The sequence below is a fragment of the Balaenoptera ricei genome, chromosome 16 (assembly GCF_028023285.1).
Source record: "Balaenoptera ricei isolate mBalRic1 chromosome 16, mBalRic1.hap2, whole genome shotgun sequence".
NCBI classification, from domain to species: domain Eukaryota; kingdom Metazoa; phylum Chordata; class Mammalia; order Artiodactyla; family Balaenopteridae; genus Balaenoptera; species Balaenoptera ricei.
The window spans coordinates 85,104,530-85,159,548 of record NC_082654.1 but is presented as its reverse complement, the minus strand read 5'-3'; the positions used below and the strand labels follow the sequence as shown (position 1 = coordinate 85,159,548).

The 55,019-nt window shown below is 44.0% G+C and overlaps 1 protein-coding gene across 1 annotated transcript; it reads right to left on the bottom strand.

Moving 5' to 3' along the window:
- Positions 1-12,585: 12,585 nt before the first annotated feature.
- Positions 12,586-40,212, bottom strand: LOC132351021 (myosin-8-like). The gene is given in 11 exon segments (XM_059900726.1): positions 12,586-12,858; positions 13,864-13,959; positions 14,520-14,606; positions 14,608-14,628; positions 14,813-14,986; positions 15,296-15,421; positions 17,030-17,233; positions 17,314-17,622; positions 18,401-18,525; positions 20,211-20,245; positions 40,103-40,212. Coding segments are annotated over 11 exon segments (1,437 nt in total). The 3' UTR covers positions 12,586-12,708.
- Positions 40,213-55,019: the final 14,807 nt, after the last annotated feature.

Genomic DNA, 55,019 nt, shown 5'->3' with positions numbered 1-55,019 from the left:
GGAAGGTGGAATGGGCAAGCCTGGATGGAAGGGTTGGGGGTAACACGGAGGTGAGGCTGGAGAAGTGGGCTGGGCTTGTCTGTGATGGGCTCCCAATGCCCATGGAAGGAGTCAGGACATTATTCTGAGATCATTGGGGAACCTTTCAAGGTTTTAAGCAGAAAAGTGAACGTGTGTGTGTGTGTGTGTGTGTAGACACACACATATATCTGAAGATTAGTATAGAACTGATGGTAGGATATAATGGACAGGGAGAACCTGAGGTCCTAGAACCACTTAGCAACTATTTAGAAAATCTTGGTGTACAACTTGCCAAGATGATTATACAGGCTCTGATTTATGGGAGTAGGTGGGCAGTTAGAATTAACCCCTGGATGACCCTATAAATTCAGATGTGTGTTAAAATTCTCCATAGCACCAGAGGGCTGGCTTTCCCAGTGATTGTCCCCTGGTATCTCCGGGTCCATCCCGTAGGTTCAAGAAGAGTATTGTGTGGGCTTGAAGTTGTCTGCCTCACTGTCCCGTTTAGGCCTGGCAAAAAGAGAACCCCAGGAGGTGAAAGGAATATGTTTCTCTCATTTAAGACCTCTCTGAGCTCTAGACTTATTATTATTATTTTTAACATTTATTTATTTATTTAGGCTGCTCCAGGTCTTAGTTGCGGCATGTGAGATCCTCTTTGTGGCATGCGGGATCTTTAGTTGTGGCATGCACGTGGGATCTAGCTCCCCGACCAGGGATCGAACCCGGGCCCCCTGCATTGGGAGTGCGGAGTCTTACCCACTGGACCACTGGGAAGTCCTCTAGACTTATTTTTCGAGGCCCTATCCCACATTAATATATTACAATCCTCTCAACATAATATTAAACATGCAAGTAATATCTATTTGCATTGAATATAAAAATAATCATGGTGTAAAATGAAGAGGGCCTTGATTAAGCAGTACAGAAATGAGATGTAAAAGGAAAGAGAAAACCCAAGGGATACCCTGAAGGCAGGATCCACAAGACTTTGATGATGCCGAGTTTGAGGAGGAAAAAGGAATCAGAGGATCCTACCTTTCATCCAGCCCTCATTGCAGCCTAGAAATCTAGGGGCATGATACCTGCCCAGGAGAAATAGTGAAGGGGGGAAATAGGAATTTCGATTTTGGACAGATTGAGATTGAGATGATGGTGATATCCAGCTAAGTAGGTAGAGATAAGGATTCAAAGTTTACATACAGGAGACATTAAGACTGAAGATGTAGGCCTGTGAGTATGAGGGTGTCACCTGTATGCAGTTGATAGTTGAACTTATTAAGGAAGCTGGGTTCTCAGAGAAAGGCTGCATGCTGAGGAGGTGAGAGGCGGAAATGAAGACAAAAAGAGTGGAAAAAAAAAAAGGTTATTCTTCAGGTAAACAAATACCTGAGTGAGATCTTGCTGGAGTCAAAAGAGCCACGTGGATCCATATTTTACTTCTGTCATTTACTGCCATAAATGGCAAGTCCCATCACCTGTCTTCGCAGCTGTGATGTTTTCTCCTTCCGCTGCAAAATCAGAAACATAATTCTGTTTCTGCCCAAGTCATGGGGATAGCGTGGGGATCAAATGAGATACTGTCAAGATGTGGCTGTCTCCGCAGGCAGTCTCTTTCCAGCCAGTGCCAAACAGTATGCTTCAATCTGTATCAACCTTGACACAGACCTTGGCAAATAATCCACTAGCACAAAAAACATAAGTGAGCAGTGCAGGCTTTACTGAAGATTTTGTAGAGCAGACTAGAAGAGGATTATATTACATCCCCTAAAGTATTCAGTTTCCATCAGCAATGACTTCCACGAAGTCCATTTTCCGTCACACTGATGCAGGTGGTTGATTTCCTTTCTTCCCCTGAGGTGTCTGCCCGACCCCTACGGGTACTCAGTTGTTCCTCTGTTACATGGGGCCCTTTAGCTCTGCCATTGACCTGCATGCCTACTCATCTGGTTACTCAACAAAATAGAAGTCCTCAAGTAAAGAACACCACTTTTATCCTTAGCAAGTTTGGTGATCACCTATTTTTACTCACATATTCCCCTTGGGAGCTTCATCTTTATCCCACCACTATGCCCTGTAGTCCCCAGCTCACACCCCACACCATCATTCCATCTCTCCCAACCCTGAGAGGAGTTCTGTCGATGAGGGTTTTCTCCAGTCTTGTTACAAAATCATTTTGTCAACTCTAAAGTGATGGGAACTTCATTATTAGTGTCAGAAGAAGTCAAGGGAGGTGGTATTTTCGAGAGGGTGGTATTTTCAAGAGAGAGGATATAGTAAAAAGCTCTACAGGGAAGATGGAGAAAAGGAGGACCATGAAAAGGGCATTGGGTCAGTCAGAGAGGTGATCCTGACATTAATGTCAGCAGGATGGTGGGGGTGGAAGCTTTGAAGCCAAGGATTAAGGAGTGAGCAGGTGTTAAGGAGGAGGAAAACGTTTTCCTGATTTCCCTGGGAGCAAATCTCTCCACCAATCACTATATAAGGCACATTCAGAGGAAATGCAGATTTGGATGGAGAAAGCAGCAGCAGGGCCAAATAGAGAGGCCCAGGAAACAAGTGTAATCAAGTTCATTCCGCAGAGGGCTACTTGAGAAGAAAGGGCAGTTAATTGTGCTGATAGGAGGATCATCCCTTACCCGTTACAACTATCTAAGAGCTATGTAACAGATGAAATTTCCAAAAGCAGCAAGAAGTTCCCCAGCCAGAAACAGAAATTTCTGGGCAAAAGTCACAGGACAGGTATATTAGTGAATGATACAAATTTATATTGAATCGCCTAATTAAAAATATTGAGTGAGAATATTAGATCCAGAACTAGAGGGGAACCTTGAATATTACCTAATCTAACCCTGATGTTACAGAATCAGAAACTGAGGTTCTGGACAGGTTACCTAATTAATGCTAATTAATTAGACAGACCCCCTTCCCATTCTACTCTCAGATCCAAGAGCGCTAGTTCAGAACTCTTTCAAGTGCAATACATAAACTTCCATACTGCTGGCATTTCTACACTACAATTTTGCAAAGCAAAAAGTTGATGGGGGATTATCCAGAGAAATATTTAAACTGATTTTCCTTCAATCAGTGAGGACATAGATTTATCAGTTTTACAGGTTGGAAAACTGAGGCTTGGCAAGATTAAGTGACTAGTCATACAGCTAGTAAGTGGCAGAATGGGAGCTAGAACAAGTCTGGTTTGAATCCAAGTCCAGTTTGTGTTTTCACTACAAGACAGCTGTTTCTGGCTTTGCAAGATCCTGCTAAGACACTAACGCTCTCAGAATTATACATGCTTCTCAGAATTACACGCAAACGAGGCATCCTTCTCTGAAAATATCATGGAGAGAGTGTGTGCATTGCCTGGGAACATTGTTTTCAGAGAAGAAGTTCTACCAGTTAGGTCTGTCCAGTAAACTGGAGACTTTCTTATCTGGACTCATAATCTTGACTGATGCCTGTGAGACTTAGGGTCCATGTCATTTGCCCTTTTTTGTCTAGTAGTTGTATTTTTTTTGTTGATTTCTTCAGTGCTTAAAGCCTCATTAGAACTAAGAAACGCGTGATCAATTACTTTTAATTTCAACTGTTGGGGTATGAAACAACATAGCCTAAAAAAAAAAAAAAGATTTTATGCCCTTGGCTAGGCATAGCCCAAATGCATATTTACATTGTTAAGAGCTGCATGATAATGTAGTGACTAAGAGTGGACTTTGAGAGTCAGAATACTGAGGTTCAAATCCTGACTTCACTATTTAAACTATTTGAATTTGCGCAACTTATTCTACTTTTCTGAGCCTCAGTTTCTTCATCTGTAAAATGGGGATAATAACAATACCTAACTCATGGGGTTCTTGTGACAAATGAGTTAATAAATGCATGATAGGCTACTTTTTGAAAGTGACATGGAGTGGGTGAGGCCATGTCAACAGCAGAGCCTGAGACTTAGAAGCCAGGAACTTTCTCTAGAGAATGTACCAACCATTGCCTGTGCCAGAGGGCTCTGGAAACCAGGACAGCATCTTCTATGTTGTTCTTTCATCTCTTTTTTGTTGCTGTTTGGTAAGGCCCATCAGCTGACCACAGCCTCACTACTGGCCATCCAGCCCTCCCATTCTACCCACTACATATAGCCAATTTCCTCTCCAGGTGGCCCAGAACACTCTTAAGTCACCGCCACCCCCCACCCCCCACCCCCTCATTCCACACACTCACAACAATAAAACAAGACGAGGAAAATGGAGCCTAGATACCTCAAAGCAGGGTGACCAACCTTCCTAATTTGCTTGGAATTGAAGAGATTCCTGAGACTTCAGTTTTAAAATCAGGACAATCCTGGGGAAACCCAGATAAATTTATCACCCTACCCAAAAGGTGGTTGGGGGTATGATGGCAAAGTCCTCAAACTTGACCAAGATGGGGCTAGATGGAACCAGCTTGAGATCTCTCACAAAACCAGGATGGTGATGAAATTCACATATGGAATTGCTAATTTTGAAGCTGTAATGCACAGAGCCGGTAACAGGGAGCATGCACGTATTCAATTGTTTATTCATCAAACATTCATTGAGGGCTTACTACATGCTGGGAAGATTTTAAGCACTAGGGAACAGAACAGGCAAAGTCTCTGCCCTCATGGAAACTCTATTCTAGTGTGTGTGTATGTGGGGACAGACAACAAACAAACAGATATCAAATGTCAATTAGTGATAAATTCTCTGAAGGAAAGGAAAATTAGGATAAGGAAACAGTGGCTGTGTGGGTTTGAAATGGATCAATCAGGATAAGTTTCTCTAAAGAGATGATATTTGAGCACTTAGAGGAAGAGCAAGCCAGGAGAATATCAACGGGGCACAGTATTCCAGGCAGAGGAAACAAATGCAAAGGCTCTGGGAGGGGAACTTGCCTGCACAGGAAGAGAATAAAGGCCAGTAGGGAAGGGATGAAAGGAGCCAGGGATACAGTAGCAAGGAATGAAGTGGCAGAAGCGGCTAGGGGCCAGATGCTTAGAGCCTTGCAAACTAAGGTAAGGATTTAGGGTTTTAAATGCCAGCTGTTATTATAAAGGTAACGCTATTCTTCCATATTCTCTGCTGAGCGTTGGCTCTGTTATCTGCTGTTTTTCTACTCAGCTTTGCTTCACTCTGTCAAACAAAACGTTTAGCTGCTCTTCATTTAGCAAATGGCTTATAAAGACACCGTTCCAGGCATTGGGGATTAGAAGTTGGTTCTCTCCAACAGCTTACCATCTAGTTCGGGGAGGGTGGGTGGATCACAGTATTGAAAACACGTGAAAAAATCAGCAGCCATGGACTTCCAAGGAAACAGCCGGTAACTACCGAGAAGAAAGGCGGTTTCAATTTCCCAGAGAGGTGAGGAGTTGCTTCCGGTGGGCCCCGGGGCATCATGGGAGGGGTGTGCCCCGGGGCATCATGGGAGGGTTGCGCCCCAGGGCATCATGGGAGGAGTGCGCCACCGGGGAAGGAAAGGCTGGAAGTGATTCCACCAGTGTTGGGACGAGCCTGGAGATGGTGAGGGGCCCTGGCCGGTGAGTGTACGTTTGGAGTTTGTGAGAGAGGCAGGCGTTTCTCGTCAGCTCCGCGATTCCAGAGCTTAACTGTGCGTGTGGTGGGAGGGTGTGAAGCCGGAAGTGGCGAGGGAATTCGAACCCCCGGCTCTTGACGTGACTGGGCCGCAAGGAAATTTCTGAAAATTCTCAAATCGACAAATTCCATTTGCAGTTTTTCAGTACGTTTAAAGGCATTTTATTACATTGCATATACATGTACTTATGTACATCCATTTTTGGGTACTAAAAACTGTGGATATCAATAGAATTATTTTTCAGAATATACCAGAAAAAAATATGATTCTGTTGCTCCAAAGATACCACCTTTCCCATCCATCCTCTTAACAACATTTTTCATAATTTGAGGGCTCCCCCTGTGTTGTACCTCAGTTTCCCCGAGAGAGAGCCATAAGCCGTTGTTTCTGTGAGGAGCTGAGAAAATAGCCCGCCCTCTTGGGAAGGTCAGGCTACTATAATATAAGAAAAGCCCTGTTTTGGGTGTGTTCCCCAAGGGGAATGTTTTTCTCCTTCATCAGCGAAGAGGCTTTCTTTTTCTCTCGTGGGCTCCGGAAGCAGCATCTTGGTGGCGCTTGGAGCCAGGAGGGAGGAATCAGGATGGTAAATTCCATCCTTAAGGAAGTAAGGTTCTTTGCATCTGCCCACAGCTGATTCTTCAGCCTCCCACTTAGGAAAATGGGACCGACTAAGTCCGCAGTGAAGGTGCCTGGGGACACTGGTGTCAATGTAACATGTGCCCAAACCTCTGTCACAGCCAGGAGGCAGAATTTAAGTTTGCTCACCGACAGCTACTGTGTTAGCCCTGGAATGGTAATGCTTATGGAAAACTTGGCTGAAAGGCAACAGCTTTTAGTAGTTGTGCTAATGGTCTCGTCCATCAAATGACCCTCTCCTCTTCACCTTTCTCTTGTCAGTTATACCCATGTCTTTGATGAGAATTGGGTATGAAGTCCTCTTAAGAAGCACGTTCCTTTTATTTATTGTATTTAAAAAATACGAGCCTTTAAAAAAATTCCCAAAGTGAGGTACACATTGTAGAAAGATTGAAAAACATAATCAAACATACTGAAGGAAAAATTTAAATCACTCCTAAGATTTTAGCATAGAAGTAATCTCTACCGGAGTTTGGATTAAGTCCTTTTACACTTTTTTTTATGTTTGTAAATACACACACAGTTTTGTTTTTTTTTTTTTAAACACGTGCTTTAAACAAATACACAATTAGGGTATCAGCCTGTAAGCGTAAGCATGGTTTTGTATTCTGCCTTTGCAACTTAACAGATTATGGGAAATTTTACCATGATATTAACTCTTCTTCTACATCATGATTTTTACTAGTTACATATCGTTCCATCCTATGACTGTACTCAGTTTTCTATTTTGGGGCACTTAGGGTGCGCTAATTTTTTTTTCTTTTAAATATTCCTGTAAACATATGTGTGCATATGTTTATGCATATCTTGACGATATTTATAGAATAGACTTTCTGGGCAAAGGGTATGACTGTTTTAAGGTTTGCAGTAGTACAATGCCTGTTATTAGAGTCTCCACAGTAGTGATGTGGCATAAGAAAACAATAAGTATTCTCTAATGATCGTTACGGAGCCCAAGCTCATATTGCTTGCCGCACAACAGGTCAACAGATCGAGAGACGAGTGGTTGGGGCAAGGAATAGTGACTTTATTCGGAAAGCCAGCAGACCGAGAAGATGGTGGGCTAGGGTCCTCAGGTAAGATGGGCTAGAACCATCTTCCCCGAGGTAGAATTCAGGCTTTTTTTATACTAAAAGGGGAGGGAGTGTTGTTAGCTGTTGCAAACTTGGTGTCGGAATCCTTTGTTCTTGTAGCTGTCCACTTAGGTCAGGTCATGCTGTTCCTGTAAACCTCCCAACAAGACAAACGTTATTCTCTGTTCTGCAACTTTTTATCTCTCTATGAATGGAAAAGTGTTACACCTGTAAAGGCCAGAGCCTTGAGAATTGGCTATCCTGTATATTTCAGGCTATAGGCAACATTAAGTTGTAGCAAAAACAAAGTACAAAGGTTAAAGTAAAAGAAACAGATCTGATATGGAGTCAGTTTTGTTATTCCCTAGTACATGAGCCTACTGATTATCAGGTGTTGTAAATATGCAATAGTCAGTGCAACATGACTGCAAAATAAAATGACAAATACTGCAAAATTTTCAGAATTTAATGAAGTTGATGAAAGTGGTATTAGAAACCTGCTTAAATTTTGCAAAGCCACTGGCCAGGGTGATGCAGCAGCACTGAACTAGTTAATAATTATAAAATTCTGAACATGGACAATGATGATCCAATAAGTGCTTCAAGGGAGTGAGTTTAGGATCAAAGGATTAGGAAGACCCTTAAAATATCAATGAAGACACATACAGTTTTTGCAAAAAAGGGCATTCTTTATGATTGCATTGCAAAAGTTAAACATAAAGGGTGCCACATCATACAAGATTGTGAGAAGGATGTTCCTTTCCTCCCAACTCCAACATTGATTCATTCTTTGTTCTAAGAATTAACAGAGATGCAGTTGTAACGTAAATCTTGTGAAGTATAAGAGAAAATAAATTTATTTCAGTGGTTCTGGCTTGATTTTTATGATAAAATCCCAATCAGACTTTTTCCCCACAATTTACTGTGTAATTTTGGACTTCATTTTAATTAATTTCGATTCACCTTAAGTGGTTGTTTTCTGAGGTACATGATTGTTGATGTAGAAAATCCCAAAGAATTTCCCCCCAAACTCAGAACTATGAAGTGAGTTCAGTAGGGTTTCAGGGTATAACATAAACATACAAAAATCAGTTGTATTTCTTTAGGCTGTATGCTAGCAGTGAACATGTGGACACCAAAATTAGAAATACAGGGACTTCCCTGGTGGCGCAGTGGTTAAAAATCTGCTGGCCAATGCAGGGGACACAGGTTTGATCCCTGGTCCGGGAAGATCCCACACGCCATGGAGCAACTCAGGTCGTGCACCACAACAACTGAGCCTATGCTCTAGAGCCCGAGAGCCACAACTACTGAAGCCCGTGTGCCTAGAGCCCGTGCTCCACAACAAGAGAAGCCACCGCAGTGAGAAGCCTGCGCATCGCAATGAAGAGCAGCCCCCGATCGCTGCAACTAGAGAAAGCCTGCGTGCAGCAACAAAGGCCCAATGCAGCCAAAAAAAAAAAAAAAAAAAAAAAAACAAGAAGTACAATACAATTTACAATTACTTAAAAACAAAAAGAAAGAAAAAGAATTTAGGTGTAAATCTAACAAAACATGTACAGGACTTGTATGCTGGAAACTGTAAAACAAGGAAGACAGAAATTGAAGACGATCTGAATAAATGGAAAAACATACTTTATTCACGAATTGGAAGAATCAATATAGTAAGCTAATTTTCCCCAAACTGGTAAATAGATTTAATGTAATTCCTATCAAAAATTATAACTCTGGCTTTAAAGTTGGACATACAGTATCCTAATTATTATTTTCCCAAAGCACTATAATTGTAGTATTTCCCCCAATGAAAAATTTTAACAGCTTTATGGGGATATAATTGATGTATAACGAACTGTACATATTTAAAGAGTCTCGACATATGTAGACACTGTGACACCATCATCTGAATCAAGATAATGAACATGTCCATCACCCGCAAAGTTTCCTCCTGGTCCTTTGTAATACATCCTACTGTCCTTCTGTGCCTCCCATAAATCCTGCCTCTCTATCCCTAGGCAACCACTAGTCAGCTTTCAGTCACTATAGATTCATTTTTTTTTCCCTAGAATTTTATATAAATGGAATAATAGAGTCTACACTTTTTTGGTCTGGCTACTTTCCATCAGCATTATTATTTTGAGATCCATCCATGTTTTTGTGTGTGTTAATAGTTTATTTTTATCATTTTTAAAAAAAAATTATTTATTTTATTATTTTATTTATTTATTGTTTCTGGCTGCATTTGGTCTTCGTTGCCGCGGCCGGGCTTTTCTCTGGTTGCGGCGAGCTGAGGCTACTCTTCGTTGCGGTGTGCGGGCTTCTCATTGCGGTGGCTTCTCTTGTTGTGGAGCACGGGCTCTAGGTGCGTGGGCTTCAGTAGTTGTGGCTCTCGGGCTCTAGAGCGCAGGCTCAGTAGTTGTGGTGCATGGACTTAGTTGCTCCACGTCATGTGGGATCTTCCTGGACCAGGGCTCGAACCCGTGTCCCCTACATTGGCAGGCGGATTCTTAACCACTGCGCCACCAGGGAAGCCCAATAGTTTATTTTTTATCATTTTGTAGTATTACATTATATGGATTTACCATAATGTGTTTATCCATTCACCTGTTAATGGCCATTTGGGTGGTTTTCAGTTTGGGGCTATTACAGATAAATACGCTGTGAATATTTGTGTGGACATACGTTTTCATTTCTCTTGAGTAAATACCTAGAAGTGGAACGACTGGAACAAATGGGTAATTTCTTAACTTTTTAAGAGACTGCCAAACTATTTTCCAAAATGGTTATGCTGTTTTACATGACCACTAGCTGGTGTGAGAGGTCCAGTACCTCCACCTCTTGGCCAACACTTGGACTTTTAGTCATTGTAATAGGTGTGTTGTGATATCTCATTATGTTTTAATTATTAGTCCCCTAATGATTCATGATGAGCATTTTTCATGTGCTCTGTGTATATCTTCTTTGGTGAAATGTTTGTTTAAATCTTTTGGTTCTTTAAAAATTGGGTGATTTGTTTTCTTTTTAGTGAAGATATAGATTTCTGTATGTATTCTAGACACAAGTCCTTTATCAGGGGTATAATTTGCAAATACTTTTTCTCAGTCGGTGGCTTGTCCTTTCATTCTGTTTAACAGTGTTTTTCAAAGTGCAGAAACTGAATTTTGATGAAATCCAGTTTATCAATTTTTTCTTTCATGGCTTGTGCTTTTGGTGTTGGCATCTAAGAAATCTTTGTGTAAACTAAGGTCACAAAGATTTACTCTTATGTTTACTTCTAGAAGTTTTTGTGATTCTACTTTTGGTTTCCTCTTTGATCCAAAATTTAATTTAGGAGAGTATTTTGAATTTTTTTGTTTTAAACTGTTATTAATTTTAGACATTTTTGCGATTGAGGCCTGTGCAGTTTATACTGTAAAGGAGTGAGGCTGATAGGGGTTGGGAGGCAAGGGAGTGTGGATGGTAGAAGGTGGAAGAGGGACAGGAGTGCATAAAGTACAATTTTTGTCTAGATTTGACAAAATCTCTTTCTAGATACCAAACTCCTCATGTTTATACTGCACTAAATCTATCTTGTTTTATTCTTCCTCTTTTCATAAGTCCTTTCTCTCTCTCTCTCTCACCCACTCATCCATCCAATCTGTCAGAAAACCCTATGTGCGCCACATTCACAGTACATCTAGAATCCATCTGCTTCTCGTCATCTCCCAGTGCCTATCTCTCTGGTCTAAGCCACTGTCACTTTTTATCTTTTATTTTGCAGTAGGCTCCTAACTGGTCTCACAGTTTCGACCTCTGCCCCCTTCAGTGTATTCTCAACGCAGCAGAGTGATTCTTTTTTTTTTTTTTTAAAACTTATTTATTTATTCATTTTGGCTGTGTTGGGTCTTCTTTGCTGCGCACGGGCTTTCTCTAGTTGCGGCGAGAGGAGGCTACTCTCCCTTGCGGTGCAGAGGCTTCTCATTGCTGTGGCTTCTCTTGTTGCAGAGCACGGGCTCTAGGTATGAGGGCTTCAGTAGTTGCAGCATGCGGGCTCAGTAGTTGTGGCTTGCAGGCTCTAGAGCACAGGCTTAGTAGTTGTGGTGCATGGGCTTAGTTGCTCCGCGGCATGTGGGATCTTCCAGGACCAGGGCTCGAACCCGTGTCCCCTGCATTGGCAGGCAGATTCTCAACCACTGCGCCACCAGGGAAGTCCCCAGAGTGATTCTTTTAAAATGTGTGTTAATATCACTCCTCTGCTCAAAACACTCCAAAGACTTCCCATCTCACTCTGAGTGAAGAAAAAAGTCCTCAGGTGGCCCTGAAGCCCTACATGATCCCTGGGGTCCCAGGTTCCTCTCTTATGCCGTGACTATCTTGCTCATTCTCCTCTAGCCCTGCTGGCCTCCTTCCTGTCCCTGGGCCATGCCAAACTGCCCCTGCCTCAGGGCCTTTGCATTTTCTTTTGTTCCCTCTGCCTGGAATACTCTTGCTTCCTTCAGGTCTCAGCTCAAATGTGTTTTTCTTAGAGAGGCCTTGCTTGACTCCTCTCTACATAGTACTAACTGCCTCCCTCTTACTTTTTTTATTTCTCATGAGCACTTACCTGACACATTACGCAGCTTCTTATTTTTTTTGTAGATCTTTTTACAAAAATTTTATGTTGGAGTATAGTTGATTAACAATGATGTGTTAGTTACAGGTGTACATCAGAGTGATTCACTTATACCCATACAAGTATCCATTCTTTTTCAAATTCTTTTCCCGTTTAGGTTATTACAGAATACTGAGCCGAGTTACCTGTGCTATACACTAGGTTCTTGTTGATTAACTATTTTAACTATAGTAGACACAGCTTCTTATCTGTTGACTGCCTTTCTTTCCTTGCAGAATATAAGTTCCCAGAGGGAGGGAACTATGCTTTGTTCACTGCTATTCCCATAGTACTGAGAGCAGGGCCCGGCGCATAGTAGATGCTCAGTAACCACCTGCGGAGTGGGTGCATGAGTGTGTCCTGTCTGAAGGCGTAACCTCAGTGAGTGGTTTCCTTAGTCATTTGTAACAGTCTAGAGAGACTTAATAAAATTAAGTCCAGTAAAAGATAATTGTGTGTGTGTGTGTGTGGTGGAGCTGGAGATGGGAAAGGGGATGCGGGGTGGTGAGGGAGGTACAGATATTGAATGTTCCACAAAGCCATATATAATGTTAGAATAATAATAGCTAGGTGAGAACTGTGTTTGAGAATAAGTAATTTTGGAAGTAAATGAGTCTGGTTCCGTTTATCAGTTCACTGTAGTTTTTATTTATTCAACATGAGGAGAAAAACATCACAAAGCAAGTGACCCAAAATGGCACATTTTGTGCATTTCTTCAGCCCCTTGGCAGCATCAGGCAGATGTGTTCACTCTGCACTGACTTGTGTGTGAATCTCCCGGCTCTTCACCCGCAGCTTGTTGACCTGGGACTCGGCAATGTCAGCCCGTTCCTCGGCCTCCTCCAGCTCGTGCTGGAGCTTGCGGAATTTGGCAAGATTAGCATTGGATTGTTCCTCCTAAGAATAAAGTTGTGAGAGTTAGACTTTGTGGTTCTCATTGCACTTGTCACAAACAGGATTATTTCCTCAACTCAGATATTTCCTTCTTACGGTTTGTTTGTCATATCTGATTTCAAATCCAGACAGAACTTGTAACTTCAGTTACATTTTTTACTCTAAAGAATGAAAGAAGAAATAGTTTTGAAATGGAAGAGACGAGCTCATTATGTCAAACCCATGTATACGTGCAGTCTATTTACGATGTATGGACTGAGTGGAAAGGAGGAAGAGACCCATGTGCGCTTGCTCACAGAGGTTAGACAGTAAATGTAAGGTCAAATTCTAACTTTGGGAAAATCCCAGTTGAAGTGTTTTTGCCATATATTTTGACTCTGGTATACAGAGACGCTGCGGGTGGGGGGATGGGGATAGGAAGAAAGTATGCCCTTTGTTGGTTGCACTTACTACCATTCGTGCCTCTCCCTTTCGTGTTCCCTTTTCTTACCTCTTACCCACTACATTGTGTCTGGAAGAGTGGGGAACAACCAGGAAAAGTGAAGCTGGAGAATCTCCCAACACATCCTAATTTGCTACAGCGAATGTGCAGGGATAAGTCCCTGCTGATGACAGTGGTAGTGAGGGAAGGAGTCAGCTGGGGTAAAAGATTTCTGTTTGGCTTTTGGGAACAATTGATTTTGCGCATTTCTAGAGGGAGAGGAATATTTATCATGGTGTTAGATTTTCTGCTGGATATTCTTTGCAGCTATCAAGTAAGGTGGGTTATTTGGAATTTTCTTTTTTTCCCCCAACCCCTACAAATTGCTTAATAATAAAAATATCTCGTCTTGAGGTCTTATTCTATAATTAGGATTTGGGGGTAAATTCATATTTATATCCTCTCTCTTAAAATAAGAATGACATATTCTTACTTGGTCTCTTTCTTTCTCATTAACACATTCTCTTAATATACTTTCTACCCCCAACGAAGTTTTCTTCTTCCCTCAAGGGCTTAAAGATACTTACAGCCTCCTCAGCTTGTCTCTTGTATGATTTCACCTTTGCCTGTAATTTATCTACCAGGTCTTGCAGCCTGAGAACATTCTTGCGGTCTTCCTCAGTCTGGAAGTTTGAAAAAAATGGTCTGCATTGAATCCAACAAAATCAACCCACTACAGGTGGTGAAGTAAATCACTTTGATATGATGGCAGGTGGGCCTGGGGTAAATGTGGTCAACTCTGAGGCTTCCTTCATAGTATTAACAGTAGCCACTCTTGTTAAATGTCCACTGTGCGCAGGCACTATATTGGAGAGTTATACATGTCTCTAATCCTTACCTCCCTACTCTGGTGAGTAGATGTTTTTATTCTATTTTACAGGTGATGAATTAAGGTTGAGAGTGTTAGGTAACCTATCCGAGTTTAAAAAGTAAGAGGCCAAACTAGGACTAATACCAGTTTATCTGTCTTTGAAACCTGTATTCTTTCCTCACTTACACGATTTTCTAAAGGCCTTCCTGATTTTCCTAGCTTAGGAAAGGGTCTGTGATAGGTGATTGTGTCATTTGCCCCTTATGTATATCGAGTTAACATGTAGCTATTTGTGAGTACCACATAGTCACCAGGTTTTCAATTTCCCTTTGTGCAGGAAGTCTGGATATTCTAGAAAGCTCTTCCCCTTACCTGGTAGGTGAGTTCCTTTACTCTTCTCTCGTGTTTCCGCAAACCTTTAACAGCCTCAGCATTACGTTTCTGCTCACTTTCAACCTACCTCTCCTTCAAGCTCACGTACCTACAATCAAGAAAGATACTTATATAGTCAGTCTTGGGGGATGTTAATTACCTCAGGACCTACTGACGATATTGGGTGGCTGTCCCCAGCCACAGGATAAGGATGGGAGTCAATATACAAGAAGAGAGAAGGATCGGGGAGTGCCGTTTTCACTTTCCGGATTCAGAGAGATTGAGAGACCCACCCTGGCCTCCAGCTTCTGGATGTGCTTCTTGCCACCCTTCAGGGCCAGCTGCTCAGCCTCGTCCAGGCGGTGCTGCAGGTCCTTCACCGTCTGCTCCAGGTTCTTCTTCATCCGCTCCAGGTGGGCGCTGGTGTCCTGCTCCTTCTCTGTCAGCTCCTCGGCCATCATGGCCGCCTGGTTAAGTTCACAAGAGGCATCAGTGGGCCACCCACCCCTCCTATGTGGGCACACGGAGGGTGCTGTGAGGCTGGTACTAGGCACGCTGATGCTTTCCTCCTTGCCGCAGCCACCGCTGATGCTGCATGGTTCCCCTCCCACTTTGCCTCTGCTGAGGCTCCGTCTCCTTCCGTCTCTCCGGGAAGCCACCACTGACTGAATGCAGGGGTGAGGAGAGGAAACCTACTTGCAGGTCCCAAAGGGGCGGCGTAGAAGCCCCTTTCTTATCTCCAGACAGCATCTCTGATAAGAAAGAATGGAGCGCACATCCGTGACATCCTTCTTGGCCTTCTCCTCTGCATTTTTGGACTCCTGGATAGACTTCTCCACCTCTGCCTGGCATTGGGCTATGTCAGCTTCCAGTTTTTTCTTGGTATTTATCAGGCACGTGTTCTACAAGAAAAATTAGATAAGAGGTTCGGGCTACATTTGGACACTTACAACGATCGGAAGGGAGAGGGTTGGGTGGGGAAAGAAGTCAAGCTCGAGAACGTTCCATTTCTTATTTTTCACACAGGTGAAAAAAAATTAAAGAGACTTTCATTTTTGATAGACAGATATCCCAAAACAGGCCCGAGAATTGTACATAAAAGAATTGAGTAAATGATAAATGTGGACATTCAAATATTTGAGGAAGGATAAATTATTTAGTTAAAGGTGCTGGAACAAGGAAATGGTTGACATAACTATGTGAAATGAAAAATAATTCTCATGATCAAAACATTGTACAGAGTTGTTAGGATGATGACAAACGAGGAAACATTTGCAATGTGCATTACTGAAAAAATAGTTCCTTCCTTAATATGTAAAAAAGACAAATCATTACGAAAAAAGGGCAAAAGTACAAATAGCTAAGACACACCAGAAGAAATACAAATAGCCAACAAATACGACAAAATGTTCCACCTCATTAGTAATCAAAGAAATAAGAATTTTTAAAATGAGGCATTTTCAACCATAAAATCGGTGAAGATTAAAAAAAAATAATAATAGCTAAGCACTCTCACTTATTTTCCCCACGGGAGTAAAAATTGGGACAACTTTGTTAAAGACCAATTTACAACATATCATAAATTTCTTTGCTGTTTTGACCATGAATATATACTTCCAGGAAGTTACTGACTTTTAGGAATATTAAGGAAATAGTAATCATGGATATATGTGAAAATTTAGTTATGAAGAAGTTAGTCATACAATCTTCTAATCATAAAAATTTTTATTGGGAACAGTCTAAAAATATCCAACCGTAGAAGACTGATTAAATAAATGTGCCATAATACACAACTAAAATGGACTGCTTTTCTGCCATTAAAAAACTGTATCATAGAAAACTATTTTAAAATATAGAAATATGTTCACAAGACGTTGTTAAATGAAAAAAAGTTGCAAAAGGATTGATCACGTTTACAAAAAATATCATATTTATGTATAGACACAAGAGCCTAGAACAGGAGATCCCAAAATGCTAACAATATGGTTGGTATTCTTCTAGTTTTTGGCTAATTCAAAAAATAGTTTTTAAAGCAAGGAATTTTGGGGGAATTCCCTGGCAGTCCAGTGATTAGGGCTTTGTGTTTCCACCGCGCGGGGCGCGGGTTCAATCTCTGGTTGGGGAACTAAGATCCCGTATGCCATGTGGTGTGGTCCAAAAAAATAAGAAATGAAACAAGGAATTCTTGAACTTTCCTGAAAGTAATTATTTCAAAAGACAATCCTAATTTTCTAAGCTTGCAGCTTAAATGTTACTGCCTCTGTGAAGCCTTTTCCAGCCCTTTTATGCAATAATTTGTCATGCCTTGCTCTGATTTCCCCATGATCTTTTATCTTCAGATAAAAGCTCAGCAATCTGTCCATCTAGAGACCAAGTTATTCCAAGAACTAGGCCTAATGAAAGTTTGTCTTGACCGCTAGCCTGGAAGGAGCGGTGGGAACTCCTCTCCATCAAGCCTGGGTCCTGCCTGCCTCCAGGGTGGACCCAGAGTGGAGTGAGGACGGACACACGTGGGAGTGAAGGAGCTGCACGCGGTCGCTGGCCTCCAGCAGCTCGTGCTCCGCCAGCTTGCGGGTGCGCTCCGTCCGCGCCAGGGCCACCTTCCTCTCCTCCGGCTCCTCCAGCAACAGGCCATTCCTGCGCTCCACGAGGGCCAGCTGCTCCTTGTGGTACTCGCTGCTCCTCAGGGCGTCATCCAGATGCAGCTGGGAGTCCTTCACGAGAAACCAGGGGTGAGACCGGAGCCCAGGGCAGGCTGAGGTCCCGCCAGGTCCTCCAGGGGCCGTGCACTCACCTTGAGCTGGCTCTGGACTGAGCACAGGTGTTTCTGGGTCTCTGCCACCTGGCGGTTGGAGTGGCCCAGCTGAATCTCCATCTCACTGAGGTCTCTCTCCATCTTCTTCTTCAGCCTCAGAGCAACATTCCGGCTCCAGATCTCAGCATCCAGCACGCTTTGCATGGCCTTTGCTGCCCGCTGGCTCTTTCTTTTCAGCTGCTCGATTTCTTCTTCCTTCTCAGTGATCTTGTGGTCAAGCTCAGATTTCAGCTGGTTCAACTCTAGCTGGACACGCAAAATCTTGCCCTCTTCATGCTTCAAGGAACCCTGATAAAAGTAAAGGAGTGATTGGGATTGCTGGGGGCAGCCACCTTCTTGAATGAGGTTTTTCATCCCCATTAGGATAAAAAGGGTATTATTAGGCTCATTTTACAAATAAATAGAACAGTACTCAAAAAGGTCAAACAGTTTGCTCCCAAATTGTTACTAGTAATGAAACTAGAATTGAAGCTTTGTTGTTAACAATTTTATGTCTTGAGAAGGACAGAGCATCGTTTTCAATTAATAAAAATTTTGATTACTGTGTCTTTTTAAATAGTGACCATAAGTCAGGAGCCAACCTCTGCTCAAAAAAGACAGAGAAAGACAGAGGAATTGCTCTCCTGTTATCCTGCATATTGCAAATTTCCCTAGACCCTCTTAAGCATCCGCCCCTCACTGGCCAAAGCTGGGGATTGCATCAGGATCCTGCACTCTTTGGACCACACAGAATTCCCAGCAGCCAAAGATGACCGTGTATAACTCTCTGTTAAAACTAAGGGATTCTGAGCTGGCTCTCAGGATGTTTGGTGATTGAGTTCTTGCTTTCTGAGAGGAAGACGTTGAGGACATAATGAACAAGTTTATTTATTCAATAGGAGAAATACGATGGACTAGAGAACACTCATGAGGCGAGGCAGCAGAGAGCAGCTGGTCCCCCCCCAGGGCGGGGGTGGGGCTGGATTCTTCCCATTGGAGCCCCAGTGCCTCCTGCAGGAAGGGCCCCTGGGGGTGGTCTAGTCCCCTTCCTCAGCGCCCCGCCCTCCTTCACATCTCAGACACGTGCCTCCACCTCTTCCAGGGCAGCCTGGAGGTCTGACTTTTCTTGCTGCACTCGCTTCCTGGTCTTCTCCAATTCCTGAAGATTCTTGCTCATTTCTGCAATCTGCATGGTTAAGTCGGAAATCTCTTCTGCAAAGCACAGGCTTGATTTAGGCTGTTTTCACAGGCTCTGTCTGATAGCACCGGCATTTGCCAGGGAATTTGGGGATTGGTGATTCATTCATGACCTTCATATAGGAGAGGACAAAGACAGGGAAACCTTTCGGGGGAGGTGTCGACAAGACACTGGTGTGTGGCCTCACCTGAAGATGCAGAGAGAGGAACAACAGAACACCTGTATGACCCTGAACCTTCACACGGTACACAAAAGGGTCACAGAGAGGACCAGGGGAGACTACTGTGGAGAAAACACATAGAATCATGGTCTCAGAAATAGAAGGGGCTTTAGAGGGCATTGGGTCTGGTCTAGTTTTGTAGGACAGCGGTCTGAGATCCTAAGGGATCTAGTGACAGGATCAAGGACACAAAGCCATGTAGAGACAGAATCCATGGAAGATATGTTCTGTAGAAGAGCACGGAGCTTAGCAGCCAGGCGAAGCCTCTGTTCTCGAGAACAAGGCTTGGCTGTGACTATGCCTTACATTGGGGAAGTTTGGGTCCCAGGGTAAAGAGAATAGATGTGAGGATTTTGTGGGGAATCGGGAAGGAGGAGGTTGTGGCCAAATGGGGGAGTGGTGGCCAGAAGAGAAGGGGGGCTGTCACACACCTGTGATAGGGAGAGAGCTGGGGGCTGTCACACCCCTGTGATGGGAAGACAGCTGGGGGCTGTGACATACCTGTGATGGGGAGACAGTTGGGGGCAGTCACATACCTGTGATGTAGAGACGACTGGGGGCTGTCACATACCTGTGATAGGGAGAGAGTTGGGGGCTGTCAGGCACCTGTGGTGCAGAGACAGCTGGGGGCTGTCACATACCTGTGATTGGGAGACAGCTGGGGGCTGTGACTCACCTGTGATGGGGAGAGAGGTGGGGGCTGTGAGTCACCTGTGATGGGGAGAGAGATGGGGACTGCCACCTACCTGTGATGGGGAGAGAGCTGAGGGCTGTCACGCACCTGTGATGTGGAGACAGCTTGGGGTTGTCACATACCAGTGATGGGTAGAGAGCTGAGGGCTGTCACCCAAATGAGAAGGGGAGAGGGCTGGGGGCTGTCACACACCTGTGATATGGAGACAGCTGGGGACGGTCACACACCTGTGATGTGGAGACAGCTGGGGGCTGTCACATACCTGTGATGGGGAGAAAGTTGGGGGCTGTCAGGGACCTGTGACGTGGAGACAGATGGGGCCTGTCACATACCTTTGATGGGGAGACAGCTGGGGGCTGTCACATACCTATGATGGGGAGAGAGTTGGGGGCTGTCAGGCACCTGTGATACGGAGAGAGCTGGGGGCTGTCACATACCTGTGATGCGGAGACAGCTGGGGGCTGTCACTCACCTGTGATGGGGAGAGAGCTGGGGGCTGTCACACAGCTGTGATGGGTAGAGACCTGGGGACTGTCAAACACCTATGATGGGGAGAGAGCTGGGGGCTGTCACATACCTGTGATGCGGAGAGAGCTGGTGGCTGTTTCATACCTGTGATGTGGAGATACTGGGGCCTGTCACATACCTGTGATGGGGAGAGAGTTGGGGGCTGTCAGGCACCTGTGATGCGGAGACAGCTGGGGGCTGTCACATACCTGTGATGGGGAGAAGGTTGGGGCTGTCGGGCATCTATGATGTGGAGACACCTGGGGGCTGTCACATACCTGTGATGGGGAAGGCAATGGGGATTGTCAAACACCTGTGATGGGGAGAGAAACGGGGGCTGTCACATACCTGTGATGTGGAGACAGGTGGGGGCTGTCACATACCTGTTATGGGGAGAAAGCTACGGGTTGTCACATACCTGTGATGGGGAGAGAGTTGGGGGCGGTCAGGCTCCTGTGATGCGTAGACAGCTGGGGGCTGTCAGATACCTGTGATGGGTAGAGAGCTGGGGGCTGTCACTGACCTTTGATGGCGAGAGAGCTGTGGGCTTTCACACACCTGTGATGGGGAGAGAGAAGGGGACTGTCAAACACCTGTGATGGGGAGATAGCTGGGGGCTGTCACACACCAGTGATGGGGAGAGTGATGGGATCTGTCAAATACCTGTGATGGGGACAGAGCTGGGGTCTGACACATACCTGTAATGTGGAGACAGGTGGGGGCTGTCACATACCTTTGACGGGGAGAGAGTTGAGGGCTGTCGGGCACCTGTGATGCGGAGACAGCTTGGCGCTGTCACATACATGTGATGGGGAGACAGCCTGGGGCCGTCCATCACCTGTGATGGGGAGAGAGCTGGGTCCTGTCACACACCTGTGATGGGGAGAGAGATGTTGACTGTCTAACACCTGGGATGGGGAGAGGGCAGGGGCTCAGAGGTCCCTATGATGCGTAGACTGCTAGTTGTTGTCAAATAACTGTGACGTGGAGACAATGGTGGCTGTCACATACCAGTGATGGGGAGAGTGCTGGGGGCTGTCATTCCTCTGCTTTGTGGAGAGAGCTGGGGACTGTCACTCACCTGTGATGGGGAGAGAGCTGGGGACTGTCAAATACCTGTAATGGGGAGAGAGTTGGGGGCTTCCAGGCACCTGTGAGGGGGAGAGAGATGTGGGTTGTCACATGACTATCATGGGGAGAGCTGGGGGCTGTCACACACCTGTGATGGGGAGAGAGATGGGGACTGTCAAACACCTCTAATGGAGAGAGAGCTGGGGGCTGTCACATACCTGTGATGCGGAGACAGCTAGTTGCTGTCACATACCTGTGATGTGGAGACAGCTGGGGGCTCTCACATTCCTGTGATGGGGAGAGAGTTGGTTGCTGTCAGGCACCTGTGATGCGTAGACAGCTGGCAGTTGTCACATACCTGTGATGGGGAGAGAGCCGGGGGCTGTCACTCACGTGTGATGGGGAGAGAGCTGGCGTCTGTCACACACCTGTGATGGGGAGAGAGATGGGGACTGTCACATATCTGTAATGTAGAGAGAGCTGAGGGCTGTCACTCACTGTGATGAGGAAATATATGGGGACTGTCAAACCCTTCTGATTGGGAGAGAACTGGGGCCTGTCACATACCTATAATGCTGAGACACCTGGGGGCTGTCACATACATGTGATGGGGAGAGAGCTGGGACTGTCACGCACCTGTGATATGGAGACAGCTGGGGACGGTCCCACACCTGTGATGCAGAGAGTGTTGGGGGCTGTCAGGCAACTGTTATGCGGTGACAGCATGGGGCTGTCAAATACCTTTGATGGGGAGAAAGCGGGTGGCTGTCACTCACCTGTGATGGGGAGACAGCTGAGGGCTCTCACACACCTGTGATGGGGAGAGAGCATGGGGCTGTAACTCGCCTGTAATGGAGGGAGAGCTGGGGGCTGTCACATACGTGTGATGGGGAGAGAGTAGGGGACTGGCAAACACCTGTGATGGGGAGAGAGCTGGGTACTGTCACATACATCTGAAGGGGTGAGTGCTGGGGGCTGTCAGGCACCTGTGATGGGGAGAGAGCTGGGGGCTGTCACACACCTGTGATGGGGAAAGAGATAGGGACTGTCAAACACATGTGATGGGGAGAGAGCTGGGGGCTGTCACATACCTGTGATGCAGAGAGAGCTGCGGCCTGTCACTGACCTTTGATGGCGAGAGAGCTGTGGGTTTTCACACACCTGTGATGGGGAGAGAGAAGGGGACTGTCAAACACCTGTGACTGGGAGATAACTGGGGGCTGTCACATACCTGTGATGGGGAGAGAGATGGGGCTGTCACATACCTGTGATGGGGAGAGAGCTTGGGGCTGTCACCCACTTGTGATGGGGAGAGAGCTGGGGGCTGTTACTCACCTGTGATGGGTAGAGAGACGGGGGCTGTCAATCACCTGTGATGGGGAGAGAGCTGGGGTCTATCACACACCTGTGATGGGGAGAGTGATGGGGAATGTCACACACCTGTGATGGGGAGAGATCTGGTGGCTGTCACATACCTGTGATGTGGAGATAGGTGGGGGCTGTCACATACTTGTGATGGGGAGAGAGTTGGGGGTTGTCAGGCACCTGTAATGGGGAGACAGCTGGGGCCATCACATACCTGTTATGGGGAGAGAGCTGGGGGCTGTCACTCACCTGTGATCGGGAGAGAACATGGGGCTGTCACCCACCTGTGAAGGGGAGAGAGCTGGGAGCTTTCTCGCACCTGTGATATGGAGACAGCTGGGGACGCTCACACACCTGTGATGGGGAGAGAGCTGGTGGCTGTCACATATCTGTGATGTGGAGATAGGTGGGGGCTATCACATACCTGTAATTGGGAGAGAGCTGGGGCCGTCACTCACCTGTGATGGGGAGACAGCTGGGTGCTGTCACACACCTGTGATGGGGAGAGAGATGGGGACTGTCACATACCTGTGATGCTGATACAGCTGGGGACGGTCACATACCTGTGATGGGGAGAGAGCTGGGGCTGTCACGCTCTTGTGATATGGAGATAGATGGGGTCGGTCACACACCTCTGATGGGGAGAGAGTTGGGGAGTGTCAGGCAACTGTGATGCGGTGTCAGCTGGGGGCTGTCAAATACCTCTGATGGGGGGAGAGCTGGGGGATGTCACTCACCTGTGATGTGGAGAGATCTTGGGGCTGTCACTCAACTGTGATGGGGAGAGAGATGGGGGTTGTCACATACCTGTGATGTGGAGACAGCTGGTGTCTTTCACATATCTGTGATGTGGAGACAGCTGGCGCATGTAACAAACCTGTGATGGGGAGAGAGTTGGGGGCTGTCAGGTACCTTTCATGCAGAGAGAGCTGGGGGATGTCACATACATGTGATGGGGAGACAGCCGGAGGCCGTCACTCACCTGTGATGGGGAGAGAGCTGGGGGCTGTCATCCACCTGTGAAGGGGAGAGAGCTGGGCGTTGTCAAGCACCTGTGATATGGAGACAGCTGGGGACGGTCACACCCCTGTGATGGGGAGAGAGTTTGGGGTTGTCACATAAATGTGATATGGAGAAAGCTGTGGTCTATCACATACCAATAATGGGGAGACAGCTGGGGGCTGTGACATACCTGTGATGGGGAGAGAATAGGGGGCTGTCACGCACCTGAGATGGGGAGAGAGCTGGGGACTGTCACATATCTGTGAGTTGGAGTCAGCTGGGGGTTGTCACACACCTGTGATGGGGAGAGAGTTGGAGCTGTTACACACCTGTGATGGGGAGAGAAATGGGGACTGTCACTCACCTGTGATGGGGAGAGAGCTGGGGGTTGTCACTGAACTGTAATGGGGAGAGAGATGGGAGCTGTCACTCACCTGTGATGTGGAGAGAGGTGGTGGCCGTCACATACCTGGAACGGGGAGAGAGTTGTGGCCTGCCAGGCACCTGTGATTCAGAGATAGCTGAGGGCTGTCACATACCAGTGATGTGGAGACAGCTAGGGGCTGTCACATACCTGTTATTAGGAGAGATTTGGGGGCTCTCAGGCACCTGTGACCCGGAGAGAGCTGGGGGTTTTCACATACCTGTGATGGGGAGAGAGCTGGGGGCTGTCACTCACCTATGATGGGGAGACCGCTGGGGGCCGTCACGCAACTGTGATGGGGAGAGAGCTGGGGGCTGTCATCCACCTGTGAAGGGGAGAGAGCTGGGGTTTGTCACGCACCTGTGATATGGAGACAGCTGGGGACGGTCACACACCTGTGACGAGGAGAGAGCTTGGCGTTGTCACATACCTGTGATGTGGAGACAGCTGGGGGCTGTCACATACCTGTGATGGGGAAATACATGTGGACTGTCAAACACCTGTGATGGGGAGAGACCTGGGGGCTGTCACATACCTGTGATGCGGAGACAGCTAAGGGCTAACACATACCTGTGATGGGGAGAAAGTTGGGTGCTCTCAGACATCTGTGATGTGGAGACAGATGGGAGTTGTCACATACCTGTGATTGGGAGAAAGCTGCGGTCTGTCACTCACCTATGATGAGGAGAGAGCTGGGGGCTATCACACAGCTTTGATGGGGAGAGAGATGGGGACTGTCACATACCTGTGACGCTGAGACAGCTGGGGGCTGTCACGTAACTGTGACGGGTAGAGCAGGGGCCGCCACTCACCTGTCATGGGGAGAGAGCTGGGGGCTGTCACTCACCTGTAATGAGGAGAGAGATGGGGGCTGTCTCTCACCTGTGATGGGGAGAGAGCTGGGGGCTGTCACATACCTGTGATGAGGAGAGACTTGGGGTTTGTCATGCACCTGTGATGCGGAGACAGCTGGGGGCTGTCACATACCTGTGATGGGGAGAGAGCTGGGGGCTGTAACTAACCAGTGATGGGGAGAGAGCTGTGGAATGTCACACACCTGTGATGGGGAGAGAGCTTGGGTTTGTCACACACTGTTATGGGGAGAGAGATGGGGATTGTCCCTTACTTGTAATGCTAAGACAGCTGTGGGCTGTCACACTGCTGTGAGTGGGAGACAGCTGGGGGCTGTCACTTCCCAGGGATGGGGAGAGAGCCGGGGGCTCACACATACCTATGATGCAGAGACAGCTAGTGGTTGTCATATCCCTGTGATGTGGAGACAATGGGGGTTGTGATATACATGTGATGGGGAGAGAGTTGGGGGCTGTTATGGTCCTGTGATGCGGAGAAAATTGGGGGCTCTCATATACCTGTGATGGGGAGAGAGCTGGGATCTCTTGCTCACCTGAAATGGGGAGAGAGCTGGGGTCTTTCACACACCTGTGATGGGGAAAGAGATGGGGACTGTCAAACACCTGTGATGGGGAGAGACCTGGGGGCTGTCAGATACCTGTGATGTGGAGACAGCTGGTGTGTTTCACATACCTGTGATGTGGAGAAAGCTGGGAGCTGACACATACCTGTGACGGGGAAAAAGTTGGGGGCTGTCAGGCTCCTGTGATGCGGAATCAGCTGGGCGCTGTCACATACCTGTGATGGGGAAAAAGCTGGGGCCTATCACTCACCTGTGATGGGGAGAGAGCTGGTGTCTGTCGCACACCTGTGATTGGGAGAGAGCTGGGGCTCACCCATACCTGTGATGCGTAGACACCTAGTGGTTGTCACATACCTGTGATATGGAGACAATGGGCGTTGTGACATACCTGTGATGGGGAGAGAGCTGGGGGCTGTTAGGCTCCTGTGATGCAGAGACAGCTGGGGGCTCTCAGATACCTGTGATGGGGAGAGAGCTGGGGGCTGTCCCTCACCTGTGATGGGGAGAGAGCTGGAGGCTGTCACACACCTGTGAATCTGAGAGAGCTGGGTATTGTCACTCACCTGTGATTTGGAGACACCTGGGGACGGTCACAGACCTGTGATGGGGAGAGAGATGGGGGCTGTCACTCACCGGGGATGGGGAGAGAGCTGGGGGATGTCACCCAGCTGTGATGGGAAGGGAGCTTGGGCCTCTCACTCACTTGTGAAGGGGAACGAGATGGGGACTGTCAAACACTTCTGATGGGGAGAGTGCTGGGGCCAGTCACATACCTGTGATGCGGAGTAAGGTAGTTGTTGTCACATACCTGTGATGTGGAGACAGCTGGGGGCTGTCACATACCTGTGATGGGGAGAGAGCTGGGGTCTGTCACACACCTGTGATGGGGAGAGAGCTGGGCACTGTCAAGCACCTATGATGGGGAGAGAGATGGGGACTGTCACATACCTGTGAGGCGGAGACAGCTGTGGGTTGTCATATACCTCAGATGGGGAGAGAGTTGGGTCCTGTCAGGCACCTGTGATGCGGAGACAGCTGGGGGCTGTCACATACCTGTGATGGGGAGAGTGCTGGGGGCTATCACTCACCTGTGATGTGGATACAGCTGGGGGCTCTCACATACCTGTGATGGGGAGAGTGCTGGGGGCTATCACTCACCTGTAACGGGTAGAGAGCTGGGGGCGGTGACTCACCTGTGATGGGGCGAGAGATGGGGGCTGTTACATACCTGTGATGCGGAGACAGCCGGGGGCTGTCTTATACCTGTGATGGGCAGAGAGTTGGGGGCTGTCGGGCACCTGTGATGCGAAGACAGCTGGGGGCTTTCCCATACCTGTGATTGGGAGAGAGCTGGGGGCTGTCACTCACCTGTGATGGGGGGAGTGATGGGGAATGTCACATACCTGTAATAGCCAAAGCAGTCTTGAGGGGAAAAGACGGAGCTGGAGGAATCAGACTCCCTGACTTCAGACTATACTACAAAGCTACAGTAAGCAAGACAATATGGTACTGGTACAAAAACAGAAACATAGATCAATGGAACAAGATAGAAAGCCCAGAGATAAACCCACACACCTATGGTCAACTAATCTATGAAAAAGGAGGCAATGATATACAATGGAGAAAAGACAGTCTCTTCAATAAGTGGTGCTGGGAAAACTGGAAAGCTACATGTAAAAGAATGAAATTAGAATACTCTCTAACACCATACACAAAAGTAAACTCAAAATGGATTAGAGACCTAAATGTGAGAATGGACACTATAAAACTCTTAGAGGAAAACATAGGAAGAACACTCTTTGACATAAATCACAGCAAGATCTTTTTTGATCCACCTCCTAGAGTAATGGAAATAAAAACAAAAATAAACAAAGGGGACCTAATGAAACTTCAAAGCTTTTGCACAGCAAAGGAAACCATAAACAAGATGAAAAGACAACCCCCAGAATGGGAGAAAATATTTGCAAACGAATCAACGGACAAAGGATTAATCTCCAAAATATATAAACAGCTCATTCAGCTCAATATTAAAGAAACAAACACCCCAATCCAAAAATGGGCAGAAGACCTAAATAGACATTTCTCCAAAGAAGACATACAGACGGCCACGAAGCACATGAAAAGATGCTCAACATCACTAATTATTAGAGAAATGCAAATCAAAACTACAATGAGGTATCACCTCACACCAGTTAGAATGGGCATCATCAGAAAATCTACAAACAACAAATGCTGGAGAGGGTGTGGAGAAAAGGGAACCCTCTTGCACTGTTGGTGGGAATGTAAATTGATACAGCCACTATGGAGAACAATATGGAGGTTCCTTAAAAAACTAAAATTAGAATTACCATATGACCCAGCAATCCCACTACTGGGCATATACCCAGAGAAAACCGTAATTCAAAAAGACACATGCACCCGAATGTTCACTGCAGCACTATTTACAATAGCCAGGTCATGGAAGCAACCTAAATGCCCATCAACAGACGAATGGATAAAGAAGTATGGTACATATATACAATGGAATATTACTCAGCCATAAAAAGGACTGAAATTGAGTCATTGGTTGAGACGTGGATGGATCTCGAGACTGTCGTACAGAGTGAAGTAAGTCAGAAAGAGAAAAACAAATATCGTATATTAACGCATGTATGTGGAACCTAGAAAAATGGTACAGATGAGCCGGTTTGCAGGGCAGAATTAGAGACACAGATGTAGAGAATAGACATATGGACACCAAGGAGGGAAAACTGCGGTGGGGTGGGGATGGTGGTGTGCTGAATTGGGCGATTGGGATTGACATGTATACACTGATGTGTATAAAATTGATGCCTAATAAGAACCTGCAGTATAAACAAACAAACAAACAAAACAACTAATACTAAACTTTCATTGGGTTATTTGTATGGCAATATGTTAATATAAATGTTTCAGACATCACATGAAATTTCTAAAAATCTTATATGTTCTGGTATAATGTTATAAGTCATAATCCTAGTTATTACTTTAAAATGTATATCTCAGAAATAACTAATTTTCTTGTCAACTGCATTATTATGAACTTTCATCAGATCTTTAACTGTGGTCATTTTTAAGTCTTGTCATTTACAGACAGTTCTGGGTGTACTCTGATGCTTTTGCAAATATGTTCCTATAAAAGGGTTTCATCTTCAAGAAATTCATGGAAAAGACTCTGACAAGTACAGGTTTCTGGTAACTGACTGTACAGCTGAACTGAATGAATAAGCATTTTCAGAACTCTAATGAAAAACTGATGAACTCATAAAAGTGCTAACAAAAGATCAAGATGAACAAAAAAATTAATTACATGGGACTGAGTGAACAGATGAGGATGAGTATAATTTTTGTGACTTTCTGTCTGAATTTAAAAAAAAAATCCCACAAGGACTCAGAGGCAAAGAATATACAAATCAATTTTCACTGCAAAGTAAAGGAGCTGTTACAGTGGAGGATTACTGGACTGAATGTCAATATTATGACATAGTATGAGTGTGTTTCATGTTTGGTAATTGCAATCATTGTTGCTTTTGTTGTGGTCATCCATGTACGATGCTTGGTGTCAGTCTATCTCTTGTAAAAATAAAATACAGTGTGTGTGTGTGAAAAAAAAACTGAGGTGTAATTGGCATATAACATTTTACTAGTTTCAGGTGTACAACATATTGATTCGATATTTGTATATATTTTGAGATGATCACCACAATAAGTCTGGTTAACCTCCGTCAACATACATAGTTACAATTGTTTTGTTCTTGTGATGGGACCTGTTTCAAATGCTTTACGTGTACTGGCTTATTTAATTCTCACAACAGCCCTCTAAGGCGGGTTAAATGAGTTAATATTTACAAAATGAGTCAACACTTTATAAGTGCTCACTCAATAAATAAATGAGTTAATAACTAAGTGAATGCATAAAGAAAATGCCATTTTAATCCTCCTTTTATAGACCAGAAAGTTAAAGGACTCAGCTGCGGTCCCTTGGGCAGTAATAGGTGGAGCTGGGATCTTTTCCTTGATCATCTAATTCCTCTGCTCTCCTGTAACATTGCTGAAGCAGGACCTTGATGCCAGAAGCCCAGCCTTTGGGGATTCAACAGCTTGGCTGTTGAGAGAGCTGCCTCATAGCCACAGTCTGTGTGATGGTTTGTTCTTTCCTTTGTGACAAATGGCCCTGAAACTCAGCCATATTTGTGAATCCAGGATTGGTGATGGTTAAACGTCTACTGTACCACATGGTGTTCTATGTCTATATACCTGGTCTCTGACTCTCAGTTTTCTCATTTATAAAATGGAGATGATTATGCTTATCTTGCAGTGAAGTGTTGTAAACAGTAGAGATAACATAATAATGGGACTGCATTAGGCTCAGAAAACAGTTGTTATTGATGCTGTTTTTATTATGGAACACATAAGCTGATTGTTTGCCAAATATAGTGGCTCTTCACTTTGGGGGGAAAGGTTTTTAAGAATTTTATGAAAGGTATGGATTTAATGTACCTATATATGTACATAATATTTTGGATATAATTTCATAGTAGGGATGCCAGATAAAATATGCCCAGGATGCCCAGTTGAATTTGAATTTCAGAGAAACAGTAAATGCTTTTTTTTTTTTTTAGTATAAGTATATCCCAAATATTGCATGGGTCATATTTATACTAAGAAATTTTTCATTGTCTCATCTGAAATTCGAATTTAATGGGGCGTCTCGTGGTTTTAATTTGCCAAATCTGGCAGCCCTATTTCATAGACTGAGAAGTGATAAAGGCTCTCATGAGCCTGTCCTCAGGGAAACACACATGCACGTGCACACAGACACATGTACATACTCACGTGTGCACGCACACCCACACCCACAGAATTTTGCATACGTTTCAGGGAGTCCTGTTCTGATGGATTCTTACTCACCAGGAGTCTTGGTCTCATTGGGAATGAGACATCGCACAAAGTGAGGATGAGTGCTCCTTGAATTGGCCATCAATTTGTTTAAATTTTCCTGAGACACAAACCAGAAGAAGCACATTAACCTTAGCAAACGCCGTTGCACTGGGCAGAAATACAACCGAATGTGGAAGCTGCCAAAAAACAAAACCTGAACACAGCGGACACGGTCTGGAAAGAGGAGCCCTTCTTCTTCCCGCCCTTCTTGCTCACCCCGGCGTCGCCTGGAGACAGACACAAGAGGATGTGTCCAGTGAGTCCTGAGGACACAGTGGTGGCCTTTCCTACCCACCTACCCCACCAGTTTTATTGAGATGTAACTGACATATAACAGTGTATATGTTTAAGGTGTACAACATAATGATTTGATATATGTATATATTGCAAAATGATCACAGCATTAGGTCTACTTAACATCTATCCCTTCACTTACAGTTTCTTTTTCTTGTGATGAGATTTTTTTTTTTTTTATGGCTGTGTTGGGTCTTCGTTTCTGTGCGAGGGCTTTCTCTAGTTGCGGCAAGTGGGGGCCACTCTTCATCGCGGCACGCGGGCCTCTCATTATCGCGGCCTCTCTTGTTGCCGAGCACAGGCTCCAGACGCGCAGGCTCAGGAGTTGTGGCTCACGGGCCCAGTTGCTCCGCGGCTTGTGGGATCCTCCCAGACCAAGGCTCGAACCCGTGTCCCCTGCATTGGCAGGCAGACTCTCAACCACTGCACCACCAGGGAAGCCCTTGTGATGAGAGCTTTTAAGCTCTACTCTCTTAGCAACTTTCAAATATACAACACAGTGTAATTAACTACAGTTACCATGCTGTACTTAACAACCACGGAACTTATTTATTTCATAATTGGAAGTTTGTACCTTTTAACCCCTTTCACCCAGTTCTTCCACCTCTCACCCGCCACCTCTGGCAACCACAGATCTGATCTCTGTTGCTATGAGTTTGGTTTTTTAAGATTCCACATATACGTGAGATTATACAGGATCTGTCTTTCTGTGTCTGACTTATTTCACATAGCATAATGCCCTCAAGGTCCACTGTTGCCAATGGCAAGATTTCAGTCTTTTCTATGGCTGAATAATATTCCATTATATATGACCTTTTCTTTATCCAGTTATCCATCAGTGGACACTTAGATCGTTTCCATGTCTTGGCTATTCTAAATAATGCCACAATGAACCTGGGAGTACCTCTTTGGGATAGTAATTTCATTTCCTTTGGGTATATACCCAGAAGTGGAATTGCTGGATCATATGGTAGTTCTATTTTTAATTTTTAAAGGAATCTCTATACTGTTTTCTGTAGTGGCTGCACAAATTTACATCTCCACTAACAGTGCACCGTTTTGTCAGTGGTGGCCTTTCTAAACCGCTTCCTCCAAACCCTGAAGTGAAAGTTTGGTTTTCTTTTGACATAGGAGAGCTGAGGTTTTTTGGTTTGTTCATTTCCGTATCATGATTCTTAAAATTCCTCTAAACTACTCAGATTTGGGAACACTGATTTTTATCATTGTGGGAACGGAGTGGGGTGGGATATGGGTGGCATTTAACTGGGAGTATAATTTAGACTCTCTGTATCCAAGGAGAATCTTTTCCTTTAGACATCAGACATGAAATCCAACTGAATAGTTGGCAAGATTGAGATGTTCCTCTTGGTGAGTGTTGATAATTCCTAGTAGAAAGTTCAGATAGCCCAGTGAAAAGTAATGACTTGAACATAAAGTACTGCCACACTTGTTTAGTCAATTACAGGCAACAAGGTGATAGGAGACATTATGGCCTAGTGCAATGGTTCCAAACTTTAATATGCACCAGAATTACCTGGAGAGCTTGTTAAAACACAGATTTCTGGGCCTCACCCCCAGAGCTTCTGATTCAGTAGGTATGGGATGGGGCCTGAGAATATGCATTTCTAGCAAGTTCTTAGGCAATGCTCGTGGTGCATTCATCAGCTGATGGTGAATTCATCATTGTGGTCCAGGGACCACACTCTGAGAACTGCTGGTGTAGGGCCTTCTGACTCCAAGAGTGGTCCTTGAACATGTTGCATCAGCATCACCGAGGAGTTGTTAGACATTCAGAATCTCAGAACCACCCCGCATTACAAAACCAGAATCTGCACTTTAACAAGATCTCCAGGTGATTTCTAGGCATAGTAGAGTTGAGAAGTACTGGGCTTAAGGCAGGGGTCTCCAAACTTTAGTTATGTGTAGCAGTGTCGGGGTGTGACAAACAGTGTTTAATTAAATAAATGCTTTAGAACTCACTGCTTAGCGTGTGTGTGTGTGTGCATGTGCGTGTATGGTGTGTTTATGTATCTTTCTGCCTCTCTCTCTCTGTCCACCCTCCCGCTCATCCCCCCCGTCAATTCTTTCCAAACCATCCCCTTTCACAGACCTTCTCTTTATGTGTTTTCCTTGCTTAGAAGCTAGAAAATTTGGCTTAAAGTCCTGGCACTGAACTTGGTCAAACCACTTAACTTCTTTGGGCCACTAATCTCACTTAAAATGAAGAAGCAAGCCTAGCTCATTTCTAAGGCCCCTGCAGGTTGTGTGACTTTTCTGGTTCCTTTTCCTCATCTGCATTTGCTTTTCCTGTTCCCTCTGGACCTCTTCCCGTATCCTTCCTGACCCTCTACTTCTTTTCCCCACAACTCTTCCCCTTCTCCCTTTCTTTCTCTGCTTTTTCTTTTCCATACATTCTTCTGTAAGTGACCATAAAATGGAGTTCAATTACACACATATATCCCCATATCTCTCTTAAGAAATAGGTCATATGTTTTGAATAAAGCCTTTTATGTTTCCTATTAGAAGTGGGAAAATTGAACATTTTATGGTTGTCCCTTGGAACTTCCCCCGCCCTCAATCTTACACTTTATGAAATTACTCTTCATTGGTAACTGACTGTTGTTTCAATATCCCTCCTTGAGATTCTGGGGGGATCTAGTCCTACAGAAAGAGGAGCAACTGCTTCCCTCTGGATCTTATTCAGGATAAGTTGCATTTCGATTTTACTTTGGCCAGCAGCTCTGCTGAACCATCTGTGTGCTCGTGGTTAAGTTTTCATAGTTAAGAGATTGGAACTCAATATAGCACCACAAAGAGGACCTCTGGCTTGCAGGCTTCATGCAGTTTAAATTTTCTCAGTTACTGCCTGGTGGAGAGGAAGAATTCATCCATATTGTTTCCTCATCTGTGAAGATAGTCCCTACTTTTGTGGCTTAAGTGAGTTTTACGACAGCAGCAGTTCTCAAGCTTTGTTTTCTCAGAACCCCTTCACACTCTTAAAAACCATTGAGAACCCAGTGAGTTTGGTTTATGCAGGTCATATCTACCAATATTTATGGTATTAGAAGTCAAAATTGAGAAAATCTAATTCATTTAAAGTTCCTATCAAATTCATTGCATGTTAACATTAATGACATATTTTTATGAAAATGACTATATTTTCCAAAACAAAAAAATTCGTGGCAAGAGTACCATTGTTTTTCATTTTTGCAACTCACTTTAATGTCTGCTGAGTAGAAGATGGATGGATTTTCATGCCTGCTTCTCTATTCTGTCTGTTGCTGTATGGTTTTTTAGTTTTTTTTTTGTTTGTTTATTGGTTAAAGTAGATATAGAAAATCTTTCACAGATATATAATTTGGAAAAGGAAAGAGTATTTTAATTACCCTTTCAAATAATTGCGGATATTCTTTTTAGATACTACACCAAAACTTGACACGTGGTAGTTTCTGTGGTAGTTCCTTAAAGGCTAGTTGCAATGTGGAATCTGAAACCATATCAACAAACATTATGATCTGTTGGTCTGTGTTGAACTTTGAATGAAACTTTTACCCATGTGTAAACATCATACATTGATCATTTGGAAAATATTGTTCACTGAATTATACAGAACTTCCAAATATTGGCACGTTTCATTATACAGTATAAAAAATCACAATCATTAATATCAGTACTGATCTCATTAGAAAATTCAAATATTAGGACGTTGTCAAGCTAATGATAGTAGATACAAGTCTTCCAAAGTTTTAATTTTTGCTTGAAAACTCAACTATATCATTAGTAAAAATTACTGTCAGTAGTTTTCCTTGAAAGGGTAAACACACTTCACTGTTTTTTGAGAAACTGTGTGCCAGATATACAAGTCTGAGAAACAATAGTTTGTCCTCTAGTCATTCTTTCAAGTAAAAATGGTGCTTCATGAATCAAGTGGCAGGTTCATCTTGCAACTCAGACAACTGCACATGTGTTTTTCCTTGAGACAAATGTCAAAGTCCAGTGTGCAAAAGGAGTGCTTTTCATGGACTTCCTGTTTGATCATGTAGAATATTATAAAGATGTGGATAAAATTGAGATGTAATCAAATTAATACTCTCCACTGCTGCAAATTTTAGGTTATTTTTCAATGAAGCTGGCTTTTTAAAAAAATTATTTATTTATTTATATTTATTTTTGGCTGCGTTGGGTCTTTGTTGCTGCGTGCAGGCTTTCTCTAGTTGCGGCGAGCGCTACTCTTCGTTGCGGTGCGCGGGCTTCTAATTGCGGTGGCTTCTCTTGTTGCGGAGCACGGGCTCTAGGCGTGTGGCCTTCGGTAGTTGTGGCACACGGGCTCAGTGGTTGTGGCTCACGGGCTTAGTTGCTCCGCAGCATGTGGGATCTTCCCAGACCAGGGCTCGAACCCGTGTCCCCTGCATTGGCAGGCGGATTCTTAGCCACTGTGCCACCAGGGAAGTCCTGAAGCTGGCTTTTTAAATTAAAAAAAAATTCTTTTTCACTGTCAGTGTATGGCTGTGAAGAATACTATGACTATTAGTACAGCTTGGTGCCATATCTTGATCTGTAATAAAGTGTCAGATCGTCTATCCATCCTTGCTTTTGCATCATTAAGTCAACACAGTGAAGAAAGCACATGGCATCTGGGTATTATGAAAATTGTTTTGACCTCATGTACCTCTTGAAAAGTTCTTAGGAATCTCCAAGGATCCATGGGCCACAGTTTGAGAATGGTTGCACTATAGTGTGAGGGAATCTCATCAGGCTGCAAGTGTATGATCTGATGTCATTTAGCTTGACTTAGTGTTCAGCCTGCTACCCAAAGTGTCGAAAGTTGATCCACATCAAAATCATCTGCAACAGAATCTCTGTGGTTGGGACTGAGGAAACTGAATTGTTCTCAAGGGCCTCAAACACAGTGATGTTTGGGAGCATTATTTTGCTTTTATAAAGCCACTCTTTCCAAAACCATGGCATAGTCCCAATGGTCCAATACAAAATGATTTTAGGCAACTCTTTCTTAATTTTAATAGTTATATTAAAGTCTATTACCTTATTTTAGCAAAATGTAAGATGCCATCGATTGTAAGATAACCTATTTTGTGTCCCACTAATAAAGGAAAACACCCTGCTAATTACAGTACTCCTTTCATTGATTATAAGATGCATCCCAAGTTTAGAGATAATATTTTGTGAAAATGTGAAGAAAGTTAGAATAAAATAGAATAATATGTGCTAACGACTTAGAGACAGTGAAATATCTGTTTATAGTAGTGATATAAAGCAGTGTTTCTCAAACTTTGGTGGGCATAGGAATCCAACTGGGAATCTTGTTGAAATAGATATTCTGATTCAGCAGAGCTGGAGTAGAGTTTGAGATTTTGAATATCTAAATGTCTCAGCTGATGCTGAGATAGACGGTCCAGACTTTCATAGCAAGCATATAGGCTAACTTTGAGAAACACATCTAAGAAGAAAAAGGAATCAAGGTAAATCAAAATATTAAGTGAATTAGCAGTACTGGTCTTAAATGGGTATTGCAAAATTTGTGATAGTAGTATAAGAATGAAGTCTGAAGTTGGGGAAAGACTACAATGACTCATGGTCAAACTATACCTTTAGGTCTCTTAGAAAAACAAGACTTTCCGTCTGGGATTCAAGTCACTGCGTGTGTTGAGGGGAAGATTTTTCTTCTTCCACCCACAGCTCTAACCATGACTCAGAATCCAGTATCTCCTACTTTTACTGCCTAGATGATGCATGAGTTGTCTCAGCGATATTCTTGCAAATGTGTTGTCCAGCCTATTCAAATGCCTTCAAGATGACTTTTTTCCCTTTTGAAAATTTTGGAAAATCATTTGGGGTAGTTTCTGCAGGCCAAAGATACTTCTTGCTTTAAACTGAAATCTGGCTCTCTGTGACTTCAGGATGTTTGATCCTCCTTTCGGCTCTTGGTAACAACAGAAAGAGTTCAAACTTTCTCCCCACAAGACAACTCTTCACCCATTTGATGGCTGCTCTGGGTTCTCCTTAGCTTTTTTTTTTTTTTTTTTTTTAATGTGGACCATTTTTCAAGTCTTTATTGAATTTGTTACAGTATTGCTTCTGTTTTATATTTTGGTTTTTTGGCTGCAAGGCATGTAGGATCTTAGCTCCCCGACCAGGGATTGAGCCTGGAAGGCGAAGTCTTAACCACTGGACCTCCAGGGAAGTCCCTCCTTAGCTTTTTCTTTTCCAGGCTAAGTAGCCCCAGTGCTGTCTTCATCTGTTTCTTCCGTGATGTGCTTCTGCATCTCCTTTACCATCACAGTGAGCTCACTCCTGTTAATCTCTTAAGTGTGATATCCAGACCACATGTTGTCCTCCATCAGCATGTGCCCTCACCTCTCCTGACCTAGGTGTCATGCCCGAGGTGGTGACTGCCCTCTGGCAGCCTCCTCACACCGATGGCTCACCACTCACTGTCAAGCAAAGCCCCTCAACGCACGCTGTGTGCGTCCGGTTGCTAAGTCAGATCTTGTCCCCATATTTATACAACTGTACTCTGGGACCCAGGGCTAAAACCATGTATTCTTGGCTGATAAAAGTTTCCCTTGTTAGATCTCATCCAACTCTCTTGGCATGACTCATGGTGTCCCTGGAAACTCTACCCCCAGAAAGTCCCCTAATTATCTGCTTCTTGGTTTTGAGAGCTTGACCTGCTTCCAGCCCTACACAGCTGTGTCCCTCCAACCATCCCCTCTGTTCCTGTCTTTAGGGGTCTTCCAATGGGGATGGCCATCCCAGTCTCCCTGACCTCCAGCACCACCTTCTGAGTGTTCCCCAACCCCTCTTACTGCTGTCAGTGCGCTATGACACTGCTCTCAACTTTCAGCCCTCTCCTGGGAATTTCTCAGCTACTGCATCTTGTCAGCAATGGTGTGGTCATGACTTAATTATACTTTGGTTTCCTTGGTCCTAATTCATCTAGAATTACTTCCAATAAACACAAATCTTGAGGTGGGGGAGTAATTTTTTTTTATTACTACAGTGGACATAGGTTTGAATCCATTTCTCCTTATTCTCTCAGCATCATTTGTGAGTAAAGACACAGCTGAGGGGATTCATGGGTGCGGCCTCTGCTCAAAAAACAGCAAAGTTAGACTTGTGTGAAGACTGAATCTTGAGCCTACGAACATCATGTTTGGGGCCAACCTAAGTATATTGACCTGGAGCTTGTGTGTCAAAGTTCTGCAGTGTGTTTTATTCCTGTTAGTGTGATGAGCAAATTTGGGAAGACCTGCTTCCTTAGCTGCATATTTTGTAATCTGCCTTTAGAAATACTTAAGTAATGGATTTTAATTTCATCAGTTTCAGATTCCTATGAGTGTGGCAAGAATGAGAATGTGTAAAACACTGTTTGCTAATTTCAATTATTGTATTCCCAATCAAGATGACAGTGACTCTTACCTTCTTGGTTTCCAAAGCAATGGTTAGTGTCCTTCAGGAATGAAGTGGCTTCTGAGAGAGTGAGTCCAGAAATCAAAACTAAACAAAACAAAGAACAAATGAACTATGAAGAGTTTAAATAAATCTAGAAATTGTACTTTTCTAAGTTTAGCTACATTTAAATAGTACACAGTGGATGGTGTGGGATGGAAATACATTTTCCATTTTTCCCTTCGGTTAAGTCATCATTCTTTAAATAATTGGGTAATTACAGCACTGATTAACATTTTTTTTGGGTATCTTCTGTGTGTGCAAAGTACCATGTCAGCTCCTTAAGGGGGTATAAAAAAGGATAAAGACACTCTCTACCCTAAACGAATGCAAAATTTAGGAACAGTTAAGAGAAATGCTCAAATAAATCTTTTTTTTTTTTTTTAAATTCACGTTCTTTTATTTATTTATTTATTTATTTATTTATTTATTTATTTATTTATTTTTGGCTGTGTTGGGTCTTCGTTTCTGTGCAAGGGCTTTCTCTAGTTGCGGCAAGCGGGGGCCACTCTTCATCGCGGTGCGCGGGCCTCTCACCATCGCGGCCTCTCTTGTTGCAGAGCACAGGCTCCAGACGCGCAGGCTCAGTAATTGTGGCTCACGGGCCCAGTTGCTCCGTGGCATGTGGGATCTTCCCAGACCAGGGCTCGAACCCGTGTCCCCTGCATTGGCAGGCAGATTCTCAACCCCTGCGTCACCAGGGAAGCCCTCAAATAAATCTTTGAACAAGGAAGAATGATACAAATTCTGTAAGCGTCTAAATGAAGTGTTATGGGGACATAGAGAGATGATGCTTCCGGCTGAGGGTAGGGGGCCGTGAGGGGTCAAAAAAGAAAGGAAGGAGGGAGGGGAATGATCCGGATTGTAACTTGGATGCTTTTAGACCAGAAGTTGAATTCTTTGGCAATGAGAGAAAAGTTGTGAATTATGGGTAAGACTTCTTTAAGAGGTCTAGGAAGGGCACGCTCTTAAATATCCTATATTCTCTTGGAGAAGATGAAGGTAGGGTAGCTGATAACTTATTTGGGACTAAGGAATCTCAGTCCAGAAGTTGATAACCTACATGAAGATCTCAGGATACCGTAAGAGTCTGAATAATTTTCAATATCAAATTTAACTTAAACTTCCCATTTACCACACAGTACTTTTATGGAACCTGGGGAACATGTCGTGAAATACCATTTAGGCAGGAAGAGACATTTCAACACTTGCTTTCCTACTTTGGTCGTGTATTCTTGGCCTCTTCCTTTTATGAGTCTCTAATAATCTCCAGCTATATCCTAAATTTCTCACAACTTTCTCAGGAAAAGATTAAATGATTAAGTGTCATATTCTGGATCCTTGGTTTAAACGAAATCACACTTGGAGGGAGAACCTCGGTTTTCTAACGCCAGCTCTGTAAAGTAGCTGTTGTAATTTCCTTGAGCTTTGGTTTCCTTCTGTAAATGAGACAGATGGACCAGAAAATCCCCAAGGTTTCTCTTAACCCTGTGAATGTCTGACAGAAGGTATTCTGGTGAAGATGGTGGCCAGAAATCGAAGCATCGCAAGCTCCTAGAGCTACAGAACCCCTCTGAGGGACGCTCCTGCAGTGTCAGACACGACCCAGCCCGCAGTCCACAAGGCATGCCATGAATGAGCAGTCTGGACACTGGTCATTAATAAGCAAACGAGGATGCATTCTGAGATGGATCAAATGCGTGGGAGAATTTCTTCCCGCAATCATCTCCCAGAAATCCTGACATAAGAAAAATTTTACATAACCAACCACAAAAATTTCAAATAATACTTCAAGGCAATCACAGAAGAGATATCACAAATTAGCATGTTTATTTGCTAACTGCAATTATAATACTGACCTAAACAATTAGAGGGGTAAGCACGTATTATATTCAGCTTTATATCCTGCAGGTTAGTTTTTTTTTTTGTGTGTGTGTCATAATTGCTTATATTCTTGTCTTTTTACTCTTTGTAGAAGCTTCTTGAAAGGCCTCGCCATCTTGTCTCCCATATTGCCCTTAACACAGTTCCTTACGCTTAGTAGGCCCTCAGCAAAGGCTGCTGTGTTGCCTTCTCTCCTCTCCAGGTAACCTGATCAGGTATAATCACAGCTACATGGAGCAAAAAAGCGGGCACTTGTGAGCACTTACCTTGCGATGCTGTGGTCGAAGCAGTTTCGAAAGTGTGGCCCCCAGCTCCCTTTATACTCCCAAATGCGCAAGCCCAGCACTCTAACGTGGCTGTATTGGGGGATCACCATTTACTCCTTAGATGTAAATGCATCGTAGCCCTGATCTTTCACTCTTGTTAAGTTACTTGGATAAATGACCAGCGGAGGCTGTATAATGCCAAGTCAGCTGCGTAGGGATTTTGACGTTGGACACAGATCTTTGAGACTTAGAGAGTCCTAGAGGCCGAGCAGAACTGGGGCAGAGTGTGCCAAGAAGGTCAGTGAAGGGCAGAGCCACAGGGTGAATTGTCAAGCGATGGATGATCAATAGCATGGATACTAAGTACGTCTCCTTTACCGAGCATCGTAAACATGAGATGGTGTGCGCCTCTTCTCAGAAATCTCCGGAAAACATAAGATTGGCCATTTAACACAACCATTCTTTTTTTTTAAACATTATTTTTTAATTGAAGTATATTTGATTTACAATGTTGTGTTAGTTTCAGGTGTACAGCAAAGAGATTCATGTATGTGTATGTATATATATATATATATATATATATATATATATATATATATACACACACACACACACACGCACACACACACACACACATATATATCTATATATTCTTTTTCAGATTCATTTCCCTTATAGCTTATTACAAAATACTGAGTATAGTTCCCTGTGCTATACAGTAGGTCCTTGTTGTTTTTCTATTTTATATATAGTAGTGTGTATGTGTTAATCCCAAACTCCTAATTTATCCCCCACCTCCCTTTCCCCTTAGGTAACCATAAATTTGTTTTCTATATGTGTAGGTCTACTTCTGTTTTGTAAATAAGTTCATTTCTATCATTTTTTTTTTTTTAGATTCCACATATAAGCAATATCGTATATTTGTCTTTGTCTGGCTTACTTCACTTAGTGTGATAATCTCTAGGTCCATCTAACCCATCTACTCTTAGCCACTAATTTATTTTGTTAAAAAATCCATTGTAGATGGAAAACTTTCTAAAATGTATTATATATTATCTTGATTTATTTAATCTAGTATCTTGAATAGACTTCAACTTTTCCTTGATCACTCAGGGGCCTGGGAGGTGATGTAATAAAGTCGTCAGGGATATTATAGTTTCTTCGCGGATGTTACCCTGCACTAATTGTTCCTAGGTTGCAATGAATTTTTGTGTCACCTTTCTAGTTTTTATATCTACACCTTCACGGCAAGGCACTCAGCTGTATTCTGTCTGTGGTTAGTGTGTTTGCCTCTGTGAGCCCAATCTTCCTTTTTCTAATCTGCTATAGAATGGGAAACAGATGAGCAAGCTAAAGGAAAAAACAAACAAAAAAAAGGAGTCATAAGTTCCATGGGAAGTTCTAGAAGTCCTAATGGAAATACGTGGTCTTTGTGACAAGTCTTATGGTTGCTCGGGGTTGTTTTTTGGCTGAAACATAAGTAATGTTTGACTATGTAGGAATTACCATACATTTTAGAAGTTGGAGCCATTTACAGCAATACAGCCTGACTTGTTTATGTTGTATATGATCAATGTGTACTGAATTATACTCAATATTTTGTAATAACCTATAATGGAATATAATCTGAAAACAATAAAACTGAGTCACTTTTCCGTAAACCTGAAACTAACACAATATTGTAAATCAACTATACTTCAATTCAAAAGAAAAAAAGATTCTCTAGTCTTCCAGTGGGTAGTCTCATATAGGTGAGGCATTTCCAAGGACAGTTTGCATTAGTCAAAATGAAATTGTGGACAAAGGAGAAACAGATAGGAATAGGACTTCCACGTAGCATTTTCCAAAGTAGATTTGACAGAATGCTGATTCTGAGAGAAACTGTGAAATAAAAGTTCCCGTGGCTAAATGAGTTCAGGAAATGTGGCCAACTCTATTCCCTGTTGCTGGAGATTCACCATAAATACTAGCATGTTAAGGGGCCTGAGAAGGCTTTCAGTAAAAAAATATGAAGAACTTTTTTGTACCTGGTGATCTGATGTTGGAACACCATCTTACTCCCTGCTTGAGAAAACAAGAGGAGAAGGCTGAAGGCTGCAATCCACAGAGAACTTGTCTCATTCTTAGTACCATTTGGCCCAGGAGAAAGCAACAGAGAGTGATCAGGCATAAACACAGCTGCTTTTATCCAAGGGACAGTGTTTTGTATGTAACAGATGCTCAGTAGATTTTGTTCCTGTGTATAAATGAATAAGGACGATTCATGGGGAATCTGTGTTGAAAGAGGGCTGAAGTGATAAGGCAGAAAAGAATGGAATCAGACTCAGTCTCACTTAATAGTAATAGTTTATATTTATTAAGAACTCACTACGTGCCAGGCTTTATCCATATCGGCTCACTTAAGCATCATAATAATTTTGTGGGGTAGGTGCTAACATCATTCCCATTTTATGGCTGAAGAAATTTGGGCCACTGAGAGTTTAAATAAACTGCCTAAGGCCACATAACTAGTAAGTGGCAGAAATGGGATTCAAATCCTCTCTGGCTCTAGAGCCAATGCCTATAAACTTTCACTTTTGCAAGCTCATCACTTTTGAGTGCTGGCAATGGGGAAAGGAGATATGAAATAGGGACATTGCTCCAAAGCAGGTGATAATGGACATGGGAAGAGAGTACATAGACACGAAAAGATAAATTACTTTTCCAAGGTTAAGTGCCAAGATGAGTGAGATGCACAGTGGACTAGATGTATGGACAAGGTATTTAAAACCCGTAAGGTATGTTGTGTATGTAAAATATTCTCGAATTGTTATTAATGATAATGATACTGCTTTGGAGGAGAGATCTGAAGGGGATGGTGACTGTGGAGATAATAATAATAATAATAAAAAATAATAATAATGCTTTTTGTAGTTCTTTCCAGTTTACATAGCACGTTTGTATATTTTATTATGTTTATTTTTCTCTGCAAGCCTTAGGGGGTTATACTGTTTATATTCTTATTATTCCCATTGTCCATATGGGGAACTGAAGCCTAAGGGAGTTAAGGGATTGACCAAAAGGCTTCACAGCTAGTAGGCAATGGAGCCAGAATTGGAATCCCAGGTTGCTGATTCCAAAGCCTCGCCTTTTCCTCTATCCTCTACTCTCTCTTAAAGGAGGCAGATTTTAAGAGTACAGGGAGGAGGTTCCAGGCTTAGGGAACGTAGGGATTGTGGTTAGAAACAAGACTTCCCAGGGTGTGTTTCAGGAAGGTGGAATGGGCAAGCCTGGATGGAAGGGTTGGGGGTAACACGGAGGTGAGGCTGGAGAAGTCGGCTGGGCTTGTCTGTGATAGGCTCCCAATGCCCATGGAAGGAGTCAGGACATTATTCTGAGATCACTGGGGAACCTTTCAAGGTTTTAAGCAGAAAAGTGAACGTGTGTGTGTGTGTGTGTGTGTGTAGACACACACATATATCTGAAGATTAGTATAGAACTGATGGTAGGATATAATGGAGAGGGAGTACCTGAGGTCCTAGAACCACTTAGCAACTATTTACAAAATCTTGGTGTACAACTTGCCAAGATGATTATACAGGCTCTGATATGATTTATGGGAGTAGGTGGGCAGTTAGAATTAACCCCTGGATGACCCTATAAATTCAGATGTGTGTTAAAATTCTCCATAGCACCAGAGGGCTGGCTTTCCCAGTGATTGTCCTCTGGTATCTCCGGGTCCATCCCGTAGGTTCAAGAAGAGTATTCTGTGGGCTTGAAGTTGTCTGCCTCACTGTCCCATTTAGGCCTGGCAAAAAGAGAACCCCAGGAGGTGAAAGGAATATGTTTCTCTCATTTAAGACCTCTCTGAGCTCTAGACTTATTATTATTATTTTTAACATTTATTTATTTATTTAGGCTGCTCCAGGTCTTAGTTGCGGCATGTGAGATCCTCTTTGTGGCATGCGGGATCTTTAGTTGTGGCATGCACGTGGGATCTAGCTCCCCGACCAGGGATCGAACCCGGGCCCCCTGCATTGGGAGCATGGAGTCTTACCCACTGGACCACTGGGAAGTCCTCTAGACGTATTTTTCGAGGCCCTATCCCACATTAATATATTACAATCCTCTCAACATAATATTAAACATGCAAGTAATATCTATTTGCATTGAATATAAAAATAATCATGGTGTAAAATGAAGAGGGCCTTGATTAAGCAGTACAGAAATGAGATGTAAAAGGAAAGAGAAAACCCAAGGGATACCCTGAAGGCAGGATCCACAAGACTTTGATGATGCCGTGTTTGAGGAGGAAAAAGGAATCAGAGGATCCTACCTTTCATCCAGCCCTCATTGCAGCCTAGAAATCTAGGGGCATGATACCTGCCCAGGAGGAAGAGTGAAGGGGGGGGAATAGCAATTTAGATTTTGGACAGATTGAGATTGAGATGATGGTGATATCCAGCTAAGTAGGTAGAGATAAGGATTCAAAGTTTACATACAGGAGACATTAAGACTGAAGATGTAGGCCTGTGAGTATGAGGGTGTCACCTGTATACAGTTGATAGTTGAACTTATTAAGGAAGCTGGGTTCTCAGAGAAAGGCTGCATGTTGAGGAGGTGAGAGGCGGAAATGAAGACAAAAAGAGTGGAAAAAAAAAAAGGTTATTCTTCAGGTAAACAAATACCTGAGTGAGATCTTGCTGGAGTCAAAAGAGCCAAGTGGATCCATATTTTACTTCTGTCATTTACTGCCATAAATGGCAAGTCCCATCACCTCTCTTCGCAGCTGTGATGTTTTCTCCTTCCGCTGCAAAATCAGAAACATAATTTTGTTTCTGCCCAAGTCATGGGGATAGCGTAGGGATCAAATGAGATACTGTCAAGATGTGGCTGTCTCCGCAGGCAGTCTCTTTCCAGCCAGTGCCAAACAGTATGCTTCAATCTGTATCAACCTTGACACAGACCTTGGCAAATAATCCACTAGCACAAAAAACATAAGTGAGCAATGCAGGCTTTACTGAAGATTTTGTAGAGCAGACTAGAAGAGGATTATATTACATCCCCTAAAGTATTCAGTTTCCATCAGCAATGACTTCCACGAAGTCCATTTTCCGTCACACTGATGCAGGTGGTTGATTTCCTTTCTTCCCCTGAGGTGTCTGCCCGACCCCTACGGGTACTCAGTTGTTCCTCTGTTACATGGGGCCCTTTAGCTCTGCCATTGACCTGCATGCCTACTCATCTGGTTACTCAACAAAATAAAAGTCCTCAAGTAAAGAACACCACTTTTATCCTTAGCAAGTTTGGTGATCACCTATTTTTACTCACATATTCCCCTTGGGAGCTTCATCTTTATCCCACCACTATGCCCTGTAGTCCCCAGCTCACACCCCACACCATCATTCCATCTCTCCCAACCCTGAGAGGAGTTCTGTCGATGAGGGTTTTCTCCAGTCTTGTTACAAAATCATTTTGTCAACTCTAAAGTGATGGGAACTTCATTATTAGTGTCAGAAGAAGTCAAGGGAGGTGGTATCTTCGAGAGGGTGGTATTTTCAAGAGAGAGGATATAGTAAAAAGCTCTACAGGGAAGATGGAGAAAAGGAGGTCCATGAAAAGGGCATTGGGTCAGTCAGAGAGGTGATCCTGACATTAATGTCAGCAGGATGGTGGGGGTGGAAGCTTTGAAGGCAAGGATTAAGGAGTGAGCAGGTGTTAAGGAGGAGGAAAAAGTTTTCCTGATTTCCCTGGGAGCAAATCTCTCCACCAATCACTATATAAGGTGCATTCAGAGGAAATGCAGATTTGGATGGAGAAAGCAGCAGCAGGGCCAAATAGAGAGGCCCAGGAAACAAGTGTAATCAAGTTCATTCCGCAGAGGGCTACTTGAGAAGAAAGGGCAGTTAATTGTGCTGATAGGAGGATCATCCCTTACCCGTTACGACTATCTAAGAGCTATGTAATAGATGAAATTTCCAAAAGCAGCAAGAAGTTCCCCAGCCAGAAACAGAAATTTCTGGGCAAAAGTCACAGGACAGGTATATTAGTGAATGATACAAATTTATATTGAATCGCCTAATTAAAAATATTGAGTGAGAATATTAGATCCAGAACTAGAGGGGAACCTTGAATATTACCTAATCTAACCCTGATGTTACAGAATCAGAAACTGAGGTTCTGGAGAGGTTACCTAATTAATGCTAATTAATTAGACAGACCCCCTTCCCATTCTACTCTCAGATCCAAGAGCGCTAGTTCAGAACTCTTTCAAGTGCAATACATAAACTTCCATACTGCTGGCATTTCTACACTACAATTTTGCAAAGGAAAAAGTTGATGGTGGATTATCCAGAGAAATATTTAAACTGATTTTCCTTCAATCAGTGAGGACATAGATTTATCAGTTTTACAGGTTGGAAAACTGAGGCTTGGCAAGATTAAGTGACTAGTCATACAGCTAGTAAGTGGCAGAATGGGAGCTAGAACAAGTCTAGTTTGAATCCAAGTCCAGTTTGTGTTTTCACTACAAGACAGCTGTTTCTGGCTTTGCAAGATCCTGTTAAGACACTAACGCTCTCAGAATTATACATGCTTCTCAGAATTACACGCAAACGAGGCATCCTTCTCTGAAAATATAATGGAGAGAGTGTGTGCATGGCCTGGGAACATTGTGTTCAGAGTAGAAATTCTACCAGTTAGGTCTGTCCAGTAAACTGGAGACTTTCTTATCTGACCTCATAATCTTGACTGATGCCTGTGAGACTTAGGGTCCATGTCATTTGCCCTTTTTTGTCTAGTAGTTGTATTTTTTTTGTTGGTTTTTTTGGTTTCTTCAGTGCTTAAAGCCTCATTAGAACTAAGAAACGTGTGATCAATTACTTTTAATTTCAACTGTTGGGGTATGAAACAACATAGCCTTAAAAAAAAAAAAAGATTTTATGCCCTTGGCTAGGCATAGCCCAAATGCATACTTACATTGTTAAGAGCTGCATGAGAATGTAGTGACTAAGAGTGGACTTTGAGAGTCAGAATACTGAGGTTCAAATCCTGACTTCACTATTTAAACTATTTGAATTTGCACAACTTATTCTACTTTTCTGAGCCTCAGTTTCTTCATCTGTAAAATTGGGATAATAACTATACCTAACTCATGGGGTTCTTGTGACAACTGAGTTAATAAATGCATGATAGGCTACTTTTTGAAAGTGACATGGAGTGGGTGAGGCCATGTCAACAGCAGAGCCTGAGACTTAGAAGCCAGGAACTTTCTCTAGAGAATGTACCAACCATTGCCTGTGCCAGAGGGCTCTGGAAGCCAGGACAGCATCTTCTATGTTGTTCTTTCACCTCTTTTTTGTTGCTGTTTGGTAAGGCCCATCAGCTGACCACAGCCTCACTACTGGCCATCCAGCCCTCCCATTCTACCCACTACATATAGCCAATTTCCTCTCCAGGTGGCCCAGAACACTCTTAAGTCACGGCCACCCCCCACCCCCCACCCCCTCATTCCACACACTCTCAACAATAAAACAAGACGAGGAAGATGGAGCCTAGATACCTCAAAGCAGGGTGACCAACCTTCCTAATTTGCTTGGAATTGAAGAGATTCCTGAGACTTCAGTTTTAAAATCAGGACAATCCTGGGCAAACCCAGATAAATTTATCACCCTACCCAAAAGGTGGTTGGGGGTATGATGGCAAAATCCTCAAACTTGACCAAGATGGGGCTAGATGGAACCAGCTTGAGATCTCTCACAAAACCAGGATGGTGATGAAATTCACATATGGAATTGCTAATTTTGAAGCTGTAATGCACAGAGCCAGTAACAGGGAGCATGCACGTATTCAATTGTTTATTCATCAAACATTCATTGAGGGCTTACTACATGCTGGGAAGATTTTAAGCACTAGGGAACAGAACAGGCAAAGTCTCTGCCCTCATGGAAACTCTATTCTAGTGTGTGTGTATGTGGGGACAGACAACAAACAAACAGATATCAAATGTCAATTAGTGATAAATTCTCTGAAGGAAAGGAAAATTAGGATAAGGAAACTGGCTGTGTGGGTTTGAAATGGATCAATCAGGATAAGTTTCTCTAAAGAGATGGTATTTGAGCACTTAGAGGAAGAGCAAGCCAGGAGAATATCAACGGGGCACAGTATTCCAGGCAGCGGAAACAAATGCAAAGGCTCTGGGAGGGGAACTTGCCTGCAGAGGAACAGAATAAAGGCCAGTAGGGCAGGGATGAAAGGAGCCAGGGATACAGTAGCAAGGAATGAAGTGGCAGAAGTGGTTAGGGGCCAGATGCTTAGAGCCTTGCAAACTAAGGTAAGGATTTAGGGTTTTAAATGCCAGCTGTTATTATAAAGGTAACGCTATTCTTCCATATTCTCTGCTGAGCGTTGGCTCTGTTATCTGCTGTTTTTCTACTCAGCTTTGCTTCACTCTGTCAAACAAAACGTTTAGCTGCTCTTCATTTAGCAAATGGCTTATAAACACACCGTTGCAGGCATTGGGGATTAGAAGTTCGTTCTCTCAAACAGCTTACCATCTAGTTCGGGGAATGTGGGTGGATCACAGTATTGAAAACTCGTGAAAAAATCAGCAGCCATGGACTTCCAAGGAAACAGCCGGTAACTACCGAGAAGAAAGGCGGTTTCAATTTCCCAGAGAGGTAAGGAGTTGCTTCCGGTGCGCCCCGGGGCATCATGGGAGGGGTGTGCCCCGGGGCATCATGGGAAGGGTGTGCCCCGGGGCATCATGGGAAGGGTGTGCCCCGGGGCATCATGGGAAGGGTGTGCCCCGGGGCATCATGGGAGGAGTGTGCCACTGGGGAAGGAAAGGCTGGAAGTGATTCCACCAGGGTTGGGACCAGCCTGGAGATGGTGAGGGCCCCTGGCCGGTGAATGTACGTTTGGAGTTTGTGAGAGAGGCAGGCGTTTCTCGTCAGCTCCGCGATTCCAGAGCTTAACTGTGCGTGTGGTGGGAGGGTTTGAAGCCGGAAATGGCGAGCGAATTCGAATCCCCAGCTCTTGACGTGACTGGGCCGCAAGGAAATTTCTGAAAATTCTCAAATCAACAAATTCCATTTGAACTTTTTCAGTACGTTTATAGGCATTTTATTACATTGCATATACATGTACTTATGTAATATATAGGGCTAAATCCATTTTGGGTACTAAAAACTGTGGATATCAATAGAATTATTTTTCAGAATATACCAGAAAAAAAATATGATTCTGTTGCTCCAAAGATAGCACCTTTCCCATCCATCCTCTTAACAACATTTTTCATAATTTGAGGGCTTCTCATTGCGGTGGCTTCTCTTGTTGCAGAGCACAGGCTCTAAGCGCGTGGGCTTCAGCAGTTGGGGCTCGTGGGTTCTAGAGCACAGGCTCAGTAGTTGTGGTGCCCGGGTTTAGTTGCTCCACAGCATGTGGGATCTTCCCGGACCAGGGCTCAAACCCGTGTCCCCTGCATTGGCAGGTGGATTCTTAACCACTGCGCCACCAGGGAAGTCTGGTGTTGCGTTCGTGAGGGCTGGTGGGGCCCTCTTGGGACTGGACGGATCCTTTGTTCCATCTGCACGGGTGTCCAAGCAGGTCTCAGGACAGCCCTTGGCCTCTGAGCATCCAGGCAGGCACCCACGTTCCTCCAGCTCAGGTTAGCCTTGGCCCCTCCAGCCCCCATGGCCAATTACTGAGCTGATTGTGTCTTTACTCTTTAAAATTAAATCACTCTCTCCAGGTGGGCGAGAAGTTTACTTGTGAACTTGGTTAGGGTTAGGGGTTAAGGGTTAGGGGTTAGGGTCAGGGTTAGGGCTAGGGCTAGGGCTAGGGGTTAGGGTTAGGCTTAGGGTTGGGTTAGGGTTAAGTGTTAGGGTTAGGGGTTAGGGTTAGGGTTTAGGTTTAGGGTTAGGGTTAGTGTTGGGTTAGGGTTAGGGTTAAGGTAGCGTTAGGGTTGGGTTAGGGTTAGGGTTAGGGTTAGGGTTTAGGGTTAGGGTGTCCAGCCTTATGTCCCATTCAGCTGTGAGTGTAGATGTGGTCAGTCCAGTTGCATCACAGCCCCTGATTGAATTTTGTAAGAATTCCTCTCTCTCTCACTGTCTTTCTTTTTTTATAATTAATTTTTATAATGGGGTGTAGCTGATTTGCAATGTTGTGTTTCTTGGTGCTGTACATCCACCTGAGTCACTTACAGAGAGACATCAATAAATTCTTTTCTAGTTTCTAGTAGTCAGACATATGTTTTTTCTGTGAATAGAGTGTGCTGAGTCCAGTTCCTTGAACAATGAGTATGTCTTGGCGATTACATTATTGGCGTATGGAACGGTATCTGTGCCAATTTCAACCTCCTGGTTTATGCATCACCGCACCACACTTTTCCCCTTAAGCAGCCATAAGTGTGTTTTGTAAATGTGTGATGGTGTTCTGTTTGTAATTCAGTTCACGGTTGGCGATTTTTAGATTCCCTTTATAAGTGATATCTTATGATAAGTTTCTCTTGCTGTCTAACTTATTTCACTCTCAATGACCATACATAAGTCCCCCTGAGTTGCTGCAACTGGCCTCATTTCATTGATTTCAGGGCTGAGTAATATTCCGTTGTGCTTAAGTATCAAATGTTCTTTCACCATTTTTTCCTTCCAAGGACTATTAAGTTGTACCCAAGTCGAGGCTGTGGTAATCATAGCAGCAGTAAACGGGGTGCCTGCGTCCTGTGGATTTTTGGTTTTTCCAACATATAGGCCCATGAGTGGAAGCGCCCTATGCTTTGTAGCTCTGTTTTTTAGATGCTTCAGGAAACACAGCACACTTCTCCAGAGTGGCCATTGGCAATTTCCATTCCCCCCTTCAGCATAACAAGGCTCCCTTTTCTCCTCTCCTTGTCCTGCATATCTGGTTTTTACCCTTTGTGAGGATGGTCCTTTTTTCTGATTCGAAGTGATACCTCTTTGTAGTGTTGATTTGCATTGCATGCTTCTTTGGTTGGCCAAAAAGGGCGTGTGCGTTTTTCCTGAATATATTCTGGAAGTTAAATTTGAGAGACAGCTTTTTTTTTAAATTGATTAATTAATTAATTTATTTTTGGCTGTGTTGGGTCTTCGTTTCTGTGCGAAGGCTTTCTCTAGTTGTGGCAAGCGGGGGCCACTCTTCATCACGGTGTGCGGGCCTCTCACTATCGTGGCCTCTCTTGTTGTGGAGCACAGGCTCCAGACGCGCAGGCTCAGGAGTTGTGGCTCACGGGCCTAGTTGCTCCGCGGCATGAGGGATCTTCCCAGACCAGGGCTCGAACCCGTGTCCCCTGCATTAGCAGGCAGATTCTCAACCACTGCACCACCGGGGAAGCCCCTTGAATAGTTCTGTATTTAAAGTTTGTCTGTGGGGACTTCCCTGGTGACGCAGTGGTTAAGAGTCCGCCTGCCAATGCAGGGGACACGGGCTCGAGCCCTGGTCCGGGAAGCTCCCACATGCCGCAGAGCAACCAAGCCTGCGCGGCACAACTACTGAAGCCTGCGCGCCTAGAGCCCGTGCTCGCCCACAAGAGAAGCCACCGCAACGAGAAGCCCGTGCACCGCAACGAAGAGTAGCCCCGCTCAACGCAACTAGAGAAAGCCCACATGCAGCAACGAAGACCCAATGCAGCCAAACATAAATTGTAAACTAAAATAAAATTTGCCTCTGAATAACTTTGAGTGAATTTGGTATAAGTTGTAAAGTTTGCATCTACATTCACTTCATTCCAAATGGTTTCCAATTAATTGTTCCTTAACTACTTTTAGAAAACTTTTGGGATAGAGACTCCATTTTAGTTTGAATTTCCAGTTTAATGGATTCAGCAGTCCTGTCAGTAGGGCACGCTGCCCCCAGTGACCTGTGAGGGAGACGCGGCCTGCACTTCCTGCACTGACCACAGGGTGGCGCCGAGTTCGCCTCTCTGACCCACAGCGCATGCTCGTTCCCTGCGAACTCGATTGTGAGGGCAGCTGAGAGGAGTTGAGCCTCCTTAGGCGCGGGGGCGAGGGCGGGGGCGGGGGCCTTTGGGTAGGACGCCCGGCTCAGCGTCTCTGCTGAGAGGAGCTCGGTCTCCGTCTCCTTAGGACTCGTTGGGGTTTCGGCTTCAGGAAAAAGTGGGGCTGCGTCCACTCTGACTAGGGAACTAGGTTTCCTGAGGACCCAGGTGATGCCTGAGGAAAAGGTGAAGAGACGGTGAGGAAAAGTGGGGAGAAGCTTCCTGTGGGCGACTGACCGTTGAGGGGGTCCGTCTTCGTGTGAGCGAGGGAGGGCTTGGCGTGGAAAGCTGGGTGTTTGGTCAGGTTTGTGTGCAGGGTAGCCAGCATGAGTTATGGGGCGTCCAGTTTTCCCAGCACCATTTATCGTGGGGAGTGTCGTGCTCCTTGGTGTGTCCTTGGTCCCTGTGTCATAAATTCACCGACCCCGTCCGTGTGGGTTGAATTCTGGGCTCTCTGTCCTGTTCCTCTGGTCCCTGTGCCCGTTTTGAGCCAGTTCCACACTGTTTTGGTGACTGTAGCTTCTCAGCAGAGTGTGACGTCAGGGAGGGAGATGCCTCCAGCCCGTTCTCTTTTTTCAGGGTTTCTTTGGCTATTTGGGGTCCTTTGTGGTTCCCCACAGATATTAGGAGGATTTGCTCTATTTGGGGGGAAAATACCATGGAATTTTGGGAGGGATTGCATTCACTGTGTCCACTGCTTTGGGTAACATGGATATTTTAACAATATTAATTGTTCCATTCCATGAGAACAGGATATCTTTCCATTTATTGGTGTGTTTTGCAATGTCTTCATCAATGTCTTAAAGTTTTCAGTGTGCAGGTCTTTCACCTCCTTGGTTGACTTTATTCCCAGGTATTTTGTTCTTTTTGATGCAGTTGTAAATAGGGTTGCTTTCTTTCTCTTTCTGATGGTTCATTATTAGTGTTTAGAAATGCAACTGATTTCTGTGTATTGATTTTGCAACTTTACTGAATTGATTTATTAGTTCTAATGGTTTTTTTGTGGAATGAAGTGGAAAATTGGAATTCAAAAATCCCACTGTTTCTACCATATCCAGGTCGTCCACAACAGGGAGGACAGCGGCTCCTAATATAACCTTCCCACAGTGCCTCTAAATGACATGTGGACTTTGGGTGAACTGGATCTGGGTAAGGCTTGGCTTCTATATGGAAGTTTGATGTTTTCTCTGCTTTTCTGGCATGCTGTTGACATATATGATGTTTTGAAAAGTAATTGACTTTCCAGTAATTTCAAACATACAACTTTACATACATAAAAACAAGTCTTGCACCTTGATTAAATATACTCCTAAATATTGATGTTGACATTATTAAAAATGGAATTGTTCTCATAACTTCTTTTTCAGATTATTTTTTGCCAGCGTATGCATATAAGATAGATTTTCATGAATTGATATTTTGTTCTATAACTTTGCTTATTAATTAGTTGATTAGCTCAAATAATTTCTCTGCTGATTATAGGTAGTTTTATATATAAGATGATGTGACCTATGTTCTGTGAAGAGACACGGTTTTAATTTTTCCATTCACCCATGGATGCCTTTTATTTCTTTCCTCAAGATTCTGGGTAGAACTTCCAGTACACTATTGAGTAACGGTGATGAAGGCCAGCTTCGTGACCCTGTTCCTGATTTCAGGAGTACATCTTTCAGTCTTTAACGTTGAGCATGATGTTTGCTGTGGCTTTTTGTACTACTCTTTTCCATATTGAACAACTTTCCTTTTATTCCTGCTTTCTTGAGTGTTTTTCATGAAATAACACTGGATTTTCATTGTAGATTTTTTGCATTAATTGATATGATTATGTGTTTTTACTTCACACCATTATTGTGGTTGAATACATTGCTTACTTTTCATATGTTGAGCAACCTGAAATTTCTGGTGTAGAGATACTTGCTTATGGCATTATCCATTTAAAGTTCTGTTGGTTTCATGTTGCTATTATTGTGTGATGGATTTTTACATTCATATTTATAAGTTGTACTGGGGTAGTTTTCTTGTTTTTTTCCTTTATTTTTAAAATCTTTTTTAAAATAGTGGTTTTATTTCATTTTAATTATTTATTTATTTTGGCCACGTCCCATGGCTTGTGGGATCTTAGTTCCCCAGTCAGGGATTGAGCCCGAGCCCTTGGCAGTGAAAGCACAGAGTCCTAACCACTGGGCCACCAGAGAATTCCCCAGTTTTCTTTTTCAAGATGTAGTTGTATAATCTGATTAGAGTTGGCTTGGCGTAAGTGGTTTGGAGGGTTAGCATTAGGGCTGGGGCTGGTGTGAGGGTTGGGGCTGTGTATGGTTTATGGTTGCTGTTATGGTTTAAGTTTTATGGTTAATGAGTTATTTATGGGTATGGTTAATGACTATATTTTATGGTTTGGTTATGGTTATGGTTTTGCTTATTGGTTAAGGTTTATGGTTTTGGTCTCAGGGTGTTAGGGTTCTGTGTTAGAGTGGGTGTTAGGCTATGGGTGAGAATTGGGGTACAGGTAGGATACGGGTAGAGCATGGGTTAGGGTAAGGTACAGGTTTAGGGTACGGGTTAGGCTAAGGTTAGGTCAGGGCTTAGGGTCAGGATCAGAGTTTAGGGTTAGGGTCCATGTCAGGATTAGCGTCAAGGTTAGGGTTAGGGTTAGCGTCAGGGTTAGGGTTAGCGTCAAGGTTAGGGTTTAGGGTTTAGGGTTTAGGGTTTAGGGTTTAGGGTTTAGGGTTTAGGGTTTAGGGTTTAGGGTTTAGGGTTAGGGTTTAGGGTTAGGGTTAGCGTTAGGGTTAGGGTTTAGGGTTTAGGGTTAGGGTTTAGGGTTTAGGGTTAGGGTTAGGGTTAGGGTTAGGGTTAGGGTTAGGGTTAGGGTTAGGGTTAGGGTTGTTAGGGTTAGGGTTAGGGTTGTTAGGGTTAGGGTTAGGG